The 61,911-nt window shown below is 41.7% G+C and overlaps 1 protein-coding gene across 1 annotated transcript; it reads left to right on the top strand.

Moving 5' to 3' along the window:
• Positions 1-47,972: 47,972 nt before the first annotated feature.
• On the top strand, positions 47,973-54,151 carry LOC115127546 (fructose-bisphosphate aldolase A-like). The gene is made up of 7 exons (XM_029657160.2): positions 47,973-48,083; positions 50,544-50,660; positions 50,848-51,114; positions 51,357-51,517; positions 52,638-52,896; positions 53,199-53,398; positions 53,704-54,151. Exons 2-7 carry the CDS (start codon positions 50,549-50,551, stop codon positions 53,794-53,796), a joined length of 1,092 nt encoding a protein of 363 aa, XP_029513020.1. The 5' UTR covers positions 47,973-48,083; positions 50,544-50,548; the 3' UTR covers positions 53,797-54,151.
• The last annotated feature ends 7,760 nt before the right edge of the window (positions 54,152-61,911 follow it).

Genomic DNA, 61,911 nt, shown 5'->3' on the forward strand with positions numbered 1-61,911 from the left:
AAAATTGGAACGGAAATGGCGCCACACCAAACTGGAAGTCTTCCGACTAGCTTGGAAAGAGAGTACCGTGCAGTATCGAAGAGCCCTCACTGCTGCTCGATCATCCTATTTTTCCAACTTAATTGAGGAAAATAAGAACAATCCTACATTTATTTTTGATACTGTTGCAAAGCTAACTAAAAAGCAGCATTCCCCAAGAGAGGAAGGCTTTCACTTCAGCAATAATAAATTCATGAACTTCTTTGAGGAAAAGATCATGATCATTAGAAAGCAAATTACGGACTCCTCTTTATATCTGCGTATTCCTCCAAATCTCAGTTGTCCTGAGTCTGCACAACTCTGCCAGGACCTAGGATCAAGACAGACACTCAAGTGTTTTAGTACTATATCTCTTGACACAATGATGAAAATAATCATGGCCTCTAAACCTTCAAGCTGCATACTGGACCCTATTCCAACTAAACTACTGAAAGAGCTGCTACCTGTGCTTGGCCCTCCTATGTTGAACATAATAAACAGCTCTTTATCCACCGGATGTGTACCAAACTCACTAAAAGTGGCAGTAATAAAGCCTCTCTTGAAAAAGCCAAACATTGACCCAGAAAATATAAAAAACTTTCGGGCTATATCGAATCTTCCATTCCTCTCAAATTTGTTAGAAAAAGCTGTTGCACAGCAACTCACTGCCTTCCTGAAGATAAACAATGTATACGAAATGCTTCAGTCTGGTTTTAGACCCCATCATAGCACTGAGACTGCACTTGTGAAGGTGGTAAATGACCTTTTAATGGCATCAGACCGAGGCTCTGCATCTGTCCTCGTGCTCCTAGACCTTAGTGCTGCTTTTGATACCATCGATCACCACATTCTTTTTGAGAGATTGGAAACCCAAATTGGTCTACACAGACAAGTTCTGGCCTGGTTTAGATCTTATCTGTTGGAAAGATTGTCTCTGTGAATCAACTGTAAATTTCGGTGTTCACAAGGTTCCATTTTAGGACCACTATTGTTTTCACTATATATTTTAACTCTGTCATTCGAAAACATAATGTTAACTTTCACTGCTATGCAGATGACACACAGCTGTACATTTCAATGAAACATGGTGAAGCCCCAAAATTGCCCTCGCTACAAGCCTGTGTTTCAGACATAAGGAAATGGATGGCTGCAAACTTTCTACTTTAAAACTCGGACAAAACAGCTTGTTCTAGGTCTCAAGAAACAAAGAGATCATCTGTTGAATCTGACAATTAATCTTGATGGTTGTACAGTTGTCTCAAATAAAACTGTGAAGGACCTCAGCGTTACTCTGGACTCTGATCTCTCTTTTGAAGAACATATCAAGACTGTTTCAAAGACAGCTTTTTTCCATCTCCGTAACATTGCAAAAATCAGAAACTTTCTTTCCAAAAATAATGCAGAAAAATGAATTAATCCATGCTTTTGTTACTTCTAGGTTAGACTACTGCAATGCTCTACTTTCCGGGCTACCCGGATAAAGCACTATATAAACTTCAGTTAGTGCTAAATACGGCTGCTAGAATCCTGACTAGAACCAAAAAATGTGATCATATTACTCCAGTGCTAGCCTCCCTACACTGGCTTCCTGTTAAGGCAAGGGCTGATTTCAAGGTTTTACTGCTAACCTACAAAGCATTACATGGGCTTGCTCCTACCTATCTACGGTCACAAGACGCAGGCCTCCTAATTGTCCCTAGAATTTCTAAGCAAACAGCTGGAGGCAGGGCTTTCTCCTATAGAACTCCATTTTTATGGAATGGTCTGCATACCCATATGAGAGACGCAGACTCGGTCTCAACTTTTAAGTCTTTACTGAAGACTAATCTCTTCAGTGGGTCATATGATTGAGTGTAGTCTGGCCCAGGAGTGTGAAGGTGAATGAAAACGCTCTGGAGCAACGAACCACCCTTGCTGTCTCTTCCTGGCCGGTTCCCCTCTCTCCACTGGGATTCTCTGCCTCTAACCCTATTACAGGGGCTGAGTCACTGGCTTACTGGTGCTTGTCCATGCCGTCCCTAGGAGGAGTGCATCACTTGAGTGGGTTGAGTCACCGACATGATCTCCCTGTCTGGGTTGGCTCCCCCCTTGGGTTGTGCCGTGGGGGAGATCTTTGTGGGCTATACTCAGCCTTGTCTCAGGATGGTAAGTTGGTGGTTGAAGATATCCCTCTAGTGGTGTGGGGGCTGTGCTTTGGCAAGTGGGTGGGGTTATATCCTTCCTGTTTGGCCTTGTCCGGGGGTATCATTGGACAGGGCCACAGTGTCTCCTGACCCCTCCTGTCTCAGCCTCCAGTATTTATGGTGCAGTAGTTTATGTGTCGGGAGGCTAGGGTCAGTTTGTTATATCTGGAGTACTTCTCCTGTCTTATCCGGTGTCCTGTGTGAATTTAAGTATGCTCTCTCTAATTCTCTCTTTCTCTCTTTCTTTCTCTCTCTCGGAGGACCTGAGCCCTAGGACCATGCCTCAGGACAACTGTTCTGCCTGCGGCTATGGAACCCTGACCTGTTCACCGGATGTGCTACCTGTCCCAGACCTGCTGTTTTCAACGCTCTAGAGACAGCAGGAGCGGTAGAGATACTCTTAATGATTGGCTATGAAAAGCCAACTGACATTTACTCCAGAGGTGCTCACTTGTTGCACCGTTCGACAACTACTGTGATTATTATAATTTGACCATGCTGGTCATTTATGAACATTTGAACATCTTGGCCATGTTCTGTTATAATCTCCACCCGGCACAGCCAGAAGAGGACTGGCCACCCCTCATAGCCTGGTTCCTCTCTAGATTTCTTCCTAGGTTTTGGCCTTTCTCTGGAGTTTTTCCTAGCCACCATGCTTCTACACCTGCATTGCTTGATGTTTGGTGTTTTAGGCTGGGTTTCTATACAACACTTTGAGAGATCAGCTGATGTAAGAAGGGCTATATAAATAAATTTGATTTGCAATTTGATTTGATTTGCATTGTATAATGTAGCTAGCTTGTATACAGTGCCTTCCGAAAGTTCACACCCTTTCAATTTTTCCACATTTTGTTGTGTTACAAAGTAGGATTAAAATGGATTTAATTGTAGTTTTTTGTCATCGATCTACACCAAATATAGAAAAATTATATAAATATTTAAGAATTAACAAAATATCTCAAACTAATATTTTAGAAACACCTTTGGCAGCATTTACAGTTGGTAGTCTTTTGGGGTAAGTTTCTAAGGGCATTGCACACCTTGTGCAATATTTGTCCATTAATATTTTTTAAATGCTTCAAGCTCTGTCAAGTTGGTTGTTAATCATTGCTAGACAGCCATTTTCATGTCTTGCCATAAATTTTCCAGGAGATTTAAGTCAAAACGGTAACCATGCCATTTAGGAACATTCAATGTCGTGTTGGTAATCAACTCCAGTGTATATTTTGCCTTGTGCTTTAGGTTATTGTCCTGCTCAAAGGTGAATTTGTTTCCCAGCAGACTGGACCAGGTTTTCCTCTAGGATTTCGCCTGTGCTTAGCTCCATTCTGTTTATTTAAACCCTGAGAAACTCCCCAGTTCTTGTCGATGACAAGCATACACATAACATGATGCAGCTATCACCATGTTTTAAAATATGAAGAGTGGTACTCAGTCATATGTTGTGTTGGATTTGCCCCATACATTACGCTTTGTATTCAGGATTCAAAGTTAGTTTCCTTGCCACATTGTTTTTGCAGTGTTACTTTAAAATCTTGTTGAAACTAGGATGTATCTTTTGGAATATTTGTATTCTGTAAAGGCTTCCTTCTTTTTACTCTGTCATTTAGGTGAGTATTGTGGACTAACCCTAACCCTAACCATCATAGCCATTAAACTCTAACTGTTTTAAAATCACCATTGGCCTCAAGGTGAAATCCTTTTGCGGTTCCCTTCCTCTCTGGCAACTAAGTTAGGATAGACACCTGTATCTTTGTAGTGACTGGGTGTTTCACCCCAAAGGCTAATTAATTACTTGACCATGCACAACGGGAAATTCAGTCTCTGCTTTCATGTATTTTTACCCATCTACCAATCGGTGTCACGGATCCCCTGGAACTTTCATTACGCACACCTGGCCCCTATTCCCAGTGATTAGTAATTGTATAAGTGTGTCCTTGGTTCACCATTGTCCTGTCGATTAGTGTTACAATGTCTGTTGGTTTGTGTGAGTACCTGTGCTGTGTATTTTGGCTTTCGTGCCATTGTGGATTGCATAGACGATTACGGGTCTCGTCCCGTGTGTTAATCATTGTGTGCTTGTGTTATTTATTCGAGGCACTCCTCACTCTTTTGTTTGGGTTTCTACCCTGTGTTTTGTAGACGTGTTTCTTGGTCTTCGTCCCCTGCCTTTACACGGCACGCTGTAATTTGGGTAAAGTAATAAAAAAAATATCATGCATTCCTGCGCCTGTCTCCCGAACCCTTCATACCAATGTGACAATCTGTGCCTTCTTTGCAAGGCAATTGAAAACCACTGAAAACCACCCTGGCCTTGTTGGTTGAATCGTCATATAACATAAATACTCATCATAAACTTTGATGAAAGATACATGTTTTGCATATAATTAAAGATACACTTGTTCTTAATGCAACCGCTGTGTCAGGTTTTTTTTTTTTTTACTTTACGGAAAAAGCATACCATGCAATAATCTGAGATGGCGCTCAGAAGTACACAACATTTCTCCGCCATGTTGGAGTCAACAGAAATACGAAATTACATCATAAATATTCCCTTACCTTTGATGATCTTTCATCAGAATGCAGTGCTAGGAATCCTAGTTCCGCAATAAATCGTTGTTTTGTTCGATAATGTCCATTACTAGTGTCCAATTAGCTACTTTTTCTAGCACGTTTAGTTCACATGTCCAAATTCTGGCACCAGTCCAGGCGAACTCGGACGAAAACTTCAGAAAGTTATATTCCAGGTTGAATAAACTGGTCAAATTAAGTAGAGAATCAATCTTCAGGATGTTGTTATCATATATATCCAATAACGTTCCAACCGGAGCATTCGTTTTTGTCTACAGAGTAATGAAATGCATGGCGATATCATGACAAATGCGCCTGACCAGGAACTGGCATTCTGCCAGACCACTGACTCAAATAGCTGCCTTCCGGCCCCACATCACACTAGAGGCTTCATTCCACGTTCTACTGACTGTTGACATCTAGTGGAAGCTGTAGGAAGTACGAACAGATCCATATCTTACTGGGATGTGAATAGGCGATGAGTTGAAAATCAACCAGCCCCAGAATTTCCACTTCCTGTTTGGAAGTTTGCCTGCCATATGAGTTCTGTTATACTCACAGACATGATTCAAACAGTTTTAGAAACTTCAGAGTGGTTTCTATTCAATAGTAATACTACTAGGCATATATTAGCATCTGGGACAGAGTAGGAGGCAGTTCACTATGGGCATGCAATTCATCCAAAGTGAAAATGCTGCCCCCAATCCCAAAAAGTTAACTAGGCAAGTCATTTAAGTACAAATTCTTATTTTCAATGACGGCCTAGGAATACGGGGTTAACTGCCTTGTTCAGGGGCAGAAAGACAGATTTTTACCTTGTCAGCTCGGGGATTCGATCTTGCAACCTCGGTTACAAGTCCAACGCTCTAACCACTAGGCTACCTGCCGCCCCAATGGTGGGCATCTTGAAGCATGTGGGGACAACCGACTGGGACAGGGAGAGATTGAATATGTCCATAAGCATTCCAGTCAACTGTTCTGGACATGCTTTGAGGTCGCGGCTAGGGATGCCGTGTGGGCCGGCAGCCTTGCGAGGGTTAACACGCTGAAATGTCTTACCCACTTTGGCCACAGAGAAGGAGAGGCCACAGTCCTTTGCAAATTTGCTTTGTTAAAATCCTGAGCTACAATAAATGCGGCCTCAGAATATATGGTTTCCAGTTTGTATAAAGTCCACTGAAGTTCGTTGAGGGCCGTCGTGGTATCTGCTTGAGAGGGGATATGCACGGCTGTGACTATAACCGAAGAGAATTGTCTTGAGAGGTAATACGGTCGGCATTTGATTGCGAGGAATTCTAGTTTGGTGAACAAAATAACTTGAGTATCTGTATGTTATCATAATCCCACAATGAGTAGTTAATCATGAAATATACACCCCAGCCCTCCTTCTTCCCTGAGAGATATTTATTATTATCTGTGCGATGAACTGAGAACCCAACTGGCTGAACGGACTCCGACAGTATATCCTGAGAGAGCCATGTTTCCGTGAGTCAGAGTATGCTACAATCCCTGATGTCTCTCTGGAAGGAAATCCTTGCCCTGAGCTTATCAACTTTATTATCCAGAGACTGAACATTAGCGAGTAATATACTCAGAAGTGGTAGGTGGTGTGTGCACCTCTTGAGTCGGACTAAAAGTTCGCTCCGTGTGGGCATCTCTTCCGCCGGCAGAGTTTTGGAACAGCCTCTGGGATCAGTTCAATGGGGGATACAAACAAAGGATCCGGTTCGGGAAAGTCGTATTGCTGATAATGCTGGTCATCGCTCTGATATCCTAAAGTTCTTCCTGACTGTATGTAATAACATAAAAATCGATCGATCCATCGGTGCCATCCTGTCTTCACAACTCGACTGAGACACCTTTCAAATCATTTTATATTTGGGGTACAATTTAGTAGTAATTTAAAGATCATGTTATCCACCATTATTGCACACAGAGTGAATCCATGTATCTAATTATGTGATCTTCTGTGGTGTAAAGCACTAAAGTAAAAATACTTAAAAGTACTATTTTAGGGTATCTGTACATTACTATTTATATTTTTGACAACTTTTACGTTTACTTCACTGCATTCCTAAATAAAATATTGTACTTTCTACTCCATACATTTTCCATGACACCCAAAAGTACTCGTTAAACTTTGAAAGCTTAGCAGGACACACTAAATGGTCCAATTCACACACTTATCAAGGGAACATTTGAACATCTTGGTCATGTTCTGTTATAATCTCTACCCGGCACAGCCAGAAGAGGACTGGCCACCCCACATAGCCTGGTTCCTCTCTAGGTTTCTTCCTAGGTTTTGGCCTTTCTAGGGAGTTTTTCCTAGCCACCGTGCTTTTACACCTGCATTGTTTGCTGTTTGGGGTTTTAGGCTGGGTTTCTGTACAGCACTTTGAGATATCAGCTGATGTACGAAGGGCTATATAAATAAATTTGATTTGATTTGATTTGGTAGGCTTGTGTCACTGGGTAGCTCTCGGCTGTACTTCCCTTTGTAGTCTGTAATAGTTTGCAAGCCCTGCCACATCTGATGAGCATCGGAGCCGGTGTAGAACGATTCGATCTTAGTCCTGTATTGACGCTTTCTCTGTTTGATGGTTTGTCGGAGGGCATAGCGGGGTCTCTTATAAGCTACCGGGTTAGAGTCCCGCTCCTTGAAAGCGGCAAGTCTACTCTTTAGCTCAGTGCGAATGTTGCCTGTAATCCATGGCTTCTGGTTGGGGTATGTACGTACTCCTCAATGCCATCGGAAGAATCCCGGAATATATTCCAGTCTGTGCTAGCAAAACTCTCCTGTAGCTTAGCATCTGCTTCATCTGACCACTTTTTTCATAGACCGAGTCACTGGTGCTCTTGCTTTGATTTTTGCTTGTAAGCAGGATTCAAAAGGATATAATTATGGTCAAACTTGCCAAATGGAAGACGAGGGAGAGCTTTGTACGCATCTCTGTGTGTGGAGTAAAGGTGGTCTGGAGTTTTTTTCCTCTGGTTGCACATTGAACATGCTGATAGAAATGAGGTAAAACTGATTTAAGTTTCCCTGCATTAAAGTCTCCGGCCACTAGGAGTGCCACCTCTAGATGAGCATTTTCCTGTTTGCTTATGGCGGTGTATAGCTCATTGAGTGCGGTTTTAGTGCCAGCATCGGACTGTGGTGGTATATAGACACCTACGAAAAATACAGGAGAAAACTCTCTGGGTAGATAGTGTTGTCTACAGCTTACCTTGAGACTTCCTTAGATTACATGCAACAGCTTTTGTTTACAAATGTACATAGACCGCCGTCCCGTGTCTCACCAGAGGCTGCTGTTATATCCTGCCGATAGAGTGTATAACCCGCCAGTTGTATGTTATCTATGTCGTTGTTCAGCCATGACTCGGTGAAACATAAGGTATTACAGTTTTTAACAGAAAACCACTGGGTGTTAACACGATGTAATATAACTTTTGAGGCAATTTCTACCATAAAACTACTAAAGGACAGAATGGCGGTAGAATTTCAACCATGAGAGATCTTTTTCAATTATAGTAGACACGATTTTGTGTATTTTACTCACAAAATATCCTTTTAGTCAGTTTTCCACCATTGGTGATTAACTTTAAGCAATTTCTATCATAAAATACCAACAAGAGATCTTTTTCAATATTTGAGTAAATACATTTTACGTAATTGAACAGCAAAACATAATTTCCAACAGTTTTCAAACATTCGTCATTAACTTGATATCATATGACTTTTGAGGCAATTTCTACTTTAAAACTACTAAAGGATAGAATGGAGGTATAAATTGGAGAATTTCAACCATGACAGATCGTTTTCGATAAAAGTAGACATGATTTTGTGTGTTTTACACAATTGGTGATTAACATTAGGCCATTTGTATTACACAATTTAATTAAAAATATATATATATTTCACCTTTATTTAACCAGGTAGGCTAGATGAGAACAAGTTCCCATTTACAACTGCGACCTAGCCAAAATAAAGCAAAGCAGTTCGTCACATACTGCAACACAAAGTTACACATGGAATAAACAAACATACAGTCAATAATACAGTAGAAAATGTATATATACAGTGTGTGCAAATGAGGTAGGATAAGGGAGGTAAGACAATAAATAGGCCATGGTGGAGAAGTAATTACAATATGAATGTGCAAGTAGAGATACTGGGGTGCAAAGGAGCAAGAAAAATAAATACTGTATGACGATGAGGTAGCTTACAGATGTGCTATGTACAGGTGCAGTGATCTGTGAGCTGCTCTGATAGCTAGTGCTTAAAGCTAGTGAGGGAGATGTGAGTCTCCAGCTTCAGTGATTTTTGCAGTTCGTTCCGGTGACTGGCAGCAGAGAACTGGAAGGAAAGGCTGCCAAAGGAAGAATTGGCTTTGGGGCTGACCAGTGAGATATACCTGCTGGAGCATGTGCTATGGGTGGGTGCTGCTATGGTGACCAGTGAGCTGAGATAAGGCAGGGCTATACCTAGCAGAGACTTGTAGATAACCTGGAGCCAGTGGGTTTGGCGAGAGTATGAAGCGAGGACCAGCGAATTAGAGCGTACAGGTCACAATGGTGGGTAGTATATGGGGCGTTGGTGACAAAACAGATGGCACTGTGATAGACTGCATCCAATTTGTTGAGTAGAGTGTTGGAGGCTACTTTGTAAATGACATCGCCGAAGTCAAGGATCGGTAGGATGGTCAGTTTTATGAGGGTATGTTTGGCAGCATGAGTGAAGGATGCTTTGTTGCGAAATAGGAAGCGATTCTAGATTTGATTTTGGATTGGAGATGCTTAATGTGAGTCTGGAAGGAGAGTTTACAGTCTAAATAGACACCTAGGTATTTGTAGTTGTCCACATATTCTAAGTCAGAACCGTCCAGAGTAGTGATGCTGGACAGGCGGGCAGGTGCGGGCAGCGATCAGTTGAAGAGCATGCATTTGGTTTTACTTGCATTTAAGAGCAATTGGAGGCCAGGGAAGGAGTGTTGTATGGAATTGAAGCTCATCTGGAGGCTAGTTAACACAGTGTCCAAAGAAGGTCCAGAGGTATACAGAATGGTGTTGTCTGCGTAGAGGTGGATCAGAGAATCACCAGCAGCAAGAGTGACATCATTGATGTATACAGATAAGTCAGCCCGAGAATTGAACCCTGTGGCACCCCCATAGCGACTGCCAGAGGTCCAGACAACAGGCCCTCCGATTTGACACACTGAACTCTATCAGAGAAGTAGTTGGTGAACCAGGCTAGGCAATCATTTGAGAAACCAAGGCTCTTGAGTTTGTCAATAAGAATGTGGGGATTGACAGAGCTGAAAGCCTTGGCCAGGTCGATGAATACGGCCGCACAGTAATGTCTCTTATCGGTAGCGGTTATGATATCGTTTAGGACCTTCAGAGTGGCTGAGGTGCACCCGTGACCAGCTCGGAAACCAGATTGCACAGCGGAGAAGGTATGGTGGGATTCCAAATGGTTGGTAATCTGTTTGTTAACTTGGCTTTCGAAGACCTTAGAAAGGCAGGGTAGGTATGGATATAGGTCTGTAGCAGTTTGGGTCTGGAGTGTCTCCCCCTTTGAATAGGGGGATGACCGCGGCAGCTTTCCAATCTTTGGGAATCTCAGATGATACAAAAGAGAGGTGGAACAGGCTAGTAATAGGGGTTGCAACAATTTCAGCAGATCATTTTAGAAAGGTAGGGTCCGGCTGATTTGTAGGGGTCTAGATTATGCCGCTCTTTCAGAACATCAGCTATTTGGGTGAAGGCGAAATGGGGGATTCTTGGTCGAGTTGCTGTGGGGGGTGTAGGGCTGTTGACCAGGGTAGGGGTAGCCAGGTGGAAAGCATGGCCAGTCGTAAAACAAAATCTTAATGAAATTCTTAATTACAATGGATTTATCGGCGGTGACAGTGTTTCCTAGCCTCAGTGCAGTGGGCAGCTGGGAGGAGGTGCTCTTATTCTCCATGGACTTTACAGTGTCCCAGAACTTTTTCGAGTTTGTGCTACAGGATGCAAATTTTTGCTTAAAAAAGCTAGCCTTGGCTTTCCTAACTGCCTGTGTATATTGGTTCCTAACTTCCCTGAAAAGTTGCATATCACGGGGGCTATTCGATGCTAAAGCAGAATGCCACAGGATGTTTTTGTGCTGGTCAACAGCAGTCAGGTCTGGAGAGAACCAAGGGCTATATCTGTTCCTGGTTCTACATTTTTTGAATGGAGCATGCTTATTTAAAATGGTGAGGAAGACACTTTTAAAGAAAAACCAAGCATCCTGTACTGACAGGATGAGGTCAATATCCTTCCAGGATACCCGGGCCAGGTCGATTAGAAAGGCCTGCTCGCAGAAGTGTTTTAGGGAGTGTTTGACAGAGTTGAGGGTTGGTCGTTTCACCAATGCAGGCAATGAGGCAGTGATAGCTGAGATCTTGGTTGAAAACTGCAGAGGTGTATTTGGAAGGCAGGTTGCTTAGGATGATATCTATGAGGATGCCCGTGTTTACGGATTTGGGGTTGTACCTGGTGGTTTCATTGATCATTTGTGTGAGATTGAGGGCATCAAGCTTAGAATGTAGGGTGGCCGGGGTGTAAGCATGTCCCAGTTTAGGTCACCTAGCAGCACAAGCTCTGAAGATAGATGGGGGGCAATCAATTCACATATGGTGTCCAGGGCACAGCTGGGGGCAGAGGGTGGTATATAGCAAGCGGCAACGGTGAGAGACTTGTTTCTGCTGTAAAGGTGGATTTTAATAGTAGAAGCTCGAATTGTTTGGGTACAGACCTGGATTGTAAAACAGAACTCTGCAGGCTATCTCTGCAGTAGATTGCAACACCGCCCCCTTTGGCAGTTCTATCTTGTCGGAAAATGTTATAGTTAGGGATGGAAAATTCAGGGTAGGACATCCGGGTTGGCAGAGTGTGCTAAAGCAGTGAATAAAACAAACTTAGGGAGGAGGCTTCTAATGTTAACATGTATGAAACCAAGGCTTTTACAGTTACAGAGGTCAACAAATGAGAGCACCTGGGGAGTAAGAGTGGAGCTAGGCACTGCAGGGCCTGGATTAACCTCTACATCACCAGAGGAACATGGGAGGAGTAGGATAAGGGTACGGCTAAAGGCTATCAGAACTGGTCATCTAGTACGTTTGGAACAGAGAGTAAAAGGAGCAGGTTTCTGGTTGCGATAGATTCAAGGCATAATGTACAGACAAAGGTATGGTAGGATGTGAGTAAATTGGAGGTAAACCTAGGCATTGAGTGATGATGAGAGAGATATTGTCTCTAGAGACGGTTAAACCAGGTGATGTCACCACATGTGGGAGGTGGAACTAAATGATTGGTTAAGGCATATTGAGCAGGGCTTGAGGCTCTACAGTGAAATAAGACAATAATCACTAACCAGGACAGTAATGGACAAGGCATATTGATATTAGAGAGAGGCATACGTAGCCGAGTGATCATTGGGGTCCACTGAGTGGTTGGGCTGGCTGGAGACGCAGCGATTCAGATAGCTAGCAGGCCGGGGCTAGCAAGCTAGCAGAAGAGCCTTACACGGAACCCAAACCGACTGCGCGCGTGCACCATCGTGTGCTATCGTGCATAAATGTATTTTGTCCCCCCACACCAAACCCGATCACGACACGCAGGTTAAAATATTAAAACAAACTCTGAACCAATTACATTAATTTGTGGACAGGTCAAAAAGCATTAAACATGTATGGCAATTTAGCTAGCTAGCTTGCACTTGCTAGCTAACGTTCATTTGTCATATTTAGCTAGCTTGCTGTTGCTAGCTAATTTGTTCTGGGATATAAACATTGAGTTGTTATTTTACCTGAAATGCACAAGGACCTCTACACCGACAATTAATCCACACATAAAACGGCCAACCGAATCGTTTCTAGTCATCTCTCCTCCTTACAGGCTTTTTCATCTTTGAACTTATATAGTGATCGTATTTAAACTTTCATTGTATTACCACGACAACCGGCAACAAAGTTCGTCTTTCAATCACCCACGTGGGTATAACCTATATAACCTGCTTCTATAAACCAATTAGGAGATGACTTTCAGCGCGATCTGCATCAGAAATAGGAACGACTTCTATTTTAGCCCTTGGTGTCGCAGACGCTCGTTGGCGCGTGCAGTGAGGGTGCAATAATTGAATAACATGGATTTCTAAATTTATTTTGACACGCACGCGACGTGTATGGTTTGGTCAGCATGTTAGAGGGATGTCACGGCAGAGGAAAGTCTGTTTTAGCCTGCGCGTGTGGTGACATCGATAGAACAGTCGTGATGGATGAGTAGGTTTCCGAGTAGCAGAGGGGTCCAAGTCCAATTGGCAAAATAGGTATCGTGGCCCAAGAAATTGGCCGATGGATCTATTCAGCTAACAGTCCAATATGTTCCAGACAGCTAGCGGGCCACGGCTAGCAGGCTAGCAGATGGGCATTCAGGGGACGTCGCGACGTAGGTGCCAGTTGAGTACCCCATCAAGCAGATTATGTCGGTTGTCCAGTCGTAAAGGATCGGTAGGGTTCTGTGCCCCGTACCGGCAGTAGAAGGGGTCCGGGTATTGTAGCCCAGGAGTGGCTGATGGGCCTCTTCAGCTAGCCGGGAGAATTGGCCTAGCATGGGATAGCTCCATGATAATTGGTGCTTACAGATGTTAGCCAGGAGTAGCCACCTGGAATAGCAGCTAGCTAGCTGAGATGATCCAGGTGAAAAGTTTCAGAGCTTGCGGTAGGAATCTTGAGATATGGAGAGAAAATTGGTCCGGTATGCTCTGGTTTGAGTCGCGTTGTACAAACTGGCTTGAGCTTTCTGAGCTAAAGATTAGATGATGACCGCTAGCAGTGGTTAGCTGACTACTAGCTAGTAGCTAGTTAGCTAGCTAGCTTCTGATGGGGGATTCTGGTTCCGAGGTAAATAAAAATACTTTAGAAAAAACAGATCCACACCACAACAGAAGGTGAGGCGGGTTGCAGGAGAGTATTTTGAAGTTGAGGTTTAGAAAAAGATAAAAAAGATATGCGAAGAAAAAGATATAAAAAGATATATACACATGGGACACAACAAGACGAAGGACAAAGACGTCTGACTGCTACGCCATCTTGGAGAGACTTACAACAAGACTGAAAGGAAATGTCTTTTGGAGAATTTCAACCTTGGAGATCTTTTTCAATATTTGAGGACATCAATTTGACGAGTTTTAACAGCAAAACATAATTTCCAAAAGTTTTCAACCACTTGTTAACATATGACTTGAGGCAATTTCAACCATAAAACTACTAAAGGACAGAATGACGGTATAATTAGGAGAATTTCAACCATGAGGGATCTTTTTCAATAATAGCAGACACGATTTTGTGTATTTTTCTCACAAAATATCCTTTTAGTCAGTTTTCCACCATTGGTGATTAACATAAAATATGACTTGAGGCAATTTCTACCATATCACCACTAAAGGGAAGTGATTGCATGTTAAATGGTAAAGATAATTTAGAACTTTTGTTAAAAAACCTTAGTACAGACAAACATTTTCAGTCATTGTTGCAGTGTTGCCTGCCCCTTAGGATTTTACAGCCAACTGCCTTCTGCTTAATTGCATCTCAAAACATTTTCTGTGGGCTGCCTTTGCGAACATACAGTATAAGCATTGGCCTGTATGCCATACTTTTCCCATATGTAACACTATAGAAAATGTGCCTCTAGATTTGTATTTATATCTATATATATATAGTAAACATGATATTATTGTAATTGTATTACCCATATTTTCATCATTATGATCCTCTTCATTCAATTTGAATGCAGCAAGATGAACACTAACTGGCATTTACGCAGTGGTGTAAAGAACTTACGTCAATTACTTTAATGTACTACTTAAGTTGTTTTTTTGGGGGGGTATCTACACTTTACTATTTATATTTTACTCCACTACATTCCTAAATAAAATAATGCCCATTTTACTCCATATATTTTGAGACCAAAAAAGTACTTAGCAGGACAGGAAAATGGTCCAATTCACTCACTTATCAATATAACCTTCCTGGTCATCCCCACTGCCTCTGATCTGGCAGACTCACTAAACAAACGCTTTGTAAATTATGTCTGAGTTTTGAAGTGTGCCCCTGGCTATTCGTTAAAAAATTAACAAGTAAATCGTGTGGTCTGGTTTGCTTAATGTAAGGAATGTGAAATCATTTATACTTTTACTTTTGATACTTAAGTCAAAGTAAAGATACTTGAGTCCTTTTTTCCTACTGTGTAGTTTAAGTTGATGATAAAAGACAGAAAAGGTACTGCTTGCATAATGCATTATTGATTTCTCCATTAGGTACTAATTGTTGTTGCACTTGCCTGCTAACCACTTAAGTCCACTAGATGCCGCCATATACACAAAGACATGAATAAAACAATGTAGTAGGCCTGATGTGCATGACAATGTGGCTATAGCTAACATAAATCATGTTGTAATATCCCTAGAACCTCAGGGGCATTACCAAAGTACTTTAGAAGGCAAGCAGCACCCTGCTCAGCTCAACAGGGGTGATCTACCTCCACTGCAGGTGGAGGGAAGGACATTGTTACTGTTGGTGAGTATGTATCAACTATGGTGACATATTGATAATAGATCTCATCGCAGTAATATCAAATGCAATATCTATTAAAATGTTCTGATTTGAAAATGCAAGTGTTTTCCAAGAGTATATGCTGGAATATGACACTTCTGTTCAACAATGTACTATTATACAATGAGATAAAGAATGAGGTAATTTAATGACAAATGTATTGCCCATTAAAGGTAGGTAACAAGAGAAACTTGAAAGACAATTGTTACGGGACACTTGTTGATTTCTAATATTGATGAGACAACACTCTTTAATATCTCCCTCTCGCTTACAGGTCAGCACCATCATCATGACAGAGAAAAGATGTCCCCCCCTGTCGGAGAAAGGAGGACATTGATGCCACCAGTCCAAAGAATTACCACATTCAACATGAAATTGTCAAAGGAGCTGAAAAGGAATAAGTCATCTTAAGGCCAGGATGTCATCATATCTTCAGTCAACAGAACAGATGACATTGTTGTTAGTGGTTGTCTCTTTTGGAAAATGTTAAGAGGGTAATGCGTAAGGTAGTGATTCTTCAGAGACCTAGGTTGTCAGCATCCTCTAAGACAAACACCATTCTAAAGCAGAGATTGTAATAAATATTATATATGGTACTTAAAATAGCATTTTTCAAGGACCCAAAGCTGCTTTACAATTGTAAACAAATACAAACCAACCACACAAAGAAACCAAAACTTGAACAAGGTGAAGGTGGTCAAGCTTAAAGGGAAAAGAGTGATGTGTCAGTGTATGAGTGAGTGAGCAGGGGTGTTTGCAGTCCTTAGATCCAACACACTGGATCAAATTCATTACGCTCACAAAAAAAGTACAAAAATATATAGAGCAACGCTGGAGAAGGCCCAGTCACCAAAGCTCTCTAGTGTGGACCTAGGAGCGACAAGGTGGCCTGCTGTGGCAGAACGGAGTGAGTGTGGGAGTTGGTAGCCAAGAAAAAAGGTCAGAGAGCTAAGGAGGGGGATGGTGGTGAAGAGATTTGTAGGTCAGGAGGATGATCTTGTAATCAATATGTTGAGAGACAGGGAGCCAAAGGGTTTGATCTAAAGACTGCACTCTCCTTGGCCAGGATGGTAGTTGCTGCTGTGTCACTGCTAGGAAAAGTTCAGTGGGAACTACAACGCTTACTCTGTGGAAACACACAAAATAGGTTTTATGGACAAATAGCATGACTTTGGTTTATATATATATACAGTTGAAGACGGAAGTTTACATACACATGAGCCAAATACATTAAAACTCTATTCAACATTTAATCCTAGTAAAAATTTGCTGTTTTAGGTCAGTTAGGATCACCACTTTATTTTCAGAATGTGAAAATGTCAGAACAATAGTAGAGATTATGGCCAAACAGTTCTATTTTTGTTTCATCAGACCAGAGGACATTTCCCCCCAAAATACGATCTTTGTCCCCATGTGCAGTTGCAAACCGTGGTCTGTCTTTTTTATGGCAGTTTTGGAGCAGTGGCTTCTTCCTTGCTGAGCGGCCTTTCAGATTATGTCAATATAGAACGTGTTTTACTGTGGATATAGATACCTTTGTACCTGTTTCCTCCAGCATCTTCACAAAGTCCTTTGCTGTTGTTCTGAGATTGATTAGCACTTTTAGCACCAAAGTACTTTCATCTCTAGGAGTGAGAACACATCTCCTTCCTGAGCGGTATGGCGGCTGCGTGGTCCCATGGTGTTAATACTTGCGTACTATTGTTTGTACAGATGAACATGGTACCTTCAGGCATTTGGAAATTGCTCCCAAGGATGAACCAGACCTGGAGGTCAACAATTGTTTTTCTGATGTCTTGGCTGATTTCTTTTGATGTTCACATGATGTCAAGCAAAGAGGCAATGAGTTTGAAGGTAGGCCTTGATATACATCCACAGGTACACCTCCAATGGACTCAAATAATGTCAATTAGCCTATCAGAAGCTTCTAAAGCCATGAACTAATTTTCTGAAATGTTCCAAGCTTTTTAAAGGCACATTCAACTTAATGCATGTAAACTTCTGACCCACTGGAATTCTGATACAGTGAATAAGTGAAATAATGTGTCTGTAAACAATTGTTGGAAAACTGACTTGTATCATGCACAAAGTAGAGGTCCTAACCGACTTGCCAAAACTATAGCTTGTTAACAAGAATTTTGTGGAGTGGTTGAAAAACTCGTTTTAATGACTCCAATCTCTGTGTATATAATCTTCCGACTTCAACTATATATACAGTGGGAAGAACAAGTATTTGATAACCTGCAATATCGGCAGTGTTTCGTACTTACCAAGCATGTAGAAGTCTGTCATTTTTATCATAGGTACACTTCAACTGTGAGAGATGGAATCTAAAACAAAAATCCAGAAATTCACATTGTATGATTTTTAAGTAATTAATTTGCATTTTATTGCATGACATAAGTACTTGATACATCAGAAAAGCAGAACTTAATATTTGGTACAGAAACCTTTGTTTGCAATTACAGAGATCATACGTTTCCTGTAGTTCAAAGAGCCTGGATCTCAATCTCATTGAGCACATCTGGGACCTGTTGGATCGGGGGGTGAGGGCTAGGGCCATTCCCCCCAGAAATGTCCGGGAACTTGCAGGTGCCTTTGTGGAAGATTGGGGTAACATCTCACAGCAAGAACTGGCAAATCTGGTGCAGTCCATGAGGAGAAGATGCACTGCAGTACTCTTGTGTAGGGGGCAGTATTTTCACATCTGGAAGAAAAGGCCCAGAAGCTAAGATATGCATATAATTGATAGATTTAGATAGAAAACACTACAGTTTCTAAAACTGTTAAAATTGTCTGTGAGTAAAATAGAACTGATATGGTAGGCAAACCCCAGAGGACAAACCATCCCCCCCCAAAAAAATATTTCAGTCTACCACTTTTCAATGGCTGTTACTTTTATTATAAGGCGAATTCCTCCCAGATTGTAGTTCCTAGGGCTTCCACTGGATGTCAACAGTCTTTAGAAAGAGTTATGCTGATGTTTGGAAAAATGAGCCAGAAATGGTAGTTTCTAGGTGGCTCCCATTTTGGCTGTAGTGTTTCCAAGCGCGTGGACGATAGCGCGTTCTTTGCTATTTAACTTCCCGATTTGCTCTATAATAGCCTTGAACCCTTGGTCGTAGCGTTCCGTCCGGTCCAGCAGTAGCTCCTCATGCCTCCCAATGTTGGCTCACTGCAGGGAGACAGCGTGGCGGAGCTGGTCCAAGTCTGTTCTGTCTTCCATGGCCAGTTCGTACTATAAGGGCACAGGGCGAGACTCAAATGGAGACACGGGAGGCAGATGGTTTGAGTCTCTGACATTTATTATAATCCAAGGGGCAGGCAAGAGAATGGTCGTGAACAGGCAAAAGATCATAAACAAGGTCAGAGTCCAGGAGGTACAGAGTGGCAGGTAGGCTCGAGGTCAGGGCAGACAGTATGGTCGGGCAGGCATGTTCAGAGTCAAGGCAGGCAAGGGTCAAAACCGGGAGGACTCATAAAAGAGAGATCAGAAAAATCACTCTGGTTGACTTGACAAAACGAACTGGCAACAGACAAATAGGTAACCCCAGAATAAATACCCAGGGACTAATGGGGGAAATGTGACACCTGGAGGTAGGTGGAGACAGTCACAAAGACAGGTGAAACAGATCAGGGTTTGACAGTTTGAGGAGCTGCCGTTCCCTGTTACCCTGCACAAAAGGGGAGAAGTCGTGGTTGAGGGCCTGCCGGGTGCCCCAAGAGAAGAGTAAGACTTCAACAGCAAATATTACTTTGACTTGGTTGTTAATGGACCAATCTTTGCAACTATTTATTTTGTTTAGGTCTCTGAATATTGTGAATATACTTTGAATAATCGCTTACCTTTCTGCTCTTCTTTTTCCTCTTCCAGATGATGGAGATGGGATAGGATCAGGGGTGTAGTGCAGCCATCTTGAAAGATCACTTAATGATTCATTAGTATTCTGCATACCAGCCTGGATAAAATATCCTAATTTATGTTACTCTTACACTACACCATTGGATAGGATGGAGTTTAAAGTTAGTTTGGATTATTTTTGTAATTTCCATTACATCATTGATGTTGACTGCCAAGATTGTTATACTGTTCGATTTGTTTGTAAACAAATAATTTCCCAGAAAGTTTATTGCATTTATCCAATCGTTTTCTCATTCATTTTAACCTAATGCCGCTCATTCATGATATTATTTTAATAAACTTGTGTAGTCATGATATACAGTAGACTGCTGAGGAAGAATTGATTCTCCCAGATCATCCTATACTTCTGACAACCATACTCTCTTCCTAACAGGGGGTTTCCATAATAGATTGTGCGACATGGCTCCCATTCTACACACACACAGTTGGGTGGTTGCGGTCAGAAGTTATGTGGTTGAATTGTGTGGTTGTGTTCGGAAGTTGTGCGGTTGAGGTCAGAAGTTGTGTATTGCTGTCAGAAGTTGAGCGGTTGCGGTATGTGTGGTTGTGGGAACTAGATATGGTCAGAAGTTGTGCGTTTGAGGTCAGAAATTGTGTATTGCTGTCAGAAGTTGAGCGGTTGCGGTATGTGTGGTTGTGGGAACTAGATATGGTCAGAAGTTGTGCGTTTGAGGTCAGAAGTTGTGTATTGCTGTCAGAAGTTGAGCGGTTGCGGTATGTGTGGTTGTGGGAACTAGATATGGTCAAAAGTTGTGCAGTTGAGGTCAGAAGTTGTGTATTGCTGTCAGAAGTTGAGCGGTTGCGGTATGTGTGGTTGTGGGAACTAGATATGGTCAGAAGTTGTGCGTTTGGCGTCAAAAGTTATGTGGTTGTAGTGACTCTCTTCTCTCCTCATTATTTTGGCCATCAGTGTCAGCGAGTAACCTAGCAATGGTTCCATTTTGAAATCTCAGTATTCACACAAACAGCTGTTGTTAGAAGAGAGCACCGATTTGAGTAGCAGAGAAGTAGACTAAGCTGGTAAGCCTTTAATGTTTTGTCTAAGTGGTTGCATAGTGGAATTATTAGCTGATTTGCGTCAAAAATTGCATTCACTTACAGAGAATGTCAGTTGCAAGTGATGATAATAACTCTATCCATAATTATATCCTCCTGATTCCTGTTTACAAGCCAAAACTAAAGCAGGAAGTACCAGTGGCTCGCTCAATATGGAAGTGATCAGAAGACGCGGATGCTACGCTAGAGGACTGTTTTGCTAGCACAGACTGGAATATGTTCCAGGATTCATACAATGGCATTGAGGAGTACACCACCTCAGTCATCAGTCTTCATCAATAAGTGCACTATACGTACTGTCGTGTCTTTGGCATCATTAAAAGTGAAGACTTATTTTATCAAATAAATTCTCTGTAATTATTATTACGTGATTAAACTAATCATGTAAATGTAATTAACTAGGAAGTCGGGGCACCACAGAAAATCTTCAGATTACAAAGTTATAATTTTCTGAATATAACTCTTCAGATATTTTAATATCTAATCAATTAGTCTTCTTTTAATGAATTATTCTTTAACTCATGTCAGTCTCATTCCAAACATCATAAATTGTTGTTTATCTGCATGAACCCCCCCTTGACTATAAATCATCCATACACCAATTGGCTTAATCATTTATTTACTAACTAACTAAATAATCACAGAAATGCATAAACAAACAAACAGTAGATATGTTACTGACAAGGATAGGGAAGATTCCCTAGTGGGCTAAGCCGATATGACGGCTTGGTGGACAAAGGGAAGTGGGTGTGGACTGAGAGAGAGCGGGAAAGACAAAAGGGATCACTACACAGTTGATAATTCTATTAATTGAAATGGTAATCCTCTGCACATGAAGGCACACTCATTTGGGAATAATTGCAATCATTATATATTTATGCCCATGTTTATGCCCATTGTGATCTCTGTTGGAATCGTCAGTCTGTCTGCTGGAGAGTTCATCTGAGTCTCTCTCTCTCTTTCTGTTTCCCTGAAGTCTTTCATGATTAGAATTAATACTTCAGAGTACCATTCAGAAATGTTCCCATAGAATAGATGTTTCGGCGGTTGTCAGTATTCGCATCCCAGGTTTACACAATTTCTAGCTGCAGACTAGTAATTAATATCTAAGATTTGCTCTTATTCTGTAGGGATCAATAGTCTCAGAGTTGAAACATTTCCAGTTGTGTATCCAATGCTCCACGTGGTATGGTTAGGAATTTAATACATTTTTGCAATCACAGCTCACGCTGTGGGTTTGCTTAGTCTGAAGAGGATTTTCTTAGGAGGGTTTTTTATTAGTAACCATAAAAAAAGGTGGTTCCATGACACCAGATCATGTCTGCTCATGGGGATGGGCCAATGACTTAGTTAAACTTTAAAGGGAATACAATTCTCACGTTAAAGTTTTAACATCACATTACATCATTTCACAAATAGTTTCATCTTTACTCATTCATTTTATACAACAATTAGATGCAAACCTCACATCTGAGGCACCTGTATAAACAGAGTTAGGGTAATGTGGCTGTATTGTCTTTCATGAGGTCACAAACATGAAACAAAATGGACAGGGTCGTAGCTGGCTTCTCCACAGACCGTTTACACATTCTCCAAAATATGGATATTGTTCAGTTCTCAAATTCTGTGATGTAGTAGAATTTGGCGGGAGTTCCTTTGTTCTACTGTCAAAATCTCTGCATGAAAAGGGGGAGAGAGTCTCCGCCAGGAATTTACGACCTGCGATAACAGAACCTGGCTGTAGGAGTGCGTGAGAGAGGGGGAATCCATGATCTATACCCAGAAAAGGCCACGTCATGACAGTACATATCCCAACCAGAAGCCATGGATTACAGGCAACAATCGCATCGAACTAAAAGCTAGAGCTGCCGCTTTCAAGGAGCGGGAGACTAATCCGGACGCTTGTACAAAATCCCACTATGCCCTCAGACGAACCATCAAACAAGCAAAGCGTCACTACAGGACTAAGATTGAATCCTACAACACCAGCTCTGAAGCTCGTCGGATGTGGCAGGGCTTGACAACTATTACGGACTACAAAGGGAAACCCAAACGCGAGCTGCCCATGACGCGAGCCTACCAGACAAGCTAAATGCCTTTTATGCTCGCTTCGAGGCAAGCAACACTGAAGCATGCACGAGAGCACCAGCTGTTCTGGATGACTGTGTGATAACGCTCTGGGTAGCTGATGTGAACAAAACCTTTAAACAATTCAACATTCACAAAGATGCTGGGCCAGATGGATTACCAGGACGTGTACTCAAAGCATGCGCGGACCAACTGTCAAGTGTCTTCACTGACATTTTCAACCTCTCACTGTAATACCTACATGTTTCAAGCAGGTAACCTGCCTAAATGATTACCGCCCCATGGCACTCACATCAGTAGCCATGAAGTGCTTTGAAAGGCTGGTCATGGCCCACATCACAGCATCCTCCCGGACAGCCTAGACCCATTTCAATTTGCATACCGCCCCATCAGATCCACAGATGACGCAATCTCAATCGAACTCCACACTGCCCTTTCTCACCTGGACAAAAGGAACACCTATGTGAGAATGCTGTTCATTGACTACAGCGCAGGGGTCAACACCATAGTGCCCACGAAGCTCATCACTAACCTAAGCACTCTGGGACTAAACACCTCCCTCTGAAACTGGATCCTGGACTTCCTGACGAGCCCCCAGGTGGTAAGAGTGGGCAACAACAAGTCCTCCACACTGATCCTTAACACTGGGGCCCTCAGGGGTGTGTACTTAGTCCCATCCTCGATTCCCTGTTCACCCACGACTATGTGGCCAAACACGACTCCAACACCATCATTAAGTTTGTTGGCAGCACAACAGTGGTAGGCCTGATCACCGACAACGATGAGACGGCCTATAGGAAGGAGGTCAGAAAACTGCTAGTGTGGTGCCAGGACAACAACCTCTCCCTCAATGGGAGCAAGACGAAGATGCTGATCGTGGACTACAGGAAAAGGTGGACCGAACAGGACCCCATTAACATCGATGGGGCTGTAGTGGAGTGGGTCGAGAGTTTTAAGTTCCTTGGTGTCCACATCACCAACAAACTATCATGGTCCAAACACACCAAGACAGTCATGAAGAGGGCACGACAAAACCTTTCCCCCTCAGGAGACTGAAAAGATTTGGCATGGGTCCCCAGATACTCAAAAGATTCTACAGTTGCACCAACGACAGCCTCCTGATGGGTTGGATCACCGCCTGGTATGGCAACTACTTGGCATCTGAGCGTAAGGCGCTATAGAGGGTAGTGAAAATGGCCCAGTACGTCACTAGGGTCAAGCTTCCTGTCATCCAGGAGCTATATAATAGGCTGCGTCAGAGGGAAGGCCATCAAATTATCAGAGACTCCAGTCACCCAAGTTATAGATTGTTTTCTCTGCTACTGCACGGCAAGCGGTACGGGATCGCCAAGTCTAGGAACAAAAGGCTCCTCGACAGCTTATACCCCCAAGCCATAAGGCTGCTGAACAATTCATAAAATCGCCACCGTACATTGATTTTCAATTTACATTGACCTCCCCCTTTTGTACACTGCTGCTACTCGCTGTTTGTTTGTCCCCTATGCATAGTCACTTCCCCCCCACCTACATGTACAGGTTACTTCAACTAGCCTGTACCCCCGCACACTGACTCGGTACCAGTGCCTCCTGTATATAGCCTCGTAATTGTTATTCTTATTGTGTTACTTTTTATTATTACTTTTTATTTTAGTCTACTTGGTAAATATTTCCTTCTTCTTGTACTGCACTGTAGGTTAAGGGCTTGTAAAGTAAGCATTTCACGGTAAAGTCAACACTTGTTGTATTCGGCGCATGTGACAAAAGTTTGATTTGATGGTGTCACAATGGGGCGCTTTAGAATTTTGATAAATCCCATGAAAGAGGATGGAGGAGAAAAAGAGGACAAGAAACTGAATAACGAAAAGTACAACAGATATCAAAAAGTTGTATACAAGCAACTCGATCGAGACCGTTCCGGAATTCTAGAAGTTGGAATGGCGTTTCTGGCTTAAACGTGGTAGGAGGTGTCTCTCTTCTTTCTCCTCACCGTTTTGGCGCAGTGTCAGCGAGTTTCCAAGCAACAGTTCCTTTTTGGAATCTCAATATTGACACAGAGAGCTGTTTTCAGAAGACAGTTGCTTAAATTGCTCTCCCTCAAGAATGGTAATCGTTTCAGCATTTTACAAGCAGAGAAGCAGAGGAAGATTTCATATATTAGAAATGTATTTTTGTCTAGCTGTTTGTTTTAGTGGTCAAAACGAACTATTGTGTTTGAAAAGTAAGAACTTTACTTGCGTCTGATATGATTTACAGAGGATTGAAAGACAGGCGATGGGTTATGAAAACGGCTCTAGTTACAGATTGGTAGCCCTGATATGATTTACAGAGGATTGAAAGACAGGCGATGGGTTATGAAAACGGCTCTAGTTACAGATTGGTAGCCCTGATATGATTTACAGAGGATTGAAAGACAGGCGATGGGTTATGAAAACGGCTCTAGTTACAGATTGGTAGCCCTGATTTGATTTACAGAGGATTGAAAGACAGGCGATGGGTTATGAAAACGGCTCTAGTTACAGATTGGTAGCCCTGATTTGATTTACAGAGGATTGAAAGACAGGCGATGGGTTATGAAAACGGCTCTAGTTACAGATTGGTAGCCCTGATATGATTTACAGAGGATTGAAAGACAGGCGATGGGTTATGAAAACGGCTCTAGTTACAGATTGGTAGCCCTGATATGATTTACAGAGGGTTGAAAGACAGGCGATGGGTTATGAAAACGGATCTAGCTACAGATTGGTAGCCCTGATATGATTTACAGAGGATTGAAAGACAGGCGATGGGTTATGAAAACGGCTCTAGTTACAGATTGGTAGCCCTGATTTGATTTACAGAGGATTGAAAGACAGGCGATGGGTTATGAAAACGGCTCTAGTTACAGATTGGTAGCCCTGATATGATTTACAGAGGATTGAAAGACAGGCGATGGGTTATGAAAACGGCTCTAGTTACAGATTGGTAGCCCTGATTTGAAATTGGACTTCGTATTTGAAAAGCAGAGTAGCAGGGGAAGATTTCATTTAACAGATAACAGTTTGAATCGGACAGCAGCCAATCAAATTGTGCCAGTTGAGAAAAAGTTGCGTGTGGCAGTGCAGAGGAACGTCGGCGGGTGAATTCAGATGAGCCCTTGGAAAGATGATACCCAAAATTATTATTTTCGGATATAAAGACGGAGGCGCAAGTTTATTTGGAAAGTAATAAATATATATATTTTTTAAAGCATTCATGATTTGCGGAAATGTAATATACTAACTATTACTCTTGTTAAAAATATGAAATGGTATTACATTTGGTGAAGAGCACATTATGACTTGTATTGGACTCGAAACTCAAGGTTTAGGACTTGAGACTTGACTTGAGTCTTGTCGGTCTTGACTTGAGACTTGTAAAACAATGACTTGATCCCACCTCTGCAGATCAGTAATCACGATTTTAAATTTGCTCGCATATTTGAGAAGCAGAGAATTGTTTTTTTTACATTGGTAAAAAGTAGACTCAGAGCTACAAAATGGTATAACATACACTGTATTTTCGAGGAACAATTGGAAAGTAATTCTGCTTCGAAAGTTGATACATTTGTAAACTTACTTTTGAGAAAAGGGCCTTTGAATGTTTCGGTACCTACTGGAGAGCTCTCCTTTGTCTACATCCATTCAGCATTGTTCACACCCTATTAAACCAGCTCCACCAGCCCCTCATCTCTTTAAGGATTCACATGTGAGGTCATGTGCTAAACAGTGAGTAGTGTCGTAAAGATTAAGACTAAAAGTGGTAGTAGCCTACAATAAGGAGAAATTATAGGAAAACAGTGTGTCCTGATAAAAATACTTTAGAAATATTAGATGACACTTACCCAGACTCACTTGTCTAAACTGATGGGTCATGTGAAAGAAATGCTATAACCCCCAGCCACATCCAGTGGTGGAAAAAGTACTACATTGCCATACTTGAGTAAATGTTAAGATAGCTTAATAGAAAATGACTGAAGTAAAGTTGTCACAGTAAAATACTACTTGAGTGAAAGTCTAAAAGTATTTGGTTTTAAAAATACTTAAGTATCAAAATGGAATTGCTAAAATGTACTTTAAGGATAAAAGTGTAAATAATTTCAAATTCTTTATATTAAACCAGTTTTTAAATGTTTTTTGTTTTTACAGATAGCCAGGGGCACACTCCAACACTCAGACATTATTTACAAATAAAGCATCTGTGTTTAGTGAGTCTGCCAGATCAAATGCAGTAGGGATTACGCCCAGGGATGTTCTCTTGATAAGTGTGTGAATTGGACAATATTCCTGTCAAAATGGGAGGATGTTAGCATTGCGCAGCAGCTGAAACCTGGTCCCGACAGTCCAAACGCTCCTTGGTGACAACAACACCAGGCTTCAGAGCATCATAGCTATAAAACAGGAAATAACAAAAACAATTAGAAGACATTACAACTTTTCACAACATCAATTCACCTCCCAAGTTTAGATGAGAAGAATAACCTCATACAATGCAATGAAAATGATATTCACCTGAAGTGCTGCTACTGTTTGGTCTGTGGCAGCGGCCTGAAGTATGGAGTCAGGTGTTGTTGCCAGTCATAGCTTTCCACCAGCACTGTACCATCCTCCAGTCCAACCAGCTGTGGGATGTTGACCCCTGTCACAGTGCTGTCCTTCACAACACCAGCAATCTCAGGCCGAAGCACAAGTCGGGGGTAAATTTGATGTGGCCTGTGATCAGGAAGTGAAGGTCCAGTCAACTTAGTGTATGTAAACTTCTGACCCACTGGAATTGTGATACAGTGAATTGTAAGTGAAATAATCTGTCTGTAAACTATTTTTGGAATAATTACTTGTGTCATGCACAAAGCAGAAGTCCTACCCAACTGACCAAAACTATAGTTTGTTAACAAGACATCTGTGGAGTGGTTGAAAAACAATGACTCCAACCAAGTGTTCGGGACTTCAACTGTACATGGAGGAAACGTAATCAAAGCTAGTCGTCTTGACTACTTTCTTGTCTCTTTCTCTATTGTATCAAAGGTTAAAAAAGTTTTAATAGGAGACAGAATGCGATCGGATCATCATCTAATTGGCCTTCACATAACTCTAATAGATTATACTCTTATAGAAAGAGGTAAGAACAGCTGCAGACAGCATATGAATTACAGCACTAACCTAATATTTTCTCTGTTCATTACATTTACAGTGTCTCTAGCGGTGTCTCCTAACCAGCCTTGGGCCCCCAGTTGGCCCGAAGGTTATCTTAAGAGCGGATGAGGTGGTGATGACGGGACTGGCTTCCTCTCTCACATCAAAACATACCTGCAGACTAGAGACAGATGGATAGAGAGTGTTACGGATACAGTTATCCTGTGTGTGTGTGTGTGTGTGTGTGTGTATCCTGTGTGTGTTTCTTTTCTCTCCTTCTCCCCTCACAGGTGAAAATCATCACTCCCCAATCAGTCAACAATCAATCATCAATCAGAAGACACACCTCCTCCTATTTCCTACCCTATCACAGTTCCTTCCCCATGGTTTAAAAACCCCATCATTTGTTTGCTCTGGAGCAATCTCTAGCTCAATCTCTAGCTCAATCTCTCTGTAAATGCCATGTCTGTAGGTCTCTGTGTTTCACTCTCGCTTTGTGTCTTAACCTCTCTTTTGTTTAAGCACCTCCATAGCACTTTGTCATCACCTGTGAGTATTGTTTTTGGTTATGGTGTTTGTTTGTTTGCTGGTGGGAAAAGGGGGAAACCAAGACAAGTCGCCCATGGGCATACACTACCCGTAGGTGAACTTTGTTAAATACACTAGTTAGAACTGGGCGGACCACCCACTGTATTTTTGGTTAGTTAGTTAGCTGTTGTTAAAGTAGGCTAGTCTAGCTTAGGGGTGTTTTTGAATACTTATTGTTTCTTTCCTTGGGTCCAGCTCAGCCCCTTTTCCTGCTCCCCCCATTACCGTGTGTTTATAAATAAACCTGGAGTTTGACGGTAGATTTCTGTTGTCGTGGTTATTTCGTGCACACTTTTACTTTGTCACAATAATAATTTGCATGAGTTATGTTACGGGTCTCATTACCATCCCCCCTAGACTGTCGGGCCAAAAGGGATTCGTAACAGAGAGAAAGCATGATTAAACCTTGTTTTTTTATTCCAACACTGTCAGTCATCTTAAATCAGGAGGTGAAATGCAAAACTGACCTTTGATCATTAACTCTGGGACTACTACATCTCTGTCTGTATTTCAATGTAAAGCATCTCTTTAATAATACTTCCTGTATAATATAAACTGACCTGGGATCATTAACTCTGGGTCTATTACATCTTTATTTCAATGTAAAGCATCTCTTTAATAATACTTCCTGTATAATATAAACTGACCTGGGATCATTAACTCTGGGACTACTTCATCTCTGTCTGTATTTCAATGTAAAGCATCTCTTTAATAATACTTCCTGTTGACCCGACCATGTGACATCTCACCTATGATCATGCTGTGCCCAGTTCAGATGCGGGAGGGGTTCACCAAAACAGCTGACATAAACTTGAGGATTTAGGGAGAAGGGGGAGAGGGATGAAGTGAAGAATGTTAGAGACTGTTATTGTGTGTGTGTGTGGTCTCACCTGGTATCCACACTAAGTGGCTACAGAGTACTTTATGCTGAAAAACAGACACAGGAGGACAAACAATAGAAGATAATGTCAATAGAAGATACTGTATGTGAAGCAGGCACCTATCGGAGTGTACCTGAAACTTTTAAATATAGAGGGCTATGTGTCTCACCAGTTGGTTATTGCAAGGCTAGCCCCCAGGGAAATCAAGACTTGGCAGCAACAGATAGTCCAGTGAAAATGGCTGTGTTCATGTGATGTAAATCTGAAAATTAGCAGCTGACATCTTAATCTCTGGGATATGTGAGACGCTAGCGTCCCACCTGGCCAAAAGCCAGTGAAAATGCAGAGCGCCGAATTCAAATAAATTACTATAAAAATCAAACTTTCATGAAATCACACATGCAAGATGCCAAATTAAAGCTACACTTGTTGTGAATCCAGCCAACATGTCAGATTTCAAAAAGGCTTTTTGGCGAAAGCAAACGATGCTATTATCTGAGGATAGCACCATAGTAAACAAACACAGACAAGCATATTTCAACCCTCCAGGCGTGACACAAAACACAGAAATAAAGATATAAATCATGCCTTACCTTTGACGAGCGTCTTTTGTTGGCACTCCAATATGTTCCATAAACATCAAAAATTGTCCTTTTGTTCGATTAATTCCGTCAATATATATCCAAAATGTCCATTTATTTGGCGCGTTTGATCCAGAAAAACACTGATTCCAACTTGCGCAACGTGACTACAAAATATCTCAAAAGTTACCTGTAAACTTTGCCAAAACATTTCAAACTACTTTTGAAATACAACTTTAGGTATTTTTTACGTAAATAATTGATACAAATTTAAGACGGGATGATCTGTGTTCAATACAGGAGGAAAACAAACTGTAGCTAGCTTTCAGGTCACACGCCTCTAACAAAGAGTACTCTTCACTCTAGCCTGAACAGTGTTACTTCTTCATTACACAAAGGAAAAACCCCAACCAATTTCTAAAGACTGGTGACATCCAGTGGAAGCGATAGGAACTGCAAGAAGGTCCCTTAGAAATCTGGATTCCCGATGAAACCTGCTACATAAGTTCTGTTATACTCACAGACATGATTCAAACAGTTTTTGAACCTTCAGAGTGTTTTCTATCCAAATCTACTAATAATATGCATATATATAATAATATATAATATATAATAATATGCATATCTTATCTTCTAGGGATGAGTAGCAGGCAGTTTAATTTGGGCACGCTTTTCTTCCAAAATTCCGAATGCTGGTCCCTATCCTAGAGAAGTTTAAGGGTTTTTTAATGAATGCATGTGAGACAGGTTCCATGTACAACAGGACATGCAGAGATGGAGATAAAGAACACAGAACAGTTTAATTACCTCTGGTCAGCTCGCTCTCTGGAAGTAAAGAAAACATCTTATTTTTTATTGTAGGAAAACAATAACTGAGATATGACTGTTCAATCTAAAGCAGCAAATGTCATTTTTAGGATACGTCAATACAGCCCAGTGCTGATTTCCTGACATGTCATCATGTCCGCTATTCTGAAAGTTGCTTTCAATTGTTTTGAATTGAAAATAAAAAAGGTTTTGCTTTAGACAAAAAGACACAAATGTACCTCCATAGCATATAACAATTTGCCTGTGAGTAACCACACCTTCGTAAAAACGTGCTACTGCATGTAGAATTCTTGACACACAACCGAAGATGCTGCCATATCCTGCCAGCACGCCCACAAGCGAGCCACTCGGGAGCAGAATGATGATGCGTGTAAGAGGGAAAGGAAAGCGATGGGAACAGCAATTTGTTGCAAGTTGGGGAGGAGGGCTAATAGCTGAACAACCTTTACTTAGTTAACGTTAGGTAGCTAGCTATCTAACTACCCAACGTTTATTGACTTGAACATTCTCATCATTTTTAGCTTAGCTAAATAGTATAGTCGTTGTGCTTTCTCAATGGACATTCGGGTGCTTTTGTAAATTCGCTCTGGCTATCTATAGGCTGGACAATAGAACGAGTCAAAATTCACCCAAAGCTGAAAAACGGCTTAAGAACTTTACCTAAACTGGAACACTAGCGCGAGCCCATAGAAAATGAATGTAATCGAACGTTCGCAGACCCTGTTTTGACTGGAGTGATGCTTAGAATTCCATAAAAAATGTATCCCTTTTTATTTTACCACTACAAACTGTTCGTCGGACAAAACTGGAAAAAAACAACTAGTGTAGAAAGTAAACATTTGCACCTCGATGGTGTCAACTGTGCTTATGTCTGCGTCATGAAAAAGTAGGGAAAAAATAAAAACTTTGGACTATTTCTGGTCTAGCGATCGATGACAAATGAACTCGCTGCCCAGACTTACATAATTACAAAGAGGAGATTCTCCTGATTAAAATTGTGCCCTTGTAATAGTTTTGTTTCTTTCCCTCTCCTCACCCCTACCTGGGCTCGAACCAGGGAACCTCTGCACATGCAGACAACAGCCACCCTTGAAGCATTGTTACCCATCGCTCCACAAAAGCCGCGGCCCTTGCACATGCTTATGCACACTCTCATTCAAATAAATGTGTGTTTTTTTGCCAATGTTTACTGACACTGGCCATATTCAACGGGTGTTGAGCGTTCAGCAATTCGTAATTTATTCTGCGCTTTGCCACAATCAGACGAGAGTGGTCTGAAATCGGAGTAGATAGCCAGAGTGAATTTACCAGCTACGGCAATCAAAGTTTTCGCAGTGACATCATTAGCATTCTGTTGAAAAGGTTACTTGCATAGTGGAGTCTTTTGTTTCGACATGTAACTAGCTAGCTAGCTAAACAATGGACCATAATCCCAACTCATGACGTTACTACCCTGCATTAATATGCAGGTAGCTAACCAACCAGGTTCAATGTTAGCTAGCTAACAGTAGGCTATAACTAGCAAAGCAAATGGCTCTGAGATACGAATAATATTACTACACAGATCATACACGTAATGTTAGCTAGTGAGCCAGCCAGCTAATGTTAGCTAGCTAGATAACAGTACACTTTAACTTTAAATTAAAACAACTTTCTGACTAAATTAGAAATGTGAAACATATGAAAATGTAGCTAGCTAGACAATCTTACCTGTATAAATGGATGGACGCTTCTCACTCTCTGTCACTGATTCCATGGTTGACCTTAGTTTGAAGATGTAATCCGGAGACAAGTGTTTCTTCTCAATCTCCTTAGCTATCATGACTTGCCTAGTTAAATAAAGGTTAAATAAAAATCATACTCTAATTCCACTGATTTCAAAACTCGGTCCTCCAGAAAGGGGAGAGTAACACATAAGAGCGTCTGCTAAATGACTTAAATGTAAATGTAAATGTAACACTTATGCAGTTCTACTACATAATATATTTTTAAAACGCTGCATTATACATTATTGCCTACACATACTAACCAGCTCAATTAACCAGAATTTGCTCTCTCAGCATGTCCAGCCCACTCATTATTTCAGCCAATCATGGCTAGCGGGAAGGTTGTTGGCTTTTTCTGTGGTTAAACCAACTAGGCTTGCATTTTAACATGCTTACTAATGTTTACAAATGGCATACAAGTTTGTTATTAAGCCACATGAAATTTCATATGTTCCAGAAGGTATTTCTGCCCAAAAAAGCATTTTGATATATTCAAGAACCGGAGCAGATGGCTTGACAATTCTTTTACAGTTTTTGACAAATCACAAAGCAAATAAAATGTTATCACCTCACAGACCATCATCCCAAATACAAGCCTATTGCCTAGCCTTACCGTAGCGCGAAAGATAAACAGGGTTGCCAGATTTAGTTGAAACCATTTTAGTTTTTGGAGGGGGGGTTATTTAATTTGGAGGGAGTTCATGGGGGGGTAGAAATGGGGAAGGTATCATGGAGAAATATGATGCAAATTACTATAATGAGGGATTTATCAATAAATGGGGGGGGGGGGGGGGGGGGTGCAAACACAGGGGAAAGTTTATAAGCTAAATTTAAAAAAATAACCCCTGGAAAGAGTGGCCTGAGCTGGCAACCCTGAGTAATGATAGTTACAATCTAAGTAAATTGAGTAAAACATCTCTTCACCTCGTTTTGTTTTAACGTCTTTGGTCTGACAGATGTTTACGTGACAACCAGAATGCATTGAATGATGTCAACAAACAACATCAAATTGTATTTGTCACATGTGCTTACAGTGAAATGCTTACTTACAAGCCCTTAACTACAATGCAGTTTAAAAAAAATAAGTGTTAAGTAAAAATATAAAAGGAAAAAACTAAGTTTAAAAAAAACTTAACAGCAGCAGTAAAATATCAGTAGTGAGGCTATATACAGGGGGTACCGGTACAGAGTCAATATGAGGGGGCACAGGTTAGTTGAGGTAATATGTACATGGAGGTAGAGTTAAAGTGACTATGCATAGATAATAAACAGAGAGTAGCAGAAGCGTAAAAGAGGGTGGGGGGGGACAATGCAAATAGTCTGAGTAGCCATTTGATTAGCTGTTCAGGAGTCTTATGGCTTGGGGGTAGAAGCTGTTAAGAAGCTTTTTGGACCTAGACTTGGCGCTCCGGTACTGCTTGCCGTGCGGTAGCAGAGAGAACAGTCTATAACTAGGGTGGCTGGAGTCTTTGAACATTTTTAAGACCTTCCTGGATGGTAGCGGGGTGAACAGCACATCGGGTGGTTGTTGTCCTTGATGATCTTTTTGGCCTTCCTGTGACATTGGGTGCTGTAGGTTTCCTGGAGGGCAGGTAGTTTGCCCCCGGTAATGCGTTGTGCAGACCGCACCACCCTCTGGAGAGTCAACATTCTATTGCAGTGTCTCAGTGTCTCAAGTCGGCTGTGTGTCATTGCTGGTGACACCTCAGCAAACGACCCCAGGTTTCCATGGTAAAACTGAGAATGATTAGAATGGTATTTCAGACACAATGTGCATCATTTAACAACCCCAAAGATGTGTGACATGAGCTGTCTGATATCACATTATGACTTGCCCCAGCATTTAGCCAACATTTGGCATTTGGCAGCTGCAGCCCACTTTAACTCTCACAGTGATCTCTTTTAGATTTCTAAAATAGATTCGATGGCAAAACAAAACCGGTAAAAAAAACTCACAAACTAACAAAGATAGATAGGGTCAGAAAGTGAAACAGACTCAAGGTAAGACCAATGTTTGCATAGATATGCTCAAACTTTGACACACCACCCACTTGACCCCGTCCTGCCAAGCAAAGGCCATAGAACGGTGAAGAAAAGGTCAAGGATCATCACACAGTGTTGCCATATCTGGTTTGGATTTCTAAGAGCAGGTTAGCCATGTTGTCACATGCTTGTGTGCCCCGAGGTTAACTTTCTGGGTTGCTCTTTCAGAACCTTCACACTTGTGGAACTTTATGAACTCACAGCTGGTTTACACTTTATATTAAATTTACTTAGCTGGTTACACTTTATATTAAATGAACTTAGCTGGTTACACTTTATATTAAATGAACTTAGCTGGTTACACTTTATATTAAATGAACTTAGCTGGTTACACTTTATATTAAATGAACTTAGCTGGTTACACTTTATATTAAATTAACTTAGCTGGTTACACTTTATAAAATATTTAATGAATTGAATGAATTATAAAATGTTCAGAAGTATTTATAAATGTTTAAATGCTTTTAATTATAAATGCTTATGAATTGTAATGCTGATAAATGTTTACAAATAATGAAATACTTAATAATAGTTTATAAACAAAGCAAAAAAAGAAACGTCCTCTCACTGTCAACTGTGTTTATTTTCAGCAAAATTAACATGTGTAAATATTTTATGACCATAACAAAATTCAACAACTGTCACATAAATTGAACAAGTTCCACAGACTAAAATAATTTGAATAATGTGTCCCTGAATAAAGGGGGGGGTCAACATCAAAGTAACAGTCAGTATCTGGTGACGCCACCAGCTGCATTAAGTACTGCAGTGCATCTCCTCCTCATGGACTGCACCAGAATTGCCAGTTCTCGCTGTGAGATGTTACCCCACTCTTCCACCAAGGCACCTGCAAGTTCCTGGACATTTCTGGGGGGAATGGCCCTAGCCCTCACCCTCCGATCCAACAGGTCCCAGACGTGCTCAATGGTATTGAGATCCGGGATCTTCGCTGGCCATTGCAGAACACTGACATTCCTGTCTTGCAGGAAATCATGCACAGAACGAGCAGTATGGTTGGTGGCATTGTCATTCTGGGTCATGTCAGGATGAGCCTGCAGGAAGGGTACCACATGAGGGAGGAGGATGTCTTGCCTGTAACGCACAGCGCTTAGATTGCCTGCAATGACAACAAGCTCAGTCCGTTGATGCTGTGACAGACCATGACAGACCCTCCACCTCCAAATCGATCCCGCTCCAGAGTACAGGCCTCGGTGTAACGCTCATTCCTTCGACGATACACGCGAATCCGACCATCACCCCTGGTGAGACAAATCCGTGACTTGTCAGTGAAGAGCACTTTTTGCCAGTCCTGTCTGGTCCAGCGATGGTGGGTTTGTGCCCATAGGCGACGTTGTTGCCGATGATGTCTGGTGAGGACCTGCCTTACAACAGGCCTACAAGCCATTTCTCAGCGTATTGCGGACAGTCTGAGCACTGGAGGGATTGTGCGTTCCTGGTGTAACTCGGGCAGTTGTTGTTGCCATCCTGTACCTGTCCCGCAGGAGTGATGTTCGGATGTACCGATCCTGTGCAGGTGTTGTTACATGTGGTCTACCACTGTGAGGGCGATCAGCTGTCCGTCCTGTCTCCCTGTAGCGCTGTCTTAGTTGACTCACAGTACGGACATTGCAATGTATTGCCCTGGCCACATCTGCAGTCCTCATGCCTACTTGCAGCATGCATAAGGCACGTTCACACAGATGAGCAGGGACCCTGGGCATCTTTCTTGTGGTGTTTTTCAGAGTCAGTAGAAAGGCCTCTTTAGTGACCTAAGTTTTCATAACTGTGACCTTAATTTCCTTCCATCTGTAAGCTGTTAGTGTCTTAACGACCGTTCCACAGGTGGATGTTCATTAATTGTATATTGTTCATTGAACAAGCATGGAAACAGTGTTTAAACCCTTCACAATGAAGATCTGTGAAGTTATTTTGATTTTTACGAATTATCTTTCGATGACCGGGTCCTGAAAAAGGGATGTTTCTTTTTTGCTGAGTTTACATGTTATTTTTATTTGTATTATTATTCATGAAAGTTATTATTAGCATGTAAAATAAAGCAGACTGACTGTGAGATTTGAGCAGTTAATTCAGCATTTCAGATGGAGGAAAACGGACAGACGGGTGTCAGCAGATAAGCATCAATCTGGTACGTTTTATCAAAAAGAGCAGTTTCAAGGAACATGACGCTTATGTGAATACCCAGCAAACAGGACGTCTGTGGACCACGACAGAACCTCCTGACATTCCAGGGAAATGGGATACCAAGTAATTTGCACAACTGAATGCATTCAACAGAAATGTGTCTTCCTCATTTAACCCAACCCCTCTGAATCAGATAGGTGTGATGGGGGCGTCCACATCATCGGCACCCGGGGAGCAGTTGTTGGTGGTTAACTGCCTTCTTCCTCTTTTATCTCCTTCTCTATCTCCCCCTCCTCTCTCCAAGCTCCACCTCTCTCTCCCATCTTCACAGACTGGACATTGACACATAGAAGTCAATACATTGCATTCAATGCAAAAACACGTGTCAATAGATTTGACACAAAATTCAATACATTGTAGCCTGGGTACCAGTCTCTTCAGCTAACATTCCACTCCCTGTACTTCATGTCATGTGCCAAAGAGACTGGCATTTTTGCCATCATATCATTAATGAGCTCTATGAGAACAGAGGACTTGATCCTGATTCGGCAACCCTTACAGCTATCCTCCAATCACAACGATTATGCAAATATTGGAACTCTTTCTCTTACAGTATTTTCTCTCCACAGAACACTTTTGGTATCTGGTTGCTATGCAACCATTTTTTTTGTTTGTCCAGTCTGTGAAAAGTTGCTCAGTCTAAATCCTCAAGCAAACTAAATATAGTTGAAGTCGGTAGTTTACATGCACTTAGGTTGGAGTCATTAAAACTTTTTCAACCACTCCACAAATTTCTTGTTAATTAACAAACTATAGTTTTGGCAAGTCAGTTAGGACATCTACTTTGTCCATGACAAAAGTAATTTTTCCAACAATTGTTTACAGACAGATTATTTCACTTTACATACAGTTTACATACAGTAAACTGACTGTGCCTTTAAACAGCTTGTAAAGTTCCAGAAAATTATGTCATGGCTTTAGAAGCTTCTGATTGACACCATTTGAGTCATTTGGAGGTGTACCTGTGGATGTATTTCAAGGCCTACCTTCAAACGCAGTGCCTCTTTTCTTGACATCATGGGAAAATCAAAAGAAATCAGCCAAGACCTCAGAAAAAAGTTGTAGACCTCCACAAGTCTGGTTCGTTCTTGAGAGCAATTTCCAAATGCCTGAAGGTACCACGTTCATCTGCACAAACAATAGTACGCAAGTATAAACACCATGGGACCACGCAGCCGTCATAACGCTCAGAAAGAAGATGCGTTCTGTCTCCTAGAGATGATCGTACTTTGATGCAAAAAGTACAAATCAATACCAGAACAGCAGCAAAGGACCCTGTGATGATGCTGGATGAAACAGGTACAAAAGTATCTATATCCACAGTAAAACGAGTCCTACATCGACATAACCTGAAAGGCCGCTCAGCAAGGAAGAAGCCACTGCTCCAAAACTGCCATAAAAAACCCAGACTGCGGTTTGCAACTGCACATGGGGACAAAGATCGTACTTTTTGGAGAAATGTATTATTGTCTAATGAAACAAAAATAGAACTGTTTGGCCATAATGACCATCGTTATGTTTTGGAGGGAAAAGGGGGAGGCTTGTAAGCCGAAGAACACTATCCCAACCGTGAAGCACGGGGGTGGCAGCATTAGGTTGTGGGGGTACTTTGCTGCAGGAGGGACTGGTGCACTTCACAAAATAGATGGCATCATGAGGAATGGAAAATTATGTGGATATATTAAAGCAACATCTTAAGACATCAGTCAGGAAGTTACAGCTTGGTCGCAAATGGGTCTTCCAAATGGACAATGACCCCAAGCATACTTCCAGAGTTGTGGCAAAATGGCTTAAGTACAACAAAGTCAAGGTATTGGAGTGGCCATCACAAAGCCCTGACCTCAATCCTATAGAAAATTTGTGGGCAGAACTGAAAAAGCATGTGCGAGCAAGGAGGCCAACAAACCTGACTCAGTTACACTGGCTCTGTCAGGAGGAATGGGCCAAAATTCACCCAACTTATTGTGGGAAGCTTGTGGAAGGCTATCCGAAACCTTTGACCCAAGTTAAACAATTTAAAGGCAATGCTACCAAATACTAATTGAGTGTATGTAAACTTCTGACCCACTGGGATTGAGATGAAAGTAAATAAATCATTCTCTCAACTATTATTCTGACGTTTCACATTCTTAAAATAAAGTGGTGATCCTAACTGACCTAAGACAGGGATTTTTTACTCGGATTAAATGTCAGTTATTTTTATCCTCCACTACACAAGAAGCAAGTAAATAGTTAGCTAGCTATGTGGTGTAGGAATGGGCGGATTTCCTCTTCCATCTAGCCGGCTGTTGTCTTAGGCAGCTCTATGGTAAGAAACGTCTCAGTTTCTGGAGCGAAAACCCTGTGCTACCCTGGGGTTCGAGTACAGGATATTAGGATATTGCCATTCTACATTAGCACATGGAGATTGATGCTGTTGTAGTCCATGTGGCCCTGCGCCCTCGCTGGGTCAAGGTAGTGAACGTTTTTGCAGGCTCTTTGCACTTCACAACTGGCTACGTGACTTTTCGCCTTGGATGTAACTTTTATAGACAACTTTGACTCCTGTTGGAAGCAGAGGATGCTCTATAAGGAAGATGAGATTCACCTTTAATCATTTTGGTGCCTGGATCCTATCCAAACATTACAAGGTAGTGCTGAGGCAATAGCAAATCAAGCTCCTCAAAGGAATTTACTCCCATTAAATCGTATCAAAAATTGTTTCACAATGAATGTAATTTGGGACAGTCTGAAAATATCAACGTTGGTTTGGTGTTGATAACTTTAACGGTGTAGGAGGAGATCTAAGATCTGGTCTAAGATAAGTTATTATATGTATTTTTTTCACCATTCAGGTTTTTTCCCCCTTGAAATGCATTGGGAGCTCATTTAAATATTGTTATAGTTCAAAAAGTGGAAATGCTATCAACAGAAAAAAAACTCAAGCAATCCGAGTTGGGCATTTGGAAGCTAGTTTTGTGTTAATAACTTAAACCGTTTAAGTTCTCAAATCTATGGAGAAGAAGAGAAAGAAAAATGAAAAGAAGAAGAATGAGTATGTAAGAAATCTAGAGTTGTGCTTTGCATTCAGAAAGCACACCTAATAATATGAGTATTGATGGTTCATGAAATGGACCTATTCCTTTCACTGAGGGAGAGAGGGTAATTGATATGTTATTGGTAGCCACCAGGGATCCTATGGGAAGAGAAAAGGCACAGTCTGGTATCAATAACCATGACAGTCTTGAGTTGGGGAGGAGTGAGCACTTTGGGGCAGAGGTCAGGTCAGATGAAGTGAGGAAGAACAGATATCACTAAGGTTCTGTCTAGCAACAGAGATGCAATGGCTGTTCAGATGTGTAGGAGGAGACTCAGCATAGGAGAAAGGGTTATATATTAGTGCTTGTGTGAATGTCTTTTGTCGATTCAGCTGTTCTATCCTTTGGAAAGAATAAACTTGGTTTAAGCATTCACAGTGCCCGCTGAGTTCTTACTCTGATAAGGAGGAATTGGCTTTGGGGGTGACCAGTAAAATATACCTGCTGGAATGTGTGCTATGAGTGGGTGCTGCTATGGTGACCAGTGAGCTGAGATAAGGCGGGGCTTTACCTAGAAAAGACTTATAGATGACCTGGAGCCAGTGGATTTGGTGACAAATATGAAGCGAGGGTCAGCCAACGAGAGCATACAGGTCGCAGTGGTGGGTAGTAAATGGGGCTTTGGTGACAAATCGGGTGGCACTGTGATAGACTTCATCCAATTTGCTGAGTAGAGTGTTGGAGGCTATTTTGTAAATTACATCGCCGAAGTCAAGGATCGGTAGGATAGTCAGTTTTACGTGGATATGTTCAGCATGAGTGAAGGAGGCTTTGTTGCAAAATAGGAAGCCGACTCAAGATTTCATTTTGGATTGGAGATGCTTAATATGAGTCTGGAAGGAGAGTTTACAGTCTAAGCAGACACCTAGGTATTTGTAGTTGTCCACATATTCTAGGTCAGAACCGTCCAGAGTAGTGATGCTAGTCGGGTGCGAGGGTGCGGGCAGCAATCGGTTGAAGACCATGCATTTAGATTTACTAGCATTTAATAGCAGTTGGAGGCTATGGAAGCAGTGTTGTATGGTGTTGAAGCTCGTTTGGAGGTTTGTTAGCACAGTGTCCAAAGAAGGGCCAGATGTATACAGAATGGTGTTGTCTGCGTAGAGGTGGATCAGAGATTCTCCAGCAGCAAGAGCGACATCATTGATATATACAGAGAAAAGAGTCGGCCCGAGAATTGAACCCGGTGCATAGAGACTGCTAGAGGTCCAGACAACAGGCCCTCCGATTTGACACACTGAACTCTATCTGAGAAGTAGTTGGTGAACCAGGCGAGGCAATCATTTGAGAAGCCAAAGCTTTTGAGTCTGCCGATAAGAATGCGATGATTGACAGAGTCAAAAGCCTTGGCCAGGTCGATGAAGACGCTGCACAGTACTGTCTTTTATCGATGGCGGTCCAGAGTAGTGATGCTGGACAGGCGGGCAGGTGCGGGCAGCGATCAGTTGAAGAGCATTCATTTGGTTTTACTTGCATTTAAGAGCAATTGGAGGCCAGGGAAGGAGTGTTGTATGGAATTGAAGCTCATCTGGAGGTTAGTGTCCAAAGAAGGGCCAGAAGTATACAGAATGGTGTCGTCTGCTTAGAGGTGAATCAGAGAATCACCAGCAGCAAGACCTACATCATTGATGTATACAGAGAAAAGAGTCGGCCCGAGAATTTAACTCTTTTCTCTGTAAACATCAATGATGTAGTAAAAGGGTCCAGGCCAATTGGCAAAATAGGTATTGGAGCCCAAGAAAATTGGCTGATGGACCTCTACAGCTAACAGTCCGATATGCTCTAGACAGCTAGTGGGCCGCGGCTAGCAGGCTAGTAGATGGGCATTCAGGGGGCGTTGCGACGGAGAAGCCTGTTGAAAACCCCCTCGGCCGGATTACGTCGGTAGACCAGTCGTGAAGGACAGAGACTTACATTGTAAAATATACAAAACCCAGTCAGTAAACTGTACAACATCCCTAAATCATACAGATGGGCCCAAAACAGCACAGATGAATTCCAAAAAAACAATCAGAGATTAAATTAAAGTACTATTGGACACTTTTTGGCAAAAATCATACCCTCACAGCATTGAACGAGTACATTTAACTGTTGAAAATATTAATTATATATTTAAAAGAACAGCAACAAAATCCCAATTGAAGTCAATTAAAAAGGTTTGCTGGTTTGACAAAGAATGCAAACTTCTGATGACAGAATTAAGGACATTTTCAAATCAAAAACATAAATATCTAAGCAACAAGTTTTACTCTTTGGATATTGAGACACTTAAACATTATAAGAACATCAAGATAAAAAAAAAAAGTGAACATACCCGAAAACAACTGTACATGGGAGTCCATAAATTCAAATTCTTTCTTCGACCATTGGAAGTCAACCAACAAACAAAAACCAGAAGAATTGGCAATCCAAAATGGAGTTAAATGGATGAAAAATTGAAAAAAAAACTATTTGCATTCCAATCAGTAGGCACAAGACAAGAGACCAAAGATATTGATGACAAATTGGAATTGATTATAAAAGAACCCAAATTAAATTAGATTTCACCATCTTTAACTAGGTTTCCATCCAACCTTTTTATGAGAGTAAAGTACATGCAGTGTTGGGGAGTAACGGATGACAAAAAACGGTAACTGTAATCCGTCTTCCAATGGTGCGTCTGCTGTCGGCATCCAAAGATGATCCAACTTGAACAAACACTTGGAGGTAAGGATGACAGTAGTGGTGTCGTCTACGGTGATACAGATATCACTTATTATTGATATCTACATAGCGTATTGATGTGAATCACACTGCTCCTCTCATTTAGCTATTTGCACCTTACGGATTGTGGTTGTTGTGGATGGCTGTTCACAAGTCTAAATGTGTATTTGAACCCAATAATGGTTGAATTCAAGAAGTTTAAACTGCCTATCAATCATTGTTTTTTAAACCAGTGGACAGCCAGTGAAAAAAACACTGATTCTTGAAAGATATAACTTCGAAATGCCCCATGAGAAACCAAAATGTAACCTTGTTTTTCTCCAATGTTTGTGAACATTGTAAATGTAAACAAACACTGCATAGCCTCATAACATGGTTAAAACAATCATGTTGATATCATGGATGGTCAATCCTTGCATCCATAGCCCTGTCTATTAATCTGAGATTGGTTACATTTCTCCAGGCCCGTCCCTCAGCTTTTTACCAAAACAGAGGCGGGGTTAAAAAAAAACTTGTGGATTTGTGGATTTGCCCTTTAAACAGCTGCATATTATCAAGATATCAAAGTGTCACCAACAAAAAGGTAAACAATAGGCCTATAGCAAATGCAGCATATGGAATTAATTTTTCACATGTAAATAGTGTAGTAGTGCTCAAAGCATGTCATTCCATGAGCACAGGATTTATTTTTTAACTCGACTCAATGAGCCCAATCAGTCCTCCATGACAACAAAATCATAAACAACAGAGTAGGGCTGGCTAATAAATCCTTTGTTTTGGGGTCATGCTCAGGTAAAACAATTTGGCTAATCTATACTTCCATATTTCCAATATATGGAATATAACATTTATTGGAAATAATAGAATTCTGATAGACTTCGGTTTTTAATGTAAATATATAATTTAATCATATATAGTATATAAATAGAAAGTGATGTGCTATAAGAAGCCTACATAACTAATCCATAAAGTAAAATGTAACGTCCATATGGCCAGCTTTGTAAACTTTAACATTGAGCAATAGATGTCGTTCAATTGGTAACATACATTTTTCTCTTCTTCTAAAGCCTCTTAAGGGGAAAGTAATCTAAAAGTAACTGAGTGTAATCAGATTACGTTACTGAGTTTGGATAATCCAAAAGTTACATAACTGATTACAATTCTGGACAGGTAACTAGTAACTGTAAAGGATTACATTTAGAAAGTAACCTACCCAACCCTGAGTACATGTAGGATAAAAATCTAATGACAGGCCTGATGGAAATAGAACATTTGCTGGTGATCTTTCCAAATATTGCTAAAAATAAATACGCTAGACAAGGTGGGATCTTTTTGTGTCTGTAAAATTAATTATTTCAGAAATGGCAGTGGAAATGCCTTTATGCGCAAATATTGATAAAATAACCATTCTATTGAAGTGAACTTAGTCATTCGATGATGTGGTGTGTGGTCCTCCCACTACGAATTGGGAAACCTTGCAGTTTATTAGGCTACACGTGTAAAAAAAACTTATGATGAACTTCACAGGGTGGTGAAAGTGCAAGGTGATCTTGATGTTCCTTTCCAATACATATCGAGGGTCTGATTCTGGTGACATCATGATCGATGGTTGACTGCCATTTGACAAATAAAATATACTCACTCTTATCCATAATAATCTCATCATGTAGACCAGCCTACCCGCACTGTATCTGAAAGCTGTTGACTAGAGCGCACATGCCAAGACCAGAGTAGACACATTTTGTCACGCCCTGACCTTAGAGCTCCTTTTATTTCTCTATTTGGTTAGGTCAGGGTGTGATTAGGGTGGGCATTCTAGTTTTTCGTTTCTATGTTGGTCTGGTATGGTTCCCAATCAGAGGCAGCTGTCTATCATTGTCTCTGATTGGGGATCATATTTAGGCAGCCTTTTCCCACCTGTTGTTTGTGGGATCTTGTTCATGTATTGTTGCTTGTGAGCACTGCATAGCTTCATGTTTCGTTTTGCGCTTTATTGTTTTCCGTGAGTTTCATTTAATTAAACATGTGTAACTCTACGCACGCTGCGCCTTGGTCCAGTTATTCCAACGTCCGTGACACATTTGCTATTTAACGCAAACGTTTTTGTGACAAAAGTATTGGTAGAGCTGAAAATGCAATAAAAACACATTGAATTTAGATTTTTATTTTTAAATGAAAAAGTACATTTTGTGTTTACTACATCATCACGGTGATTTTTATCCGCAACAAGTCTGTTTGGTGGAAACACACCACTAGTGAGAAAATTGACATATTTTCTTTATGTCGATTTTAGAATATTTGCATGAAAATATGTCACCAATTGGATGGAAACATAGCCAAAAAATCCTGTAGTCCTGATTGAATCTTAAACAATATGATTAAACACAGGTCTGAAAAATTTAATGTAGGTTATTTCCATGAGACTCATAACCCCTATCTTTAAGATTGGAGATACATTTGAACCCCACAATTACAGAGGTGTCTGTGTGAACAGTAACCTGGGGAAGGTACTTTGTAGTATTATACATTCTAGACTTTTTAACTCCCTTATTGAACACAGTGTCTTGAGCAAGAGCCAAATTGGAGTTTTACCTACTTCACAAACCACTGCCAAACCAACAAAGCCTCACGACAGCACTTGGGAAAACATTACAAAATCTAAACTTAAATGCTATTTGGCCGTAAACAGAGAATACACAGTGGCAGACTATCTGACCACAGTGACTGATAGAAAACTGAGGAAAAGATGTACAATGTACAGTGAACATAGTCTTGACAAGAGTGGTGATGTTGTTGGTCCATGACAAATCCTCTGTGATGTGGACGCCGAGGAATTTAAAACTTGAAACTTTCTCTACTGTAGTCCCGTTGATGTGGATCGGTCATGTTCCCTCCTCTGCTTCCTGAAGTCAAGGTTGTTATCATGAAGGTTGTTGTCATGGCACCACAATGACAGTTCACTTACCTCCTCCCTATAGGCTGACTTGTCATTGTTGGTTATCAGGCCTACAACCGTGGTGCCGTCAGAAAACTTGACGATGGAGTTTGTGTCGTGCTAAATCACGCAGTCGTGGGTGAACAGGGAGTACATCAGAGGACTGAGGACACACCCCTGGGGGGCACTGTCTTAAGAGTCAGTGTGGAAGAGGTACTGTTGCCAATCCTCACAACCTGTGGTTTGTTAGGGGAAATACCACAGTGTGCAATTATCGCAGCAAAATGTGTGACCTTTTGTGATAAGAAAACAAACACCAAAGTAAATTAAATCAAGACATATATGTATCTGTTTATTTAATTTCCCTTTCCATTTGTACTTCTACTTTTTATACAGACAGCATATGCTCTTGCACACACGTTAGCTTGCTGAGCGGGCCCTTGTGAAATGTGCTAATAGTTGAATTTGTCTGTGAGCAATTTTATCTTCATTTATAGGCTACAGACCAATACACTTGTTTTTGTGTTTGTTCCTTTGGCAATGTTAACATACAGTATATGCCAATATAGCCCATTGAATTGAATTGAGAGAGAGAAACATAGTTGTTTCTCTCTCTCTGACCACTGTAACCCAAAATTATGGAAAGCTTTGACCATGTGCAGACTCAGTGAGCATGGCCTTGCTATTGAGAAAGGCCGCCGTAGGCAGACATGGTGCTCAAGTAAGACAGGCTATGTGCACACTGCCCACAAAGCAAGGTGGAAACTGAGCTGCACTTCCTAACCTCCTGCCAAATGTATGTCCAAATTAGAGACGCATATTTCCATAAGATTACACAGACCCACAAAGAATTAGAAAACAAATCAAATTTTATCGATTGGGTGAAATACCACATTGTACAATCATAGCAGCAAGATTTGTGGCCTATTGCCACAAGAAAAGGGCAACCAGAGAAGAACAAGCATCATTGTAAATACAACCCATATTTATTTATTTCCCCTTTTGTAGTTTAACTATTTGCACATTGTTACAACACTGTATATAGATAGACATACCATGACATTTGAAATGTCTTTACTGTTCATGTATTATCTATTTTACTTGCTTTGGCAATGTAAACATATGTTTCCCATGCCAATAAAGACCCTTTGAATCAAATTGAATTGAGAGAGAAAACCGATGGAGATGAATGCAATAGACCTATGTGTACACTACTTGAAGCATATCTATGTGTCAATCTCATTGAATGCTTTCAGGTATGAAGGTAAGACCCAGATGCAGACAACGTCGCATTAACAATAGTTTAATATTCCAACAGGGGCAGGCAATAGACAGGTCAAGGCAGGCAGGGGTCAGTAAACCAGAGGTAGGGCGAAGGTACAGGTCGGCAGGCAGGGTCAGGGACAGGCAGAGTGGTCAGGCAGGTGGGCTCAGAGTAAGGACAGGCAAGGGTCAAAAGCGGGAGGGCAAGAAAAGAGAGACTAGAAAAAGCAGCTGAGACACAAAATGCTGAGACACAAAATGCTGGTTGACGAACAAACAAAATGAACTGGCAACGGACCAACAGAGAACACAGGTATAAATACACAGGAGATAATGGGGAAGATGGACACCTGGAGGGGGGTGGAGACAAGCACAAAGACAGGTGAAACACATCAGGGTGACAAATGCAATGTATTAACTTAGGCATCATGTCTCTAGGGGTCAATATTGTGGGGCTAATCTCCCTCCCATTGAATTCAAAGTATTTGCATAAGCGTCATGTTCCTTGAGGCTTATCTTTTTGCAAAATTATACCAGATTGATGCTTATCAATGATATCGTGCGGAAAAGTATTCGTTTTTTACAGGGTAAAAGTCATAACCCATCAAAAGGAATCTAATTTGAATAGGCAGTACCAAAGTAGAATCAATCCCGATTCAAACTGTGGCAGGATAATTCCTATGTGTGGTTTCCATCTTTTGAAAAGATGCAGAAAATAAACCTTGGCAACACATTACAACACAAAGTCAACAGGTATAATGCATTACGATGTAGTTTTAACATGTCATAAGCATGTATGAGCCCTTTATAATGTTTTATAATCATCTCAGTTGAACATTTGTTACATAGACAGATATAATATTAACATGTCATAAGCATGTATGAGCCCTTTCTAATGTTTTATAATCATCTCAGTTGAACATTTGTTACATAGACAGATATATAATATTAAGCTTTATAATAAGACATAGAGGCGCATACATACTTATAACAAGTAATAAGTATGTAACTGTGTTACCGAAGTGTTAGAGAGCATCTCAGCTCTTTCCGCCTCTCTTCCATAGATTTAGCTTCGTATTCCCCTCTTTTTACTCCTATGTGGTCCTGTGTGGCTAGTTGGTAGAGCACGGTTCTTGCAATTTAATGAGCATGGCATTTGCAACTTAATGATCGTGGGTTTGATTCCCAGTGGGATGAACCATATTGAAATGTGTGCATGCACTACTGTAAGTTGCTTTGGATAAAAGTGTCTACTAAATGGCATATATCATATTATTTTCTATTACTATGTGCACCAACTCTTATCTGTTCTCCTCCCCATCCTTCTCTCCTGCGCACTATCTCATTCCTGTCACCCATCAAATCACTCTTTGCCCTTTCCGCGATAACATGGGACGCTTAGCTGCGTTACTACGTTTTTTGTAAGTCATCGCCCTTCTCTGGTTGCGTGCTGTTCTTATTTTAGCCAGGCAGCTGACATATGAGAGGTCACACCGGGAGGATAAATAGTGGCTCAGGCAGGCCAGGAGGTTGTCGCAAACTTTAGTTGGATCTTCTCTCCTCTCTTCTCCCGGCTCTCCTACAACCCTCGAAGGTAAAGGAATCAAATAATATCTTAATAAGTCAAATCAAATGTTATTGAGGCTCAGGCTGACTGTACTTTATACTTTAATATATTGCTCATGCAGTATGAGTGTGATATCTAATTGAAAGAGGAACTTCTATGAGACTGCAAGAGCCAATGCTCGAGTAGGATTTTCAGCAGCATTGTCGTTATTATACAATCAATGATGCGTCAATGCTAACAAAATGATTACGCATTAGACACATCACTATGCTCAAAACATTCATACAAGATTGATCTCTTAAATGCTCACTCAAGTTAGCATACCATAATGTTGCTTTGCTGCATTTGGTATCATTGCTCCATTGCTTTACGCCTCCTTAGACCATAGCTTTTGCTCACGCTGTTAAATGTTTTAACTTAGCCTATACTGTACTTAATAACTGTACTGTACTACAAATACTGCACAGAATGAATTCTCTATATAGCTCTGTCAAATCAAATCAAAGTTTATTGCTCTTAGTTCTGAAACCTCCACACTGAGTTAGCATCTGGAGGGGCCTGCACACACAGTACTTTTTACACCTACATATGTTTCAACGTTTATATTTGGTTTAATTGGATTGATTGGTACTGTAACAAGACGGGGTTTGGATAAAGGAGGGGTAGTGTGGAGGGGAAGGGAGCACCCAAAGGAAAGGTCAGGGTTAAGAGAGACTAGAAAATCAAAAAGGTCATTCATATGCCCCGCAATATGCAACTTTTCAGGGAAGTCAGGAACCAATATACTCAGGCAGTTAGGAAAGCTAAGGCTAGCTTTTTCAAACAGAAACTTGCTTCCTGTAGAACTAATTCCAAAAAGCTTTGGGATACTGTAAAGTCCATGGAGAATAAGAGCACCTCCTCCCAGCTGCCCACTGCACTGAGGATAGGAAACACTGTCACCACCGATAAATCTATGATAATCGATCATTTCAATAATCATTTTTCTACGGCTGGCTACGCTTTCCACCTGGCTACCCCAACCCCGGCCAACATCTCAGCACCCCCTGCAGCATCTTGCCCTCCCCTCCCGCTTCTCCTTCACCTAAATCCAGACAGCTGATGTTCTGAAAGAAACGCACAATCTGGATCCCTACAAATCAGCTGGGCTAGACAATCTGGACCCTCTCTTTCTAAAATGATCCGCCGAAATTGTTGCAACCCCTATTACCAGCCTATTCAACCTCTCTTTTGTATCGTCTGAGATCCCCAAAGATTGGAAAGCTGCCGCGGTCATCCCCCTCTTCAAAAGGGGGGGACACTCTAGACCCAAACTGTTATAGACCTATATCCATCCTGCCCTGCCTTTCTAAGGTCTTCGAAAGCCAGGTTAATAAACAGATCACCGACCATTTCGAATCCCACCGTACCTTCTCCACTATGCAATCTGGTTTCCGAGCTAGTCATGTGTGCACCTCAGCCACGCTCAAGGTCCTAAACGATATCATAACCACCATCGATAAAGGACAGTACTGTGCAGCGTCTTCATCGACCTGGCCAAGGCTTTTGACTCTGTCAATCATCGCATTCTTATCGGCAGACTCAACAGCTTTGGCTTCTCAAATGATTGCCTCGCCTGGTTCACCAACTACTTCTCAGATAGAGTTCAGTGTGTCAAATCGGAGGGCCTGTTGTCTGGACCTCTGGCAGTCTCTATGCACCGGGTTCAATTCTCGGGCCGACTCTTTTCTCTGTATATATCAATGATGTCGCTCTTGCTGCTGGAGAATCTCTGATCCACCTCTACGCAGACAACACCATTCTGTATACATCTGGCCCTTTTTTGGACACTGTGCTAACAAACCTCCAAACGAGCTTCAACACCATACAACACTGCTTCCATAGCCTCCAACTGCTATTAAACGCTAGTAAATCTAAATGCATGGTCTTCAACCGATTGCTGCCCGCACCCTCGCACCCGACTAGCATCACTACTCGGTTCTGACGGTTCTGACCTAGAATATGTGGACAACCACATGCTCCAGCAGGTACATTTCACTGGTCCTCCCCAAAGCCAACACATGCTTTGTCCGCCTTTCCTTCCAGTTCTCTGCTGCCAATGGCTGGAACGAATTGCAAAAATCTCTGAAGCTGGAGTCCTGTATCTCCCTCTCTAAATTTAAGCATCTGTTGTCAGAGCAGCTCACTGATCGCTGTACCTATACACAGCCAATCTGTAAATACAGTTGAAGTCGGAAGTTTACATACACTTAGGTTGGAGTCATTAAAACTCGTTTTTCAACCACTCCACAAATTTCTTATAGTTTTGGCAAGTCGGTTAGGACATCTACGTTGTCCATGACCGCGAGGTGGGGGGGTGGGGGGGGGGGGCAACCAAATATCTGCTACTTATCTGTCTGTATGCACTTCTGTGTATCTCAAGCCCTCTTTCTCACCTCAGAACACGCCATGTTAACCGGTGTCTCCTGCCTTTTCCCTTCCCTTTAGTCAAGATGCCTCACGCATTCCCCTTCCTCACTCCTGACCAGAAGAAGGAGCTTAGTGACATTGCTCACAAGATCGTCGCCAAGGGCAAGGGAATCCTCGCCGCTGATGAGTCTACCGGTATGCAAAGCCTGGCAAAAATCTTGGTTGCCCACACAGGCACACTATAGAATGAAAAGTCACACATGCAGAGACATACTCATAATCAGAGCAACTTCCGCGTTGAAAAATGTATATAAGATAACGTTTGCTCTATTTCATTCTGCGAATCTAATCCTCACTCCCTCTCTCACTTTCCACCCAACAGGCAGCGTTGCCAAGCGCTTCCAGAGCATCAACACTGAGAACACAGAGGAGAACAGGAGACTGTACCGTCAGCTGCTCTTCACCGCTGACGAGCGCGCCGGTCCTTGCATTGGTGGTGTCATCTTCTTCCACGAGACCCTGTACCAGAAAACCGATGCCGGCAAGACCTTCCCTCAGCACGTCAAGTCCAGAGGCTGGCTGGTAGGCATCAAGGTTGACAAAGGTGTCGTCCCCCTCGCCGGAACCAACGGAGAGACCACCACCCAGGGTAAAGAGGAAGAATAGAACATCTGTGGGATTCACAATTCATCTAAATACATACAGTACAACAACAACATACACGCAATCAATGCGACATACAATCAATCCCATTTGTTTATCAAGTCACAAAATGCCTGAATAGTATTCCAACCTAGATACAATACACACATACAATACAACACCTTTACAAAATACTCTCCCATACTCATCTCTTTTTTCTGTCCCTGCCTCCATCCTTTTCTCCTTCAGGTTTGGATGGCCTGTATGAGCGTTGCGCCCAGTATAAGAAGGACGGTTGCGACTTCGCCAAGTGGCGTTGTGTGCTGAAAATCACCTCCACCACCCCCTCTCGCCTTGCTATCATGGAGAATTGCAATGTCCTGGCCCGTTATGCCAGCATATGCCAGATGGTAAGAATCACTCGAGCCCTCAGTGGTCTTGTTAAATCATTAGCTTAAGTAGTTAACAAGCAGTGTCAACAATTGCAAGTTTGTGTATTCAATTCCCCCTATGGGCCATAAGTTACCTTCGAATCATTGACTCTCTGTATACATGTGGGTTGCACTATATTAACTTTCATGAAATAAGCCATTATAAATGTATTAAATGCTTATAAATTATTCATAAATTATTACAAATATTATAAATACATACCTAAGTGTTATTAAAAGTGTATAAAGTTAGTACCAGAACCAAGCAACTCTTTTTTAGTTATTTTAAAGATATGAACACTACAGTATGTTTTGTCATGAGTAAGGTACAGCAGATTTTCTGGTATGTGCCTGGCCTTACTTGGTGGCTCAGTGTGTAGTGCTATCAGTGAGATATTAAGATAAAAGAATAGAGTCAAATGTTTGGACACACCTACTCATTCCAGGGTTTTTCTGTATTTTTACTATGTTCTACATTATAGAATAATAGTGAAAACATCAAAACTATGAAATAACACATATGGAATCATATAGCAACCAAAAAAGTGTTAAACAAATCCAAATATATTATATATTTGAGATTATTCAAAGTAGCTACCCTTTGCCTTGATGACAGCTTTGCACACACTTGGCATTCTCTCAACCAGCTTCATGAGGTAGTCACCTGGAATGTACAATTTTCTACAATGTAGAAAATAGTAAAAGTAAAGAAAAACCCTTGAACGAGTAGGTGTGTCCAAACTTTTGACTGATACTGTATGTCAGTTAAATATCAGACAAGTAAATAACAGTAATTTCTGATCTCTTCACAACCATAGTTCAGAGACATCGGTTTAGCCAGGACTGCTCATTGTTGTAGGTCCCATAATCCTAGTAAAACAACACACACATATTACAAATCACACATTGGAAAATCACAATCTTAAAACACAGTTTCTCTGTTTGTTTTATTGAATATATAGCTGTAGAGGGATAGAGAGGAAAGATAGAAGAGCCACCACTAAGGTCCCACTGTTCTGACTGTTAACTGTCATGATCAATGACATGCTCTGTTGGCTAAAAGTGTATTTTAGTAGTCATTAACTCTGCCCTCTGCTAGCACGGCATTGTCCCCATTGTTGAGCCCGAGATCCTCCCCGACGGTGACCATGACCTGAAGCGCACCCAGTACGTGACTGAGAAGGTCCTGGCCGCAATGTACAAGGCTCTGTCCGACCACCACGTCTACCTGGAGGGTACCCTCCTGAAGCCCAACATGGTCACTGCTGGACATTCCTGCTCACACAAGTACACCCACCAGGACATCGCCATGGCCACCATTACCGCCCTGCGCCGTACCGTGCCCCCAGCAGTCCCTGGTGAGCGGCCGACAACACACTGAATACAGCCCAATATACAGTACAGCACGATACACTTCTACATTTCTAAACTTTCAGCTTCACCCACTCACACGCAATGTTATCACACATTTTCACAAACACAAAAACTCGCCCTCTATGACTATGGCACTTTCATATACAGTGTTCAGTTACATTATTATATACAGCATGTTATTAAATATTTCACATGCAAATGTAGACACAACAATTTGTTGATGTATCTTTTTTCAGTAGTTTTTAAAAAATAAAACAACCCCTCTCCTTACTCGCTTCACCCACAGGCATCACCTTCCTGTCCGGTGGCCAGTCTGAGGAGGAAGCCTCCATCAACCTGAATGTCATGAACCAGTGCCCCCTGCACAGGCCATGGGCCATTACTTTCTCCTATGGCCGTGCCCTCCAGGCATCCGCCCTTAAGGCATGGGCTGGCAAGCCCGGGAACGGCAAGGCTGCCCAGGAGGAGTTCATCAAGAGAGCACTGGTACGAACAAAAAAAAATATTTTTTCCATTTATTTTCATATATTTTGCTTATATTTTATATGTGATTATTTATAGCTGTATAGAGGCCACATCCCACTGGGCACAGACGTCAAATCAACATCTATTTTACGTTGATTCAACGTAATTTCATTGAAATGACAAGGAAACAACGTTGATTCAACCAGTGTGTGCCCAGTGGAATGTTTATAGTATGGATGTATAGGAAGTCACAATGTACAGTATATTCCACACTTCAAAAATATCAGCTGAAAACAAGTTGATGTTGTGCTTCTTTCATTCCACAGGCCAACAGCCTGGCCTGCCAAGGCAAGTATGTTTCTTCCGGAGACAGCGCCGCTGCTGGAGATTCACTGTTCGTGGCCAACCATGCTTATTAAGCATGGACACTCATCAGCATCCCTCTCCTAACCCTCCCTACAACCCCCTCCCCCACCATGGGGAGTGCCATGTTGTTTCTGGTACCTCCTAAAAGCCGTCTCTACTCGACCCTCTGCGACACCACTTGTTTGATACATCGATACGGAAAAAATTCAACGCCAACCTTTCTTTGGGCTCTTGCTTCAGAGAGAAGATTCAAAACAATTAAAGTTCTGCCTCCATTCCCTTAAGGTGAAATGATTTCCATCATCATGTTTTTACCCAACATGCAACATTATTCCTTAGTCTGTAACACCTAACTAATGTAATGTTTGTACTGGAGCCTTGGAATAAAGTATTTTATCCAACAATGTGTTACTTTGCTTCCTTCCTTATTGCATATCATTGTAACTCTGAAAAAACTGACCTTACATCATTGAACATCCTGCTCGACTCAATGATCACTTCCTATTTATTTGGAATGTACTGTTGGATGTCGGTAAATATTATCATAGAAACAAGTATTATGCAGACAGCGTCGAATTAACGACAGTTTATTAATCCAGCAGGAGCAGGCAAAAGAGAGGTCAAGGCAGGCAGGGGTCAGTAATCCAGATAGGTGGGGCAAAGGTACAGGACGGCAGGCAGGCTAAGGGTCAGGGTAGGCAGAAATGGCCACTCCGGTATCTAAAGCATCGGCCTACACCACAAACTGACGGGAAGGTCAGGATGAACCAAGACAGGAGCAGTGGTTGAGGTCCCGGAACGACCGGTCAGTGGCAGAGGACCACATGAATGGAACCTTGGTAGAGGTGGCAGAGTTGTAAAGAAAAAGCCATATCTCTGACTGGCCAATAAAAATAAAAGATTAAGATGGACAAAAAGAACACAGACACTGGACAAAGGAACTCTGCCTAGAAGGCCAGCATCCTGGAGTCGCCTCTTCACTGTTGACGTTGAGACTGGTGTTTTGCGGGTACTATTTAATTAAGCTGCCAGTTGAGGACTTGTGAGGTGCCCTTTTCTCAAACTAGACACTAATGTAGTTGTCCTCTTGCTCAGTTGTGCACCGGGGCCTCCCACTCCTCTTTCTATTCTGGTTAGAGCCAGTTTGTGCTGTTCTGTGAAGGGAGTAGTACACAGCGTTCAAAGAAATCTTCAGTTTCTTGGCAATTTATCACATGGAATAGCCTTCATTTCTCAGAACAAGAATAGACTGACAAGTTTCAGAAGAAAGGTCTTTGTTTCTGGCCATTTTGAGCCTGTAATCGAACCCACAAATGCTGATGCTCCAGATACTCAAATAGTCTAAAGAAGGCCAGTTGTATTGCGTCTTTAATCAGAACAACAGTTTTCAGCTGTGCTAACATAATTGCAAAAGGGTTTTCTAATGATAAATAAGCCATTTAAAATGATAAACTTGTATTAGCTAACACAACGTGCCATTGGAACACAGGAGTGATGGTTGCTGATAATGGGCCTCTGTACGCCTATGTAGATATTCCATTAAAAATAATCAGTTTTCCAGCTTCTCTCTATTTCTCTTGCCTCTCCATTTTGGAAGAAACTGTTCAACTGTTGTCTTTCTCTCTCTTTGAAGTCAACTACTCACCACATTTTATACACTGCAGTGCAAGCTAGCTGTAGCTCCTGCATTCAGTACTAGATTCATTCTCTGATCCTTTGATTGGGTGGACAACATGTCAGTTCATGCTGCAAGAGCTCTGATAGTTGTCATAATTACTATGTAAGTCTATGGAAGGGGGTGAGAACCATGAGCCTCCTAGGTTTTGTATTGAAGTTAATGTACCCAGAGGAGGACAGAAGCTAGCTGTCCTCCGGTTACACCCTGGTGCTACCCTACAGAGTGCTATTGAGGCTACTGTAGACCTTCTTTGCAAAATAGTGTGTTTTAATCAAGTATTTGGTGACTTGATTATATTTAGTATAGTTTGATCTAAAAGTGGGGTATAGAGATGAGGTAGTCATTCTTAAATCATGTTAAGTACTATTGTTGCAAACAGATGTGATGACCCTCCCACTCTGCCAAATTCTCTCTCTTTGCTCTCGTTTTCCTTAATAGGATGTTGGTGGGCGGACCCGGGACGGTCGTCAGCGAAATGGGACACACCTGGGCTCGGGTGTGTCCCAGGAAAAATGCACCTCTTCCCCATTCATTGAGGAGGCTCTCTCCATGCAGACACAGATTTTGGTTGGGGCATTTTTGATTGTTTGCGGTGGCACCTTCAACACCCCTCATTATTATTAGGCTTAGCGACGTGTTTCACTTTGGAATACGTTGGGCATGGTTTTTGTCTGTGGACTGAGCAGTTGTCTCGTGGGCACATCCGTGGCTTGGGGAAATCTGCCAGCATGCTGGGTGGTTTATTTCCTTGCCAGTGGGCTACAGTGCGTAATTACCCACCGCAAATCGGCACAAAGACTAGGGTTGAGTTACTGTAGGTTTTGGGGAAGCTCCATATATCTCATCTCTCGTGGTGCCCAGTGTGATTGTCATTTCTCTGGTTGTGGTCTGGTGTGCTCAGCAGAGGGGAAGAGCGAGATTAATTTTCTTTTCTTGTGACTATGGTGTCTTATGTAGACGAGTTCATTTGCTTTCCATCAGAGGGACTGTTTGAATTATGTACTAAAGAACAGCTGTTGAAGATTGCTGAACACTACAAGGTTGAAATTAGTGATAAATGTCTCAAATTCTATTAGGTTGATATTGAAAGCCAATCTGATGGAGAGTTGTATTCTTGAAGTCTACTGAGGACTCGCCGTCTCCCTGTAGTGTTACAATGGCCGCTCCATCTGTTAGTCCTAGTAGTCGTCTTTTTGAACAGCAGAAAGAACTGCTTCTGTTACAGCTAGAGCATGACTGTGTAAAATATGAGAAATAATTGGCATTTAAACAGAATTCGGAGCTTGCTAAAAATCAAGCAGCAACAAGGGTGGCTAGAGCTGGTTAGGGAAGGAAAGCTCTCAGGAGAGTTTGCTCTGGGAAAGTAACCCAGATGTACCTAGGGGTCACTCTTTTGGTTGTGGCCTGGACACATTTGATATTGTTGGGAACTTACGGTTGTTGCCTAAATTTAATGAAAAGGACCCTGACACTTTCTTTTCATTGTTTGAGTGTGTTGGTGACGCTAGGAGTTGGCCTGATTCTGACTGCACTTTAATGTTGCAGTGTGTGTTGACTGATAAAGCGCAGGAAGCATATTCAGCTCTTAGTGTACACGACAGTGGCAGCTATGATAAGGTTAAAACGGCTGTTACAGATTTATGAATTGGTTCCTGAGGCTTAACGCCAACGATTTAGAACTTTAAAAGGGATGATAAACAGACTCATGTTGAGTTTGCGTGAGAATTATCTTGTTTAAATCGCTGGTTCCGCCTCTGCAGTCATGAATTTCCAAGGCCTCTGATCTGATTATGTTAGAGCAATTTAAGGACACAATTCCTGATCGTATAGCCATGTACATTAACAAACGAAAAGTAAAGACTGTTGCTGAAGCTGCGGTTTTGGCGGACGAGAATGTTTTGACTTACAAAAGTGTCTTTGCAGAGCCCCATACAAGGAATGAGTGGGGGCATTCGGAGAGATTTGGGCCTCGCTCACTGAGTTACTTTGGTTCACGGGCAGAGTTCTATTCAACTAGGGTTGAGCCTGACTCCTGTGGTAAAGCTGACTTTGGTTAATAGTCACTACTGTCAAGGTTCAGGTCATTGGAAAAACTACTGTCCAGTTCTCCAGGCTAGGGGTAAATTCAGTACGTGTGTTTAAGTTAAATCTAAGCCTACGGCGTTGACTGCGCCTGTTCCACATCAGTTCACTCCTGGCACATTGTCTCATGCCCAGGATCATGTGAAAGTCCATATTGACCCAAACTATTTACTTTTCATTACAGAGGGTTTTGTGTCTGTTAGGAAGTAAGGGCCTAGTGCCAGTGAAGATCCTGAGGTTCTAATGAGGGGAATAGGTTTGAACACTGTCGGTTCCATTGCATAAACTGATGTTGGATTGTGTACTGGTGAAAGGCGAGGTTGTTGTGTGGGTGCGTCCTTCATTGCCTATTGAGGGTATCGACGTTATCCTTGGGAATAACTTGGCTGGTGAGCGTGTATGGCCTGTCGTGTTTGGTTTCCACTATCCCGTCTTTTATAGGTATTCCTGATGAGCTTGCAGTGTTTCCCCTGAGGTGTTCTCCTGGTGAAGTGACGCGTTCTGAGTCGTGGTGACCTGGTCACTGCGCCGACTAACGAGAATACCACAAGTCCTTCACTGTTTCCCTGTTATCCCGTTATCTGTAACCCGCTCAGATCTAATCAATGCGCAACGGGATGACCCCACATTAGAAGAGTTCCGTGACCAAATTGTGCCTGTGGAACAGTTGGGAGATGTCGCCCATGGCTATTTTCTCCAAGAGGATGCCCTGATGAGAAAGTGGGTGTCTCATGGTAGTTTTCTGGGGGAGGTGATTAGTCAGGTTGTTGTACCAGTTTTGTGAGCTTTGTGAGTTGGTGTTGACAACTTTCAACAATGACGTTGCTGGATGTATGGGTGTGAGGGAAAACCTTTGACCTCTTGTCATTGCCAAGAAAGGGTATATAACAAAGTATTGAGAAACTTTTGTTATTGACCAAATACTTATTTTCCACCACAATTTGAAAATAAATTCATTAAAAATCCTACAATGTGATTTTCTGGATTTTTTTTCTCATTTTGTCTGTCATAGTTGAAGTGTACCTATGATGCAAATTAAAGGCCTCATCTTTTTACGTTGGGGAACTTGCAGAATTGGTGGCTGACTAAATACTTTTTTGCCCCACTGTATATGGCAAAGTAAACGATCCCGGGTAAAAATGGCACATTTACAAAGAGGGAAAGACGTAGGAGGACTATCCGTACCAAACTTTAAATTGTATTCCCAGACACAAGCATTTCACCAAATCCTAAATTGGTTTAGACATTATTCTTCTGCGCCCTAGCTGAGTATAGAGAAATATGTTGTCTCATATTGCCCTGGAAGAGGTGGTCTTCACTGAAATATCTGTTAAACAATGTAAACTAGGCTTTGGTCCTATTAGTCACATCAATTCTATTAGGTGCAAAATGTGAAACCAATGTAACTGGGAATCAAAATGGCATAATCTAATATTTTACAATGATGTGTGATCTGGAGGGTGGTCTTTTGCATCCCCCAATGGTACAACTGTGGAATCTGTACCCTTACTGATGTCATGGAATGGTTTGATAACATGCCGTGATTTGAAAGATACATACACATTACCAGTTCACTTCTTTTTTTTCTATATTTACAACTTAGCTCAGCTATGCTGGCTATGGAGTCCCTTGGGAAACCCAACTACCAAAACATCCAATGATGGAATTCTTAAATAATTTCTGGGCTACCGAAAAAACTGCTCTGTATATTAATACCTTTTGGCTCATATTCTGAGCTAGTCATTAAGTATGCCCCACAGATCTACAGAGGTTACTCAATTATGTCTGTCACACCATTGAAAATTGTATTTGACTCGCAGAAGCTTCCTACATGGTCACTTTTATGATTACAAACAGACTATATGAGTGGAGTTAGACTATCTGCAAAGAGAATTGTATTGGACTACGCTGGCTAGCGTATGCGCTCAATTTGGGCCTACCCCCACACTAAAGCTAGTTAGCGTTGCTAGCTAACGACTCAGAATAATGACCAAACTGACCCCTGGATGTGTCAATTTCCAACAAATGACCCAGAACATTGCTGAATTGAAGGCTAGAGTGTCTATTCTTCATCAGATTAAAGAAGATGAACAGCTGATCGACTCTTTTCTTGAGTCTGCCAAAAAAATTGGAGAACGAAGCCACTTGCCCATGGCTTGTCACCGCGGCCTCGGAAGAGCCGGCAGCTGTGAGACGTGCTTTGGTCCCGCTGGACGAGCCTTGGCCATTACCGGGAGCTGTGCTCAAGCACCCGGTCTGCTCCACTCCCTCTGCTCCACCTCAGGAGCCATGGATTACTGTACGGAAACCAAAACACCTTGGCAGGAAAACACCAAGGCAAGGTGATGCCTTGGAACTGGGAAACAGATACCGGGTATTGGAAGAGTCTGAGATTTCTGCCGCTGCCCCCAAAGGAACAAACAACTTTGTCCGAAAGCAAGTGGACCCCTGCCATCTAAACAATTTACAACGAAACAGCCCTACAACTAGCCCCAAACAACTTTCTATGATAATTGAACTAATCCTTGGTTCTCCTGTGATTTGAAAATCCTTTTTCTGCAAAAGAATCAAGCATGGGCCTTGGTGAGGAAAACTGGTTAAACAGCTGATTGGCTGCTTTTCAGGCAATTGAGAAATAAATGGTATTTAAAATGGTAAAAATCTAAGTATTTTCTTGATGCTATGACAGTCTGCTGGTGATCCCTCTAAATTCTGGAAAACTGTTAACTCACTTAAACCAGGAAACTCCTTGACTTCCCTGCCGAAGCAAATTACATCGGGATCAGTGACTGAACTGAAATTTGATGTTTTTAATAAGCATTTTATTTCTGCCTGTTTTCTTTACGAAAGAAAAAATGGCCAACACGATCCTGACCGGTCTATTGTTTCAGCCCCTCAGCTGATGTGGAAAACAGTAAGCCGGTTTTTCATTTTCTAAAAGTCACAGAAGAAATCTTATCTGCACTATCTGTGACTCCAACCTAAGTGACTTCAACTGTAAGTCATATTAGATCAGTGTCTAACACAAACTATGAGACAGGTATATGTTTAGCTAACCTTGACCAAAAATAACCTTACTTTGATTGATTTTACACCCGTTGCTACTCTAAAAAATACATGATGAAAATACATTTTGAGGACTTTAAAACAAATCCTGGGGGAGTATTCCCAGACCCCCTAAAAGAGGCCTAGCCCCTCTATCCATGAATCTCTAGGGTCCACATGCTGTTCATACTCTTTTGACAATGAATCAAGCTGCACAGGTCACAGTTGCTCGTTGGATCAAGTGGTCAACTTTGCTGGAGGCTCCTAACATCATCATACAACGTGGCAAACTATGTAATCCAGATACTCTGATGCTTCCTCCAGATACCACATTACTTGAACACAACTGTTGAGATTTGGTTTTGGTTCAGCTTTCTGATGGGTTTACTAAAAGTAATCTGTTGGAAAACCCTGAGTTTATCTTATGCACAGACGGTTCAAGCATTGTGGAAGGGAGTGATGTGACAATGTGACAATGTGATAGTGACAGGCACGTTAACTGCAGGGGCATCAGCACAGGTGGCAGAATGGTTGGCTTTGACAGAAGCATGCAAACAGGCTGAAAGGAAAAACAGCTGATATCTGCACAGACTCAAGGTATGCTTTCTGTGTTAACCATGATTGTGGAAAATATGGAAAAACAGAGGATTCATGATATCACTGGGAGCTCCTGTGAAGAATGGACCAGGGGCTCTACTGAATGATCTCGTTGTTGATCGTTTCTCACGGTGCATTGAACCCTACTAAAAAAGGAACCGCACAACACAGAGTTCAAATTCTAATTCGAGAAATCATTCCCAGATGGGGATCCTGACTAAAGTGTGTCAGGAAGTAGCTCGTTTTCTGAACATAGACTGGCAACTACACTGCCCTTACCATCCTCGATCGAGTGGGCAGGTAGAACGCACAAATCTAGTTTTGAAAGAGAGACTTTCAAAGAAGCATCAAGAAGGGATAGCATAGCCAGATGCATTGCCCACGGTCTTATGTAGTATACGGGCAACGCATAACAAAACCACAGGGTTGAGTCCGTTTGAGGTCGACCCATGTCACTACCAGGCACGTTAGATTTGAGGCCGGAATTGCAGCACGTTGAGCATCACAAATAGAACCTATTTCTATTTTAGCGCCTGTCGCTGAGGCGAGCAGTGCGGGTGCAATGATTGAATAACATTTTTGCAACGCTCGTGCAAGCGGTTCATATAGACAGCGTTTGAAATCTAAAAACTGTAGAATTATCTAAAATAAGGACGCACTCCTCAGATCTGGAAGAGCTCTGATGTGGGTTATGTTCCTTCGTACCTCTTCTGAGCTTGTGTCCAGCACATAGGAGCGTGGGGCATCCTCTTTCCTCAGCACTATT

The sequence above is a fragment of the Oncorhynchus nerka genome, linkage group LG16 (assembly GCF_034236695.1).
Source record: "Oncorhynchus nerka isolate Pitt River linkage group LG16, Oner_Uvic_2.0, whole genome shotgun sequence".
Classification (NCBI taxonomy): domain Eukaryota; kingdom Metazoa; phylum Chordata; class Actinopteri; order Salmoniformes; family Salmonidae; genus Oncorhynchus; species Oncorhynchus nerka.

Coding starts and splice junctions, on each gene's coding strand:
- LOC115127546 (XM_029657160.2), top strand. CDS start 50,549: ATGCCTCACGCATTCCCCTTCCTCACTCCTGACCAGAAGAAGGAGCTT. Junction 50,661..50,847: donor CGCCGCTGATGAGTCTACCG/GTATGCAAAGCC, acceptor TCCACCCAACAG/GCAGCGTTGCCAAGCGCTTC. Junction 52,897..53,198: donor CGTGCCCCCAGCAGTCCCTG/GTGAGCGGCCGA, acceptor CTTCACCCACAG/GCATCACCTTCCTGTCCGGT.